Source organism: Petromyzon marinus, chromosome 10 (genome assembly GCF_048934315.1).
Source record: "Petromyzon marinus isolate PM22_M1 ecotype Great Lakes invasive population chromosome 10, UKy_Petmar_22M1.pri1.0, whole genome shotgun sequence".
In the NCBI taxonomy this organism is placed as follows: domain Eukaryota; kingdom Metazoa; phylum Chordata; class Hyperoartia; order Petromyzontiformes; family Petromyzontidae; genus Petromyzon; species Petromyzon marinus.
Window position 1 is genome coordinate 959,150 of NC_133676.1, and position 70,900 is coordinate 1,030,049.

The following is a 70,900-nucleotide window of genomic DNA, read 5'->3' on the forward strand; positions in this document are numbered from 1 at the left end:
ACTGAGACCCACAAACTCATCACATAGACCCACAGACTCACCACAGAGATCCACAGACTCGCCACACAGACTCACCACACAGAGACCCACAAACTCACCACAGAGACCCATAAACTCACCACACAGAGACCCACAGACTCATCACACTGAGTCCCGTGTAGGCACCTTCAGGCTGCGTCGACCTAGAGGAGGCCCAGATAGGGTTCAGATTTTCCCGACGCCGCCTCCAATCTCCATAACCCGGAAGTAGACGCGGGTGGTGGGTGGTGCCCAGGGGAGGAGCTGTCGGTGGGCGTGGTCGCGTTGTAAGACGTCACTCGACGGGGCGTGGCTGCAATAACGTCTCTTCAGAATTTTAGACGGATGTGAAGGAGGCGGCTGCTGCTGGATCTACGGCTGCTTCATTTTCATCATCGACTTTCGAGCAGGTTCTGTCGAAGCCATCCACTCGAAAATCTTTACGAGGTGAGCTGTGTGTGTCCGTGTTGTGGATTCGTGGTGAGTGTGTGGGTCCGTGTTGTGGGTTCGTGGTGAGTGTATGGGTCCGTGTTGTGGGTTCGTGGTGAGTGTGTGGGTCCGTGTTGTGGGTTCGTGGTGAGTATGTGGGTCCGTGTTGTGGGTTCGTGGTGAGTGTGTGTGTCCGTGTTGTGGTAAGAGTGTGTGGGTCCGTGTTGTGGGTTCGTGGTGAGTGTGTGGATCCATGTTGTGGGTTCGTGGTGAGTGTGTGGGTCCGTGGTGAGTGTGTGGGTACGTGTTGTGGGTTCGTGGTGAATGTATTGGTCTGTGTTGTGGGTTCTTGATGAGTGGGTGGATCCGTGTTGTGGATTCTGGTGAGTGTGGGTTTGTATTGTGGGTTCGTGGTGAGTGTGTGGGTCCATGTTGTGGGTTCGTGGTGAGTGTATGAGTCCGTGTTGTGGGTTCGTGGTGAGTGTGTGGGCCCATGTTACAGGTTCGTGGTGAATATGTTGGTCTGTGTTGTGGGTTCGTGGTGTGTGGGTCCGTGTTGTGGGTTCGTGGGAAGAGTGTGGGTCCGTGTTGTGGGTTCGTGTTGAGTGTGTGGGTCCGTGTTGTGGGTTCGTGGTGAGTGTGTTGGTCTGTGTTGTGGGTTCGTGGTGAGTGTGTGGGTCCGTGTTGTGGGTTCGTGTTGAGTGTGTGGGTCCGAGTTGTGGGTTCGTGGTGAGTGTGTGGGTCCGTGTTGTGGGTTCGTGGTAAGTGTGTGGGTCCGTGTTGTGGGTTCGTGGTGAGCGTGTGGGTCCGTGTTGTGGGTTCGTGGTGAGTGTGTGGGTCCGTGTTGTGGGTTCGTGGTGAGTGTGTGGGTCCGTGTTCTGGGTTCGTGGTGAGTGTGTGGGTCCATGTTGTGGGTTCGTGGTGAGTGTGTGGGTCCGTGTTGTGGGTTCGTGTTGAGTGTGTGGGTCCGTGTTGTGGGTTCGTGGTGAGTGTGTGGGTCCGTGTTGTGGGTTCGTGATGAGTGTGTGGGTCCGTGTTGTGGGTTCGTGGTGAGTGTGTGGGTCCGTGTTCTGGGTTCGTGGTGAGTGTGTGGGTCCATGTTGTGGGTTCGTGGTGAGTGTGTGGGTCCGTGTTGTGGGTTCGTGGTGAGTGTGTGGGTCCGTGTTGTGGGTTCGTGGTGAGTGTGTGGGTCCGTGTTGTGGGTTCGTGGTGAGTGTGTGCGTCCGTGTTGTGGGTTCGTGGTAAGAGTGTGTGGGTCCGTGTTGTGGGTTCGTGGTCTAGTGTGTGGGTCCGTGTTGTGGGTTCGTGGTGAGTGTGTGGGTCCGTGTTGTGGGTTCGTGGTGAATGTATTGGTCTGTGTTGTGGGTTCTTGGTGAGTGGGTGGATCCGTGTTGTGGGTTCTTGGTGAGTGTGGGTTTGTATTGTGGGTTCGTGGTGAGTGTGTGGGTCCGTGTTGTGGGTTCGTGGTGAGTGTATGAGTCCGTGTTGTGGGTTCGTGGTGAGTGTGTGGGCCCATGTTGCAGGTTCGTGGTGAGTATGTTGGTCTGTGTTGTGGGTTCGTGGTGAGTGCGTGGGTCCGTGTTGTGGGTTCGTGGGAAGAGTGTGGGTCCATATTGCGGGTTCCTGGTGAGTGTGTTGATCTGTGTTGTGGGTTCGTGGTGAGTGTGTGGGTCCGTGTTGTGGGTTCGTGGTGAGTGCGTGGGTCCGTGTTGTGGGTTCGTGGTGAGTGTTTGGGTCCATGTTGTGGGTTCGTGTTGAGTGTGTGGGTCCGTGTTGTGGGTTCGTGGGAAGTGTGTGGGTCCATGTTGTGGGTTCGTGGTGAGTGTGTGGGTCCGTGTTGTGGGTTCGTGGTGAGTGTGTGTGTCAGTGTTGCGGGTTCGTGGTGAATGTATTGGTCTGTGTTGTGGGTTTTTGGTGAGTGTGTGGGTCCGTGTTGTGGGTTCTTGGTGAGTGTGGGTTTGTATTGTGGGTTCGTGGTGAGAGTGTGGGTCCGTGTTGTGGGTTCGTGGTGAGTGTGTGGGTCCGTGTTGTGGGTTCGTGGTGAGTGTGTGGGTCCGTGTTCTGGGTTCGTGGTGAGTGTGTGGGTCCATGTTGTGGGTTCGTGGTGAGTGTGTGGGTCCGTGTTGTGGGTTCGTGGTGAGTGTGTGGATCCATGTTGTGGGTTCGTGGTGAGTGTGTGGGTCCGTGGTGAGTGTGTGGGTACGTGTTGTGGGTTCGTGGTGAATGTATTGGTCTGTGTTGTGGGTTCTTGATGAGTGGGTGGATCCGTGTTGTGGATTCTGGTGAGTGTGGGTTTGTATTGTGGGTTCGTGGTGAGTGTGTGGGTCCATGTTGTGGGTTCGTGGTGAGTGTATGAGTCCGTGTTGTGGGTTCGTGGTGAGTGTGTGGGCCCATGTTACAGGTTCGTGGTGAATATGTTGGTCTGTGTTGTGGGTTCGTGGTGTGTGGGTCCGTGTTGTGGGTTCGTGGGAAGAGTGTGGGTCCGTGTTGTGGGTTCGTGTTGAGTGTGTGGGTCCGTGTTGTGGGTTCGTGGTGAGTGTGTTGGTCTGTGTTGTGGGTTCGTGGTGAGTGTGTGGGTCCGTGTTGTGGGTTCGTGTTGAGTGTGTGGGTCCGAGTTGTGGGTTCGTGGTGAGTGTGTGGGTCCGTGTTGTGGGTTCGTGGTGAGCGTGTGGGTCCGTGTTGTGGATTCGTGGTGAGTGTGTGGGTCCGTGTTGTGGGTTCGTGGTGAGTGTGTGGGTCCGTGTTGTGGGTTCGTGGTGAGCGTGTGGGTCCGTGTTGTGGATTCGTGGTGAGTGTGTGGGTCCGTGTTGTGGGTTCGTGGTGAGTGTGTGGGTCCGTGTTCTGGGTTCGTGGTGAGTGTGTGGGTCCATGTTGTGGGTTCGTGGTGAGTGTGTGGGTCCGTGTTGTGGGTTCGTGTTGAGTGTGTGGGTCCGTGTTGTGGGTTCGTGGTGAGTGTGTGGGTCCGTGTTGTGGGTTCGTGATGAGTGTGTGGGTCCATGTTGTGGGTTCGTGGTGAGTGTGTGGGTCCGTGTTCTGGGTTCGTGGTGAGTGTGTGGGTCCATGTTGTGGGTTCGTGGTGAGTGTGTGGGTCCGTGTTGTGGGTTCGTGGTGAGTGTGTGGGTCCGTGTTGTGGGTTCGTGGTGAGTGTGTGGGTCCGTGTTGTGGGTTCGTGGTGAGTGTGTGCGTCCGTGTTGTGGGTTCGTGGTAAGAGTGTGTGGGTCCGTGTTGTGGGTTCGTGGTCTAGTGTGTGGGTCCGTGTTGTGGGTTCGTGGTGAGTGTGTGGGTCCGTGTTGTGGGTTCGTGGTAAGTGTGTGGGTCCGTGTTGTGGGTTCGTGGTGAGCGTGTGGGTCCGTGTTGTGGATTCGTGGTGAGTGTGTGGGTCCGTGTTGTGGGTTCGTGGTGAGTGTGTGGGTCCGTGTTCTGGGTTCGTGGTGAGTGTGTGGGTCCATGTTGTGGGTTCGTGGTGAGTGTGTGGGTCCGTGTTGTGGGTTCGTGTTGAGTGTGTGGGTCCGTGTTGTGGGTTCGTGGTGAGTGTGTGGGTCCGTGTTGTGGGTTCGTGATGAGTGTGTGGGTCCATGTTGTGGGTTCGTGGTGAGTGTGTGGGTCCGTGTTCTGGGTTCGTGGTGAGTGTGTGGGTCCATGTTGTGGGTTCGTGGTGAGTGTGTGGGTCCGTGTTGTGGGTTCGTGGTGAGTGTGTGGGTCCGTGTTGTGGGTTCGTGGTGAGTGTGTGGGTCCGTGTTGTGGGTTCGTGGTGAGTGTGTGCGTCCGTGTTGTGGGTTCGTGGTAAGAGTGTGTGGGTCCGTGTTGTGGGTTCGTGGTCTAGTGTGTGGGTCCGTGTTGTGGGTTCGTGGTGAGTGTGTGGGTCCGTGTTGTGGGTTCGTGGTGAATGTATTGGTCTGTGTTGTGGGTTCTTGGTGAGTGGGTGGATCCATGTTGTGGGTTCTTGGTGAGTGTGGGTTTGTATTGTGGGTTCGTGGTGAGTGTGTGGGTCCGTGTTGTGGGTTCGTGGTGAGTGTATGAGTCCGTGTTGTGGGTTCGTGGTGAGTGTGTGGGCCCATGTTGCAGGTTCGTGGTGAGTATGTTGGTCTGTGTTGTGGGTTCGTGGTGAGTGCGTGGGTCCGTGTTGTGGGTTCGTGGGAAGAGTGTGGGTCCATATTGCGGGTTCCTGGTGAGTGTGTTGATCTGTGTTGTGGGTTCGTGGTGAGTGTGTGGGTCCGTGTTGTGGGTTCGTGGTGAGTGCGTGGGTCCGTGTTGTGGGTTCGTGTTGAGTGTGTGGGTCCGTGTTGTGGGTTCGTGGGAAGTGTGTGGGTCCATGTTGTGGGTTCGTGGTGAGTGTGTGGGTCCGTGTTGTGGGTTCGTGGTGAGTGTGTGTGTCAGTGTTGCGGGTTCGTGGTGAATGTATTGGTCTGTGTTGTGGGTTTTTGGTGAGTGTGTGGGTCCGTGTTGTGGGTTCTTGGTGAGTGTGGGTTTGTATTGTGGGTTCGTGGTGAGAGTGTGGGTCCGTGTTGTGGGTTCGTGGTGAGTGTGTGGGTCCGTGTTGTGGGTTCGTGGTAAGAGTGTGGGTCCGTATTGCGGGTTCCTGGTGAGTGTGTTGGTCTGTGTTGTGGGTTCGTGGTGAGTGTGTGGGTCCATGTTGTGGGTTCGTGGTGAGTGTGTGGGTCCGTGTTGTGGGTTCGTGGTGAGTGTGTTGGTCCGTGTTGTGGGTTCGGGGTGAGTGTGTGGGTCCGTGTTGTGGGTTCATGGTGAGTGTGTGGGTCCGTGTTGTGGGTTCGTGGTGAGTGTGTGGGTCCGTGTTGCGGGTTCGTGGTGAATGTATTGGTCTGTTGTGGGTTCTTGGTGAGTGTGTGGATCCGTATTGTGGGTTCTTGGTGAGTGTGGGTTTGTATTGTGGGTTTGTATTGTGGGTTCGTGGTGAGAGTGTGGGTCCGTATTGCGGGTTCGTGGTAAGAGTGTGTTTGTCTGTGTTGTGGGTTCTTGGTGAGTGTAAGGGTCCGTGTTGTGGGTTCGTGGTAAGTGTGTGGGTTCGTGTTGTGGGTTCGTGGTGAGTGTGTGGGTCCGTGTTGTGGGTTCGTGGGAAGTGTGTGGGTCCGTGTTGCGGGTTCGTGGTGAGTGTGTGGGTCCGTGTTGTGGGTTCGTCGTGAGTGTGTGGGTCCGTGTTGTGGGCTCGTGGTGAGTGTGTGGGTCCGTGTTGTGGGTTCGTGGTGAGTGTATGAGTCCGTGTTGTGGGTTCGTGGTGAGTGTGTGGGCCCATGTTGCAGGTTCGTGGTGAGTATGTTGGTCTGTGTTGTGGGTTCGTGGTGAGTGCGTGGGTCCGTGTTGTGGGTTCGTGGGAAGAGTGTGGGTCCGTATTGCGGGTTCCTGGTGAGTGTGTTGGTCTGTGTTGTGGGTTCGTGGTGAGTGTGTGGGTCCGTGTTGTGGGTTCGTGGTGAGTGCGTGGGTCAGTGTTGTGGGTTCGTGGTGAGTCCGTGGGTCCGTGTTGTGGGTTCGTGGTGAGTGTGTGGGTCCGTGTTGTGGGTTCGTGGTGAGTGTGTGGGTCCGTGTTCTGGGTTCGTGGTGAGTGTGTGGGTCCATGTTGTGGGTTCGTGGTGAGTGTGTGGGTCCGTGTTGTGGGTTCGTGGTGAGTGTGTGGATCCATGTTGTGGGTTCGTGGTGAGTGTGTGGGTCCGTGGTGAGTGTGTGGGTACGTGTTGTGGGTTCGTGGTGAATGTATTGGTCTGTGTTGTGGGTTCTTGATGAGTGGGTGGATCCGTGTTGTGGATTCTGGTGAGTGTGGGTTTGTATTGTGGGTTCGTGGTGAGTGTGTGGGTCCATGTTGTGGGTTCGTGGTGAGTGTATGAGTCCGTGTTGTGGGTTCGTGGTGAGTGTGTGGGCCCATGTTACAGGTTCGTGGTGAATATGTTGGTCTGTGTTGTGGGTTCGTGGTGTGTGGGTCCGTGTTGTGGGTTCGTGGGAAGAGTGTGGGTCCGTGTTGTGGGTTCGTGTTGAGTGTGTGGGTCCGTGTTGTGGGTTCGTGGTGAGTGTGTTGGTCTGTGTTGTGGGTTCGTGGTGAGTGTGTGGGTCCGTGTTGTGGGTTCGTGTTGAGTGTGTGGGTCCGAGTTGTGGGTTCGTGGTGAGTGTGTGGGTCCGTGTTGTGGGTTCGTGGTAAGTGTGTGGGTCCGTGTTGTGGGTTCGTGGTGAGCGTGTGGGTCCGTGTTGTGGGTTCGTGGTGAGTGTGTGGGTCCGTGTTGTGGGTTCGTGGTGAGTGTGTGGGTCCGTGTTCTGGGTTCGTGGTGAGTGTGTGGGTCCATGTTGTGGGTTCGTGGTGAGTGTGTGGGTCCGTGTTGTGGGTTCGTGTTGAGTGTGTGGGTCCGTGTTGTGGGTTCGTGGTGAGTGTGTGGGTCCGTGTTGTGGGTTCGTGATGAGTGTGTGGGTCCATGTTGTGGGTTCGTGGTGAGTGTGTGGGTCCGTGTTCTGGGTTCGTGGTGAGTGTGTGGGTCCATGTTGTGGGTTCGTGGTGAGTGTGTGGGTCCGTGTTGTGGGTTCGTGGTGAGTGTGTGGGTCCGTGTTGTGGGTTCGTGGTGAGTGTGTGGGTCCGTGTTGTGGGTTCGTGGTGAGTGTGTGCGTCCGTGTTGTGGGTTCGTGGTAAGAGTGTGTGGGTCCGTGTTGTGGGTTCGTGGTCTAGTGTGTGGGTCCGTGTTGTGGGTTCGTGGTGAGTGTGTGGGTCCGTGTTGTGGGTTCGTGGTGAATGTATTGGTCTGTGTTGTGGGTTCTTGGTGAGTGGGTGGATCCATGTTGTGGGTTCTTGGTGAGTGTGGGTTTGTATTGTGGGTTCGTGGTGAGTGTGTGGGTCCGTGTTGTGGGTTCGTGGTGAGTGTATGAGTCCGTGTTGTGGGTTCGTGGTGAGTGTGTGGGCCCATGTTGCAGGTTCGTGGTGAGTATGTTGGTCTGTGTTGTGGGTTCGTGGTGAGTGCGTGGGTCCGTGTTGTGGGTTCGTGGGAAGAGTGTGGGTCCATATTGCGGGTTCCTGGTGAGTGTGTTGATCTGTGTTGTGGGTTCGTGGTGAGTGTGTGGGTCCGTGTTGTGGGTTCGTGGTGAGTGCGTGGGTCCGTGTTGTGGGTTCGTGGTGAGTGTGTGGGTCCATGTTGTGGGTTCGTGTTGAGTGTGTGGGTCCGTGTTGTGGGTTCGTGGGAAGTGTGTGGGTCCATGTTGTGGGTTCGTGGTGAGTGTGTGGGTCCGTGTTGTGGGTTCGTGGTGAGTGTGTGTGTCAGTGTTGCGGGTTCGTGGTGAATGTATTGGTCTGTGTTGTGGGTTTTTGGTGAGTGTGTGGGTCCGTGTTGTGGGTTCTTGGTGAGTGTGGGTTTGTATTGTGGGTTCGTGGTGAGAGTGTGGGTCCGTGTTGTGGGTTCGTGGTGAGTGTGTGGGTCCGTGTTGTGGGTTCGTGGTAAGAGTGTGGGTCCGTATTGCGGGTTCCTGGTGAGTGTGTTGGTCTGTGTTGTGGGTTCGTGGTGAGTGTGTGGGTCCATGTTGTGGGTTCGTGGTGAGTGTGTGGGTCCGTGTTGTGGGTTCGTGGTGAGTGTGTTGGTCCGTGTTGTGGGTTCGGGGTGAGTGTGTGGGTCCGTGTTGTGGGTTCATGGTGAGTGTGTGGGTCCGTGTTGTGGGTTCGTGGTGAGTGTGTGGGTCCGTGTTGCGGGTTCGTGGTGAATGTATTGGTCTGTTGTGGGTTCTTGGTGAGTGTGTGGATCCGTATTGTGGGTTCTTGGTGAGTGTGGGTTTGTATTGTGGGTTTGTATTGTGGGTTCGTGGTGAGAGTGTGGGTCCGTATTGCGGGTTCGTGGTAAGAGTGTGTTTGTCTGTGTTGTGGGTTCTTGGTGAGTGTAAGGGTCCGTGTTGTGGGTTCGTGGTAAGTGTGTGGGTTCGTGTTGTGGGTTCGTGGTGAGTGTGTGGGTCCGTGTTGTGGGTTCGTGGGAAGTGTGTGGGTCCGTGTTGCGGGTTCGTGGTGAGTGTGTGGGTCCGTGTTGTGGGTTCGTCGTGAGTGTGTGGGTCCGTGTTGTGGGCTCGTGGTGAGTGTGTGGGTCCGTGTTGTGGGTTCGTGGTGAGTGTATGAGTCCGTGTTGTGGGTTCGTGGTGAGTGTGTGGGCCCATGTTGCAGGTTCGTGGTGAGTATGTTGGTCTGTGTTGTGGGTTCGTGGTGAGTGCGTGGGTCCGTGTTGTGGGTTCGTGGGAAGAGTGTGGGTCCGTGTTGTGGGTTCGTGTTGAGTGTGTGGGTCCGTGTTGTGGGTTCGTGGGAAGTGTGTGGGTCCATGTTGTCGGTTCGTGGTGAGTGTGTGGGTCCGTGTTGTGGGTTCGTGGTGAGTGTGTGTGTCCGTGTTGCAGGTTCGTGGTGAATGTATTGGTCTGTGTTGTGGGTTTTTGGTGAGTGCGTGGGTCCGTGTTGTGGGTTCTTGGTGAGTGTGGGTTTGTATTGTGGGTTCGTGGTGAGAGTGTGGGTCCGTGTTGTGGGTTCGTGGTGAGTGTGTGGGTCCGTGTTGTGGGTTCGTGGTAAGAGTGTGGGTCCGTATTGCGGGTTCCTGGTGAGTGTGTTGGTCTGTGTTGTGGGTTCGTCGTGAGTGTGTGGGTCCATGTTGTGGGTTCGTGGTGAGTGTGTGGGTCCGTGTTGCAGGTTCGTGGTGAATGTATTGGTCTGTGTTGTGGGTTTTTGGTGAGTGTGTGGGTCCGTGTTGTGGGTTCTTGGTGAGTGTGGGTTTGTATTGTGGGTTCGTGGTGAGAGTGTGGGTCCGTGTTGTGGGTTCGTGGTGAGTGTGTGGGTCCGTGTTGTGGGTTCGTGGTAAGAGTGTGGGTCCGTATTGCGGGTTCCTGGTGAGTGTGTTGGTCTGTGTTGTGGGTTCGTCGTGAGTGTGTGGGTCCATGTTGTGGGTTCGTGGTGAGTGTGTGGGTCCGTGTTGTGGGTTCGTGGTGAGTGTGTGTGTCCGTGTTGTGGGTTCGTGGTGAGTGTGTGGGTCCGTGTTGTGGGTTCATGGTGAGTGTGTGGGTCCGTGTTGTGGGTTCGTGGTGAGTGTGTGGGTTCGTGTTGCGGGTTCGTGGTGAATGTATTGGTCTGTGTTGTGGGTTCTTGGTGAGTGTGTGGATCCGTATTGTGGGTTCTTGGTGAGTGTGGGTTTGTATTGTGGGTTTGTATTGTGGGTTCGTGGTGAGAGTGTGGGTCCGTATTGCGGGTTCGTGGTAAGAGTGTGTTTGTCTGTGTTGTGGGTTCTTGGTGAGTGTAAGGGTCCGTGTTGTGGGTTCGTGGTAAGTGTGTGGGTTCGTGTTGTGGGTTCGTGGTGAGTGTGTGGGTCCGTGTTGTGGGTTCGTGGGAAGTGTGTGGGTCCGTGTTGCGGGTTCGTGGTGAGTGTGTGGGTCCGTGTTGTGGGTTCGTCGTGAGTGTGTGGGTCCGTGTTGTGGGCTCGTGGTAAGAGTGTGTTTGTCTGTTTTGTGGGTTCTTGGTGAGTGTGTGGATCCGTGTTGTGGGTTCTTGGTGAATGGGGTTTGTATTGTGGGTTATTGGTGAGGGTGTGAGTCCGTAGTGAGGATGCGGGTTCGTGGTGAGGATGTGAGTTTGTGATGAATGTGTGAGTCCGTGTTGACGATGTGAGTCCACTTGTGATCGCGGTGACCTCGCCCTCCACTGACTCTCTCCTCCGTCCCCCCCCTCCACTCTCCACGCAGAGACACCGAGATATTTACGGAGCACAACAACGCTACTCTCAGAATTAGCGCCATGGTATGCGTGACCCCTTTTGCTCGACATATGAACCACACCAGGACTTACAAAACACCACCCACACTGATGAACACCCTCACTTACAAACACCACACCAACACCCTCACTGACGAACACCCTCACTGACGAACATCCTCACTTACGAACACCACCCACACCTATGAACACCCACACTTACGAACACCACCCACACTTACAAAGATCCACACTTGCGAACACTACCCACCTACGAACACCCACACTTACGAACACCACCCACACTTACAAAGATCCACACTTACGAACACTACCCACCTACGAACACCCACAATTACGAACACCACCCACACTCATGAACACCCACACTTACAAACACCCACACCTTTGAACACAGTTTTGTTACAGCCTCAAGGGGACCGTTGTCTTTGTGTGTGTGTGTTGACGAGTCTACTGCACCTTTGTCTATGTGTGTGTGTATGTGTGTAGCGATAGTGTAGCGGTTAGCGCGCTGCGCTATGAACCTGGCGACCCGGGTTCGATTCCCGCTCACGGCCAACACCAGTGACGATTATCTGAACCGGTCCCGGGCCTCCCCTAGGTCGACTCAGCCTCAAATGAGTACCTGGTGCGGTGTGTAAACATCGCCACTAGGGAGAAAAAGGCGGTCGGGCGTGGTGCTGGCCACCCACCCCCTCGTGTACCGTTCCGGCCTTCATAGGTGCTCGCTAACAGCACTTGCCCCCTGCAGTCTGTTAAGGCTATATGGGGGATCTTTATTTTTTATTTATGTGTATGTGGGGAGCGGTAGTGTAGCAGTTTGCGCACTGCCACGAACCTGGCAACCCGGGTTCGATTCCCGCTTATGGCCAACACCAGTGACGATTATTTGAACCGGTCCTGGGCCTCCCGTAGGTCGACTCAGCCTCAAATGAGTACCTGGTGTGGTGTGTAAACATCGCCACTGTGGAGACAAAGGCGGCCGGGCATGGTGCTGCCCACCTACCCCCTCGTGTGCCATGCTGGGCTTCATAGGGGCTTGCTATAAGCACTTTCCCCAACAGTCTGTTACAAGCTATACGGGGGATCTTTGTCTTTGTACGTGTGTGTGTGTTTATGTGTGTGTGTAGACAAGTCGAGCTGGACCGAGTGGGAGGCAGCCTCCGTCTATCACCACGTGGAGCGCGTTCACCTCCGGCACCGGATTAATCCGCAGCAAATCACCCAAAGGTTAGAGAGAGAGAGATGAGCAGGAAAATCATCAAAGTCTAAGAATGATAGCAGCTCAAATAGCAGCAGCTCAACCAAGTGGCCTGATATCATCAAATCATCATCATTGTCATCGCCTGGAAATGCACAGCAGCAGCGAAAAAACACTTTGATAAAAGCGTGACAATGGTGATTCCTCAAAATGTGAAGGGGAACAAATCCATGCAGTGACCACCACGGAGACCCACAGAGACACACATAGAGACCCACAGACACCCAGCCACCCACAGAGACACCCATAGAGACCCTTAGACCCACAGAGACACCTATAGACACATAGAGACTCACAAATATACCCATAGACACATAGAGACACCCATAGAGACCCATAGACACACAGAGATACCCAAAGAGACTCCAAAGACACATAGAGACACCCATAGAGACCCATAAACACACAGATACACCCCACAAAGAACCATAGATCCACAGAGACACCCATAGACACCCACAGAGACCCATACCTTAGCACGGTTAGCTACGTGCAGTGCGAACGAAGTTCATCATCCGTACACGCACCCTGTACCGCTCCGTGGGTCTCTGAGTATCGGTCTCTGTGGGTCTATATGGTTCTATATGAGTATAGGTCTTTGTGGGTCTCTGGTTCTATATGAGTGGCAGTCTCTGTGGGTCTCTATGGTTCTATATGAGTATGGGTCTCTGTGGGTCTATGAGGGTCTCTGTGCATCTCTGTGGGGCTCTATGGTTCTATATAAGTATGGGTCTCTGTGGGTCTCTGGTTCTATATGAATATGGGTCTCAGTGGGTCTCTGAGGGTCTCTGCGTCTCTGTGGAGCTCTATGGGTATCCTTGGGTCTCTATGGTTCTATATGAGTATGGTTCTGTGTGGGTCTCTGTGGGTCTCCATGGTTCTATATGAATATGGGTCTCTGTGGGTCTCTGGTTCTATATGAGTATGGGTCTATGAGGGTCTCTATGCATCTCTGTGGGGCTCTATGGTCTATATGAGTGGGTCTCTGTGGGTCTCTGGTTCTATATGAGTATGGGTCTCTGTGGGTCTATGAGGGTCTCTGTGCATCTCTGTGGGGCTCTATGGGTCTCCTTGGGTCTCTATGGTTCTATATGAGTATGGTTCTTTGTGGGTCTCTGAGGATCTCTGTGGTTCTCTATGAGTCTCTATAAGTCTGTATCAGCGTGCACTTAGAGCAAATGGCTCCCACATGGTGATGACGACGATGGTGACGATGATGATGACGGTGATGATGACGACGACGATGACGTTGACGATGATGATGATGATGATGACGACGATGACGACGATGATGATGACGACGATGATGATGACGATGATGACGACGATGACAACGATGATGATGACGATGATGATAATGAAGATGACGATGATGATGACGATGACGATGATGATGACGATGACGACGATGATGACAATGATAATGATGACGACGACGATGATGACAATGATGATAATGATGATGACGACGACGATTAGGATGATGATACCAGTCACTTCGGTGGGGGGCTTAACCCGGTGTGTGCGTAAATAAAATTAGTTTATAGTTTAAGTTGTTATTGTTGTCACGTGTGCAGCGATCCTGAGTCTCTTCAAGCCTCACTTGACTGAGCGCCAGAAGCTGGAGCTGACCACCATGCAGGAAGTTTGGTTCTTCACTCTGGACGGGGAAGGAAGCTCACGAGATGGAGTGAAGAACGGAGAATTTGACGACGACGACAACAACTACATCCTTGTGAGACTCACAGACACACACAAAGACACAGACACAACAACAACAACCGCCATTCGCCACTAAGTGGCGGTGACGTCACCACAACGCTTGTGCCAGGCCAGGTGCACCTTGAGGCCACGTGAAGTGTTGAACGCCCGCTGCCAGGAGGTCACGGGGTAGACCCAGGTGCCACGGGACGACTGTCTGAGATGACTGGCTGATGCACCACCTGTGCCCCCTACCGTGCCATCCTGCTGTGCTTTAGCCACCCGGCGCTCCGCTCATTGTTGTGACCGTCGCTCCTCCGCCCTCCGTTGTTGTTGGAGGGCGGCTGCCTCCAACTTCCCAGTAGCGTCCTTCACGAGCCTCCTCCACAGAGGCTGATCTTGACACCGCATCCTCCTGTACCACATCACTCCATCTCTTCTCTAGCCCGTGCTGCGCCCGTTTAGCCCCCTTGATCCGGCCGAATAAAATCTGTTTCGGCATGCGTTGGCTGGGCATGCGGGCTACATGACCCATCCAACGCAGCCTTGCCTGCCGGAGGAGCTCACCGATGGGACCTTGCCCAGATCTTTCAAAGATTTGTGAGCTCCTCACACAATCCAGCCTGGTTAAACCCATGATGGATCGTAGGCAGGCTAGCCTAAATGTTTCTAACCAGCGAAGATGTTCCATTTGGGGGGTCCATGTTTCGCAAGTGTAGAGAAGGGAGGGAATGACCGTGGCCGAGAAGACCTGAAGCTTCGTGCGGAGCGACAGACCAGGTAGCTTCCACACAGCGTTACACAACCGATGGAAATATATTGCCGCCCGACTGATTCTGAGTGAGACCTCTGCTGTTAAACTGTAGCCGGTCATAAGCACACTGCCCAGGTATGGGAAACTCTCCACTCTCTCCACAATTGCCCCATCACCGATTGGGAGTTGTGGGGGTGGAGTATCCGATGGTACAAAATACCCAGGCAGGTGCTTAGTTTTGGTGGGGCTGATGGTAAGGCCCCATCTCTTAGTGGCACACTCCAGTCTCAGCAGCAGCGTCTCCAACTCCTCCTCTGAATGAGCAGCTATTACCAAATCATCGGCATACATAACGTGGTTGAGCAATAGGGAGCCATCCGTTGACCGCACCCGGGCATCGATCAGCCTCCCATTATATCTGTACCAAATGGAGATTCCCCCAGTACAGCTATTGAAGGCTTCACGAACTACGTGGTCAAAATAGATGTTAAATAATGTGGGAGCCAGAGGACATCCCTGTCACACCCCAAGGTGTACAGGGAATGGCTCTGACTCCCGGCCACGTAGTTTTACCCGGGCCTGTTCACTATCATGAAGGCCCACACAGAGACACTGATACCCATAAAGCACCACAGATTAGCACGGTTGGCTACGTACAGTGCGAAAGAAGTTCAACATACACACATACAGAGACACCCAGACACATAGAGACGCACAGAGACACCCACAGACACCCACAGTGACCCACAGATTAGCACTGTTGGCTACATGTGACCTCCTCGTGACCCCCACCCTGACCTCCCGTGACCCCTGCAGGTCCAGAACGAGCACTTCTACTACCGCTTCCAGCTGGACAGGAAGATTGGGCAGGGTGGGCAGAGCGTGGTGGTGAGGTGTCTGGACCACAAGACTCGGACGATGGTGGCTCTCAAGATCCTCGCCTCGCCCTCCACGTGAGTGGGCCCTGGCGCAGCAGTGCAGTCAACAACAACAATAACACCACCAATAACAAGAACAATAAACAAATACACACTATGGGACTGCTGCTGGCTGTGAACCACAACAACAAACAATGACTGAACATCCTTTACTTGAATCTCCATCGCTCAACCACCACCTCCCCACCACCACCTCCACAGGGACACTCCCACCCCACCACCACCTCCCCACCACCCTCACCACCACCGCCACCACTGGTTGTGTGTTGGAGACGAACCCCACCACAACACTGACAATTGACTTTGACACTTTCCAACACAACAACCGGTTAAGTGCTGAGCAAGTAACGAGCTGGCCAAGCGTTTTGTGTTTAGGTGACAAACCACCTCAACCAATTGGGCGTGTGTCAGTGTGGCGGGTTTAATGACACAACATTTATATTTACGTCATATAACCCAAACTCACCTCTATTGTGGATAATATTGATAGCGACAGACCAACTACGCATTACCCATTACTACTACTCAGTGTTACACACACAGACCCACTACTACTAATCAGTGTTACACACATAGACCCACTACTACTACTCAGTGTTACACACACAGACACATTACTACTACTCACTGTTACACACACAGACCCACTACTACTACTCAGTGTTACACACACAGACCCACTACTACTACTCAGTGTTACACACACAGACCCATTACTACTACTCAGTGTTACACACACAGACCCACTACTACTCAGTGTTACACACACAGACCCACTACTACTACTCAGTGTTACACACATAGACCCACTACTACTACACAGTGTTACACACACAGATCCAATACGACTTCTACTCAGTGTTACACACACAGACCCACTACTACTACTCTGTGTTACACACACAGACCCACTACTACTACTCAGTGTTCCACACACAGACCCACTATTACTACTCAGTGTTCCACACACAGACCCACTACTACTACTCAGTGTTCCACACACAGACCCACTGTATATTAAAGTCTAAACTCTCTGTCTCTGTCTGTCTCTCTCTGTCTGTCTCTGTCTTGATCTCTGTTTCTTTATGTCTCTTTCTCTCTATCTGTCTCTCTTTCTTTCTCTCTCTCGTTCTGTGAACTTGCTCACTCGCTCGCAGCTCCAGGGAAGAAAAGCACCAGAGAACGGAGCTGCTAATGTCCATGGAGCTCCAGAGCGACCGTAGCAACGTGGACTACAACGTAGTCAGGGTCCTGGAGACTTTCTACTTTCGAGGCCACAAATGCCTTGTCATGGAGCTGTTGAAGTACGCACACCACCAGCACCACGACCACCACTCACTCACTCATTAACTCACCACCAACATTCACTCACCCACTCACTCGTTCACTCACCCACCACCCACTCACTCACCACCACCACCGACTAACTCACCATCACCACCACCACCACTCACCCACCACCACCACCACCACTCACCCACTCACTCACTCACTCACCACCACCACTTACCCACTCACTCACTCACCACCACACCACTCACCCACTCACCCTCCACCACCCACCCACCATCACCACCACACCACCCACTCAACCACCCACCATCACCAGCACAACCGCTCACCCAACCACCCACCATAACCACCCACCCACCACCCATCCACCATCACCCACCAGCACCCACCACCACCAAACACCACCACCACAACACCACCACCACCCATACAGACCCATAGAGACACCCATACCCATACATTAGTACGGTTGGCTATGTATGGTGCAAAAGAAGTTCTGCATACATTCACACACAGAGACCCACAGACCCACAGAGACCCATAGAGACCCACAGAGACACCCACACAGACACCCATAGAGACCCACACATTAGCATGCTTGGCTACGTACGGTGTGAATGAATTTCAACATACGCACACAAAGATCAAAGATCCCCCATATAGCCTTAACAGACTGTAGTGGCAAGTGCTGTTAGCGAGCACCTTTAAAGGCCGGCACGGCACACGAGGGGGTGGGTGGCCAACACCACGCGCGGCCGCCTTTGTCTCCCCAGTGGCGATGTTTACACATCGCACCAGGTACTCATTTGAGGCTGAGTCGACCTAGGGTAGACCCAGGACCGGTTCAGATAATCGTCACTGGGTGTTGGCCATGAGCGGGAACCGAGCCCAGTTCGCCAGGTTCGCAGTGCAGCACGCTAACCGCTGATGTCACTGACGTCGTCGCTGACGTCGTCGCTGACGTGACTGACATGGTCGCTGTCTCTCCGCGTGGCAGGGCGAAACTCCATTGCGTGCTCAGACAGATGACGCTGTGGCAAAGTCACGAGGATGCGGTGAGGTCGTACACTAGGGCCATCCTCCACTTCCTGGCCCACACCAAGTCCCGGGGCATCGTACACGGGGACATCAAGCCCGTGAGTGGAGTGCATGCTGTGTAATGGTGTCTGTGTGTGTGGGTGTATATGTGTGTGGGTGTCTGTGTGTGAGTGTGTGTGTGTGGGTGTCTGTGTGTGGGTGTGTCTGTGTGTGTGGGTGAGTACACGGCAAAACAACCCGCTAACTCCTCGCAGTGCCGGATGGGCAACTCTGTCGTGGACAGTGCTGTGGGGGGAGGGCCAATTCCGATTGGCTACTCCCCTCATGGCGTCTGTGACCACCACAGTGGCTAAACGGGGGGCTCTGGATGGGTGCGAGGGGCTGGTAACCCCTCCACCTTCAAAATTTTACCACTAAACCACGACTGAAATATGTAACTAATAAGCTTGTGCCGGAGGCCCCAGGGGGACAGGCATTTTTGACGTCTCCTAGCCAAACTCCAATTGGCGGAGCCAGGAGATTGAATCTCTACACTCGGGGCTCCTCCAGAAACAACGAAAAGCCACTTTGTGTGGCCACGTGGAATGTTCGAACGCTCACTGCGGAGGAGAGGCTGCCACTCCTCTGTCGGGAGCTGGACCGGTACCGCCTGGATCTCTGTGGCATTCAGGAGGTCCGGTGGACCGGTTCTGGTTCCTGCCACCATGAGGGGTGGACAGTCCTCTACTCGGGGCAACAGACTGCCAAACAACAGGATGTGGCTCTTCTTTTGAACAAAAGAATGAAGGGGGCGTGGGAGCGTGGCGGTGAGGTGTGGGAAGCTGTAAGCCCCAGGCTACTTTGGGCTCGCCTTCCCATCAACCGGAGGAGAGGAGTGGTGTTCGTGGTTATTTATGCCCCCTCCGAAGACGAACGTCCGTGGAGGGATGCAGGCAAAGCCGATGAGTCAGATGCCTTCTATGACCTCGTGCCACAGGTGCTGGCTAAAGTGGCCCCTCAGGATAGAGTCATCTTGTTGGGTGACTTCAATACCCGAGTTGGTCATGATGCTGGCACCTGGTCTGGAGTGATTGGAGGGCATGGGCCAGATCAGCTCAATAACAACGGTAGGAGGCTGCTAGATTTTTGTGCAGCCCATGGGCTTGTAATTACCAACACGCTGTTCCGGCATCGGCGCATCCACACAACATCATGGATGCATGCCGGGTCCAAGCAAGAACATCTGCTGGACTACATAGTGACGGACCAGCGGATGCGAGCCCATGTCCTTGACACCAGGACCTACCGTGGAGCTGATCTGCCCTCTGACCATCGACTAGTCATCTGTAAGATGCACCTGCCATTCTTCCACTCCGGTGTTGGGTGTACACCCAGGACCCCATTCCAACCTAAAGTGGCCTGGTCTCAGTTATCTGATGAAAGTTGCAAGTGAGAATTTCATCATCGCTTGCGGCTGGGGTTGGCATTGTCCCCCACTCCTCCTGATGTCGAGGGTAAATGGGCGAGGTTTAGGACTGTGACTCATGCAGCTGCAATGGCTGCTTTGGGTACGTGGTCCAGACCTCCCCAGAGACCCTGGCTGACAGAGGAGGTGTTGAGGTTGGTTGAGAAAAAGCGACAGGCCCACTGTCATTGGCTACAGAATCCCACGTCAGAGAATGAGGAGGCTTACCACAGCCTTCGCTCGGAGGTTCGGAGAGCCGTGAGGCGCTGCAATGATGGGTGGTGGTCGCAGGTTGCTGAGGAGATGGAGTCTGCCTCAGTGGCCCGCGATCACAAATCTCTATTTAACTCCATCAAAAAAGTAACCTGCAGCGCCACACCTATTACCATCATTAGGGGAAAAAACGGTGATCCAATCTCTGACCCCCAGGAACAGGTTTGCAGATTTGCTGAGCATTTCTGTGAGGTCCTGGGGGAGGGGAAATCCATCAGCCAGGAAAACATCGTGGCACAAGGTGGGGATGATCCTGCTGAGGCTGCAGTGCCTCAAATATTGGAAGAAGTCACCCCCTGTGAGTGGCTGGCTGAGGTGCCATCTGTTGAGGAAGTACTGAAGGTGATCCGGAGTCTGAGACCAGGAAAGGCACCGGGTAGAGATGATCTCCCAAGCGAAATGCTGATGGAGGGTGGCGTTTGTGCACAGACTGCCCTATATGACTTCATAACAACAGTCTGGACCACTGGATGGGTTCCGCAGGATTGGCAGAAGGGGGACCGCAAAAACTGTAACAACTACAGGGGCATCTCACTCCTCAGTGTGCCGGGAAAGGTCCTGGCAAGGATTATTCAACATCGCCTTGCCAGGCACGCTGAGGAGAGGCTTGCGGAGCCCCAATGTGGTTTCAGGAAAGGGCGGTCCTGCACAGATGCCATATTTTCTGTCCGTCTGCTACAGCAGAGGTGTAGGGAATTCCAACAAGACCTACATCTCTGCTTTATTGACCTTGATCTTCGTGCTTTTGGAGTCCCTGACCCTCTGCTCACGATCATTAAGGACCTTCATGATGGTGAGCCGGCCCGGGTAAAACTACGTGGCCGGGAGTCAGAGCCATTACCTGTACACCTTGGGGTGCGACAGGGATGTCCTCTGGCTCCCACATTATTTAACATCAATTTTGACTACGTAGTTCGTTAAGCCTTCAATAGCTGTACCGGGGGAATCTCCATTTGGTACAGATATAATGAGGGGCTGATCGATGCCCGGGTGCGGTCAAGGGATGGCTCCCTATTGCTCAACCACATTATGTATGCCGATGATTGGGTAATAGCTGCTCATTCAGAGGAGGAGTTGGAGATGCTGCTGCTGAGACTGGAGCGTGCCACTAAGAGATGGGGCCTTACCATCAGCCCCACCAAAACTAAGCACCTGCCTGGGTATTTTGTACCATTGGACACTCCACCCCCACAACTCTCAATCGGTGATTGGGCAGTTGTGGAGAGAGTGGAGAGTTTCCCATACCTGGGCAGTGTGCTTATGACCGGCTCCAGTTTAACAGCAGAGGTCTCACTCCGAATCAGTCGAGTGGCAATATCTTTTCATCGGTTGCGTAACGCTGTGTGGAAGCTACCTGGTCTGTCGCTCCGCACTAAGCTTCAGGTCTTCTCGGCCACGGTTATTCCCTCCCTTCTCTACGCTTGCGAAACGTGGACCCCCCTAATGGAACATCTTTGCCGGTTAGAAACATATAGGCTAGCCTGCCTACGATCCATCCTGGGTTTAACCTGGCTGGATTGTGTGAGGAGCTCACAAATCTTTGAAAGATCTGGGCACGGTTCCATCGGTGAGCTCCTCCGGCAGGCAAGGCTGCGTTGGCTGGGTCATGTAGCCTGCATGCCCAGCCACCGCATGCCGAAACAGCTTTTGTTCGGCCAGATCTAGGGAGCTAAATGGGCGCGGCACGGGCTAGAGAAGAGATGGAGTGATGTGGCACAGAAGGACGTGGAGCTAAGTGGACTTGCCGATGACTGGTACCAGTGGTGTCAAGATCGGCCTCTGTGGAAGAGGCTCGTGAAGGACGCTGCTGGGCAGTTGGAGGCAGTTGCCCTCCAACAACAACAGAGGATGGAGGAGCGACGCTCACAATAACGAGCGGAGCACCGGGTGGCTAAAGCACAGAAGGTTGGCACAGTAGGGGGCACAGGTGGTGCATCAGTCAGTCATCTGAGTCAGTCGACCCGTGGCACTTGGGTCTGCCCCGTGACCTCCTGCCAGCGGGCGTTCGACACTTCACGTAGCCTCAAGGTGCACATGGCCTGGCACAAGCGTCGTGGTGACGTCACCGCCACTTAGTGGCGAATGGCGGTTGTTGTACACGCTGGGGTGCTGGTGCTCGCTCTGCAGATGTAAATGCCACTGATTATTCATGTTCTGCAGATGTAGATGTCACTGGTGTTCTTCATGTTCTGCAGATGTAGATACCACTGGTTCTTCACGTTCTGCAAATGTAGATGCCACTATGTCTTAACATCCTGTAGATGTAGATGGCACTGGTTTTTCACGTCCTGTAGATGTAGATGCCACTGGTTTTTCACGTTCTGCAGATGCAGATGCCACTCGTTCTTCATGTTCTGCAGATGTAGATGCAAATAGTTCCTCATGTTCTGCGGATGTAGATGCCACTGGTTCTTCACGTTCTGCAGATGTAGATGCCACTGGCTCTTCACGTTCTGCAGATGTAGATACCACTGGTTCTTCACGTTCTATAGATGTAGATGCCACTGGTTCCTCACGTTCTGTAAATATAGATGCCACTGTTCCGTCACGTTATGTAGATGAAGATGTCACTGGTTCTTCATGCTCTGTAGATCCCACTGGTTCTTTACGTTCTGTAGGTGCCACAGGTTGTTCATGTTCTGTTGATGTAGATGCCACAGGTTCTTCACGTTCTGCAGATGTAGATGTCACTGTTTTTTTGCGCATATCTCTGAAACGTTCGTAAGTTGAACGTCTGTGAGCGGAGGCAGTCCCCCTGCACAGACGCTCGGTCGTAAACGACGCTCACCGCCTTGACCATGCTGGGTGTGAATTCCCTCCCTGCGGCTCACTCCCCATCCAGAGCAACGTTCTGTTGGCGAACATCGCGGATGGGATCGTCAGGGTCAGGAACTTCGCCTCAAGCTTCTTTGTGGATGGCAAAAGTGAGTGGAGACACCCACACACACCCACCCATCCACCCACTGACACCCCCACACACCCATCTACCCACCCATCCACCCACCTACACATCCATTCGCCATCAACCCATCCATTCCCCCACCCATCAAGCCACCTACCGACCCCCCCATCAATCCACCCACCCATCCACCCACCCACTGACCCATCCACCCACCCACCCATCCATCCACCCACCCATCCACCCACCCAGCCACCCACCTACCCATTCACCCACCCAGCCACTGACCCATCCACCAACCCACTCACCCACCCATCCATATATCCATCCATGCACCTACCCACCCACCCAGCCATCCACCCATCCATCTACCCACCCAGCCATCCAGCCACCCACTCACCCACCCACCCATCCACCCACCCACCCATCCACCCACTAGCCCATCCACCCACCCGCTCACCCACCCACCCACACATCCATTCACCCATCCACCCATCAACCCATCAACCCACCGACCCATCCACCCACCCACCCACCCACTCTCCCACCCACCCACCCATCCATCTATCCATCCATCTATCCATCCATGCACCCACCCACACAGCCATTCACCCACCCATCCATCCACCCACCCAGTCATCCAGACACCCACCCACCCAGCCATCCAGCCACCAACTCACCCGCCCACTCACCGAGCGATCCATGCACCCACCCAGCGAGCCATACACCCACTCACCCACCCACCCACTGATTCAGCTACCCAGCCACCCACTCACCCAGCCACCCACTCACCCACCCACCCACTCACCCACCCACCCATCCATCTATCCATACATCCACCCACCCAGCCATCCACCCACCCACCCAGCCATCCACCCACCCACCCAGCCATCCATCTACCCACCCATCCACCCCTCCACCCAGCCATCCAGCCACCCACTCACCCAACCACCCACCCGGCCATCCACCCACCCACTCATCCATCCAGCGACCTACTCACCCATCCACCCAGCCAGCCATCCACCGACTCACCCACCCACCCACTCACCCAGCCAGCCAGCCAGCCATCCACCCACTTACCCACCCACCCACTCACCCACCCAGCCAGGTAGCCATCCGCCCACCCACTCACCCACGCGCCCATCCACCCACCCATCCACCCACCCACCCACCGACCCCCCCCCATCCAGCGACCCACCCACACACCCATCCACCCATACACCCATCCACCCATACACCCACTCAACCACCCATCCATCTATCTACCCACCCACCCAGCCATCCACCCACCCAGCCATCAAGCCACCCACCCACCCAGCCGGATATCCACCCACTCACCCACCCAGCCATCCACCCACCCGCCCAGCCACTGACCCACCCACCCATCCATCTATGCACCCACCCACCGACCCATCCAGCCACCGACCCATCCAGCCACCTACCCACTCACCCACTGACCTGCCCATCCAGTCACCCACCCATGAATCCACCCACCCACCCACTCACCCACCCGCCCACCCACTCACCCATCCATGTATCCATCCACCCACCCACTCACCCGCTTAACCATCCACCCCCCACCCACCCAGCCACTGCCCCAGCCACCCAACCCAGCCACCCAACCCAGCCACCCAACCCACCCACCCACCTACACACACGTACCTAGTCTACAATCTTCATCATCATCGCTGCTGTTGTCGTCTGCACAGCCTCGCACGTGGGAGGAACCCTCGCCTACGTGGCCCCCGAGGTGCTTCTCGGCTACCCGGCGACCTGCGCTGTGGACACATGGTCGCTGGGCTGCACCGTCGCCAAGCTGGCCACCGACAGGGAACTTTTCCTCTCGTTCAGCCGCGACGACCACCTGGCATGCTGCATCGAGGTGACTGGGGAGCCTCCCTGGGGGGCCTCGAGCGACGACCTGGCCCACAGCCAGCCAGTCACCCAGCCAGTCACTCAGTCACCCAACCCTGTCAGCCAGTCAACCAACCAGCCACCCAACCACCCACCCACTCACCTACCCACCCACCTACCTACGCATCCTCTCACTCACCTACACATTTACCCACCCACCCATCTACCTACTTACCCGCACACTCACCCACCTACTTACCCAGCCACCCACCTACCTACACACCCACGTAACCACCCACTCACCCACCTACCTACCTACCCACCCACTCACTCATCCACCTACCCACCCACTCGCCCACCCCCTCACCCACCCACCTACCCCCTCACCCACCCACCTACTCACTGACTCACCCACCTACCCACCCAGTAACCCTCCCACCTACACACCCACTGACCTATCCACCCATCCACTCACCCACTCACCCACTCACCCATCCACTCACCCACTCACCCACTCACCCACCCACTTACCCACCGACCTACCCACCCATTCACCCACTCACCTACCTACCCACTCACCCACCCACCTACCTATCCACTAACCCACCCACTCACCCTCCCCCCACCCACCTACTCACCCATGATGCTAGATGCGCTGAGCAACAACGATAATGTCACGTTCAGGTCTTTCGTCGTACAGCCAATGAAAAACAGCCACGTAGCTCAGTGGGGCCTTCCCTGGTGAAATCAAAATAGTTCAGTTTTAGTGTGGGCCTCTGAGTCTCAATGGTTTTATATGAGTCTCTGGACCTCTATGGGTCTATGTATGGGTCTCTGTCGGTCCGTATGGGTCTCTGTGGATCCATATGGGTCTCTGTGAGTCCCTATGGTTTTATATAAGTCTCTGGATCTCTATGGGTCTCTGTATGGGTCCCCGTGTGTAACACGCGTGTAACATTCGTGTAACATGCGTGTGTCCCTCTGTGTGTCTGTCTTGAAATGGTTGCGCAGATCCTGGGCATGCCTCCAAAAGAAATGGTGGAGAAAGCTCGCAAAAGAGCGGCATACTTTGGTGAGTTGAAGGGTGGTGTGATGGTGGTGTGGTGTTGGTGGTGAGGTGGTGGTGTGGTGGTGGTGAAGTGCTGGTGAGGTAGTGGTGAGGTGGTGGTGGTAAGGTGGTGGTGGTGGTGGTGGTGTAACGCTAGCGGTGTGGTGGTGAGGTGGTGATGGTGTGGTGGTGGTGGTGAGGTGGTGGTGGTGAGGTGGTGGTGGTGTAGAGGTGGTAGTGGAGGTGGTGAGGTGGTGGTGTGGTGGTTGTGTGGCAGTGGATAGTGGTGAGGTGGTGGTGTGATGGTCGTGAGGTGTAGTGGTGGTGAGGTGTTAGTGGTGGCGATAGTGGTGGTGTGGTGGTGGCGGGGTGGTGGTGTGGTGGTGGTGTAGAGGTGGCAGTGTGGTGGTATGGTGGTAGTGGTGGTGTGGTGGTGTAGAGGTGGCAATAATGGTGGTGAAGTAGTGGTCATGTGGTGGTGGTATAGGGCTAGCGGTGTGGTGGTGAGGTGGTGATGGTGTGGTGGTGGTGGTGAGGTGGTGGTGGTATGGTGGTGTAGATGGGGTAGTGGAGGTGGTGTGGTGGTGTTGGTGAGGTGGTGGTATGGCAATGGATAGTGGTGGTGTGGTGGTGGTGGTGGTGAGGTGGTGTTGTAGGGGTAGCGGTGTGGTGGTGAGGTGGTGGTGGTGTGGTGGTGAGGTGGTGGTCGTGCTTTGGTGGTGGCGTAGAGGTGGTAGTGGAGGTGGTGTGGGGGTGAGGTGGTGGTGTTGTAGGGGTAGCGGTGTGGTGGTGAGTGGGTGGGTAGGTGGGTAGGTGGTTGGTGACACTGTGCGTGCCTCTCTCTGTGTGTCTCTCTTTCCATCTCTCTGTCTCTGTGTATGTGTCTCTCTCTCTGTCTCTCTTCCTCTTTGTTTGTCTCTCTGTGTATCTCTCTGTCTCTATCTCCCTCTCTGTGTGTATGTATATCTCTCTCTGTCTCTGTCCTACAGATGAGGCCGGCCAGCCTCACTGCCCGGCCAGGAAACGACTCCCGGCAAGTGTCCCCCTGCATTTGGTGCTGCGGGGATGTGGAGCTCAGCTTGTGGCCTTCATTAGCAGCTGCTTGCAGTAAGAACACAGACACATACCGCCCGTGTAGCCTCAAGCCGACTGTAGGGGCAAGTGCTGTTAGTACTAGCGAGTAGCAGCGCCTATACACAGACAAAGATCCCCCGTGTAGACTCTAGCAGATTGTAGGGGCAAGTGCTGTTAGTAGTAGCGAGTAGCAGCACCGCCTATGAAGGCCTCCGGCACTGTGGCACACACAGAGGAGGTGGGTGGCTAGCACCACCACGTCCGGCCACCTTTGTCTCCCCAGTGGCGATGTTTACACTAGGTACTCATTTGAGGCTGAGTCGACCTAGGGGAGGCCTAGGACCAGTTCAGATAATATAATTGCTGTCACTGGTGTTGGCCGTGTGCAGGAATCTAACTCGGGTTTCTGCCGGGTTCATAACACCACCGCTGTCCATTACACACACACACGTACACACACACGTACAGATGGGAACGTCAAATCCTCACCTCCCCTGTCTCCATCCCCCCCGCCTCCCCAGGTGGGATCCAGAACTCCGCATGACACCGGAGCAGGCGCTGAGTCACGGCTGGCTCCAGAACGAGACCACCACCATCGAGGCCACCCCCACCACCATCGAGGCCACCCCCACCACCATCGAGGCCACCCCCACCACCATCGAGGCCACCACCATCGAGGCCACCCCCACCACCATCGAGTCCACCCCCACCACCATCGAGGCCACTCCCACCACCATGGAGGCCACCCCCACCACCATGGAGGCCACCCCCACCACCATCGAGGCCACCACCATCGAGGCCACCCCCACCACCATCGAGGCCACCACCATCGAGGCCACCCCCAGCACCATCGCGGCCACCCCCAGCACCATCGAGGCCACCCCCAGCACCATCGAGGCCACCCCCACCACCATCGAGGCCACCCCCACCACCATCGAGGCCACCCCAACCACCATCGAGGCCACCCCCACCACCATCGAGGCCACCCCCACCACCATCGAGGCCACCCCCACCACCATCGAGGCCACCCCCACCACCATCGAGGCCACCCCCACCACCATCGAGGCCACCCCCACCACCATCGAGGCCACCCCCACCACCATCGAGGCCACCCCCACCACCATCGAGGCCACCCCCACCACCATCGAGTCCACCCCCACCACCATCGAGTCCACCCCCACCACCATCGAGGCCACCCCCACCACCATCGAGGCCACCCCCACCACCATCGAGGCCACCCCCACCACCATCGAGGCCACCCCCACCACCATCGAGGCCACCCCCACCACCAGCGAGGCCACCCCCACCACCGTCGAGGCCACCCCCACCACCGTCGAGGCCACCCCCACCACCGTCGAGGCCACCCCCACCACCATGGAGGCCACCCCCACCACCATCGAGGCCACCCCCACCACCATCGAGGCCACCACCATCGAGGCCACCCCCACCACCATCGAGGCCACCCCCAGCACCATCGAGGCCACCCCCAGCACCATCGAGGCCACCCCCACCACCATCGAGGCCACCCCCACCACCATCGAGGCCACCCCCACCACCATCGAGGCCACCCCCACCACCATCGAGGCCACCCCCACCACCATCGAGGCCACCCCCACCACCATCGAGGCCACCCCCACCACCATCGAGTCCACCCCCACCACCATCGAGTCCACCCCCACCACCATCGAGGCCACCCCCACCACCATCGAGTCCACCCCCACCACCATCGAGTCCACCCCCACCACCATCGAGGCCACCCCCACCACCATCGAGGCCACCCCCACCACCATCGAGGCCACCCCCACCACCATCGAGGCCACCCCCACCACCATCGAGGCCACCCCCACCACCATCCAGGCCACCCCCACCACCAGCGAGGCCACCCCCACCACCATCGAGGCCACCCCCACCACCGTCGAGGCCACCCCCACCACCGTCGAGGCCACCCCCACCACCGTCGAGGCCACCCCCACCACCGTCGAGGCCACCCCCACCACCGTCGAGGCCACCCCCACCACCGTCGAGGCCACCCCCACCATCGTCGAGGCCACCCCCACCACCGTCGAGGCCACCCCCACCACCGTCGAGGCCACCCCCACCACCGTCGAGGCCACCCCCACCACCATCGAGGCCACCCCCACCACCATCGAGGCCACCCCCACCACCATCCAGGCCACCCCCACCACCAGCGAGGCCACCCCCACCACCAGCGAGGCCACCCCCACCACCAGCGAGGCCACCCCCACCACCAGCGAGCCCACGCCCACCCCCACCACCAGCGAGGCCACCCCCACCACCAGCGAGGCCACCCCCACCACCATCGAGGCCACCCCCACCACCAGCGAGGCCACAACCGCCACCAGCGAGGCCACCCTCACCACCATCGAGGCCACCCCCATCACCAGCGAGGCCACAACCGCCACCAGCGAGGCCACCCCCATCACCAGCGAGGCCTTTGGAGCTGCGGATCTACGGTGAGACTCCCTCTGTATGCTCAGTGCAGGGTCTCTGAGTATGGGTCGTTGTGAGTCTGTATGGGTCTCTGAGTATGGGTCTCGATGCATCTATATGAATTTAGTATTTGGTCTGCCGCTATGAATCCCCACGTGACGATGATGATGATGACATCAGCCACTTGGTTGAGCTGCTTTCATTTGTGCTGGCCAGGTCCACTTCTGGCCGTGGGGACCGATCGCGACCTCTGGCTGTAGTACCAGCATGACGATGATTATGATGATGTGCTGCTGTGGTGCTGCTGCCTCTCTCTCCACAGAGCTGAGTCGGAGAAAAAGCCCCCATCATCATCATCCTTGTCATCATCGCTGGATGAGGATGAGACAGAGGAGGTGGAGGAGGAGGAGAACGAGGATCAGACGGAGGAGGAGGATGAGACAGAGGAAGAGGAGAAGATGGAAGTGGAGGAGAAGACAGAAGACGAGGAGCAGATGGAAGTGGACGAGAAGACAGAAGAGGATGAGCAGATGGAAGAGGAGGAGGAGGTGCAACAGCAGCAGGAGAAGAAGAAGAAAAAGAAGCAAAGGGGTCTGGCCCATATGGGCAGGGCGCTCTCCTCGATCTTCCGCCGCCTGCTGCTGTGTGGTGGGCAGCCCATGGCAGAGTAGCGGGGTGGTGGTGGTGGTGGTGGAGTCGGTGCCAACCACCACCACCACGAGCAGCAGCACCGCACCACCCACCCACACACACACAGTCACCCCACACACACCCAGCCACCCACACTCACTCACCCCACACACACACACCCACTCACCACACTCACTATCGTGGAGACCAGCTGTGGAAGACGACTGAAGAGCGGCCGCCAGACATGGACTGGACACAGCCACTCACTGCACTCACCACACGCTCACCCCACCACACACTCACCAGTAGCTTACCCAGGGCCCCCCTTATCTCAGGCTACAACCCTACCACGTGGTGTGTGTTAAAATAGCATTGTACGTGTGTAGTTTTGTATATTATTATTGTAAATATGATTGTTATAATTATATATGAAGTCACCAGTATGTGAAAAACGTTGCAGACGTTTTTTTTCGTGGGGTTTAGTGCCTTCGATCGTCAGTGCCGTGTGGGGGTCTGGGTTCATAATGTCCAGGTAGGGTGGGGTTATAATGGCCAGGTAAGGTGGGTTATAATGGTCAGGAAGGGTGGGGTTATAATGGTCAGGTAGGGTGGGGTCATAATAGCCAGGTAGAGTGGGGTTATAATGGCCAGGTAAGGTGGGTTATAATGGTCAGGAAGGGTGGGGTTATAATGCCCAGCTAGGGTGGGTTCATAATGCCCAGCTAGGGTGGGCATAATGGCGGTTGGGCGCCTTCCCCACGTAAAATGGCGGTTGTGCGGCTTCCCCACGCAAGATGGTGGTTGGGCAAAGTCCCTACCTAAGATGGCGATTGGCCACCTTCCCAACGTAAAATGGCGGTTGGGCACCTTCCCCACGCACAATGGCGGTTTGCCGTCTTCCTTACCTAAGAGGGCGTTTGTGCGCCTTTCCTACGTAAGATGGCGGTTGGACACCTTCCACGTGAAATAATGGTGGGTGGCCGCCTGGTGGTTGGGCGCCTTCCCCACACAAGATGGCGGCTGAGCACCGTATTTACGCTAGAAATGGCTAGATGGTGTGTGAGGGCTGATGCCCCCCTCCTCCTCTCCCCCTTGGACCTCCTCTCTTTTACGCCGGGCTGCCGCCGATCGAGTCATCGGCCTCCCCGCACCAGCATCCTCTCTGTGGGACATGGCTCGTTGCTGGCTCTCCACCGCCTCACGTTATTCTGCCTCCCACCCCCCACGTAAACCACCACTCACGCTGCGAGGGCTGCGGGCGCGCGCACAACCGGACCTGCTGCCCACCACGTGCACGCGCTAAAAATAGCGCGGCTGCTGCGCGAGCGCTGGCGCAGGTAATGAGTTAGTGCGCAGCGCAGCCTTACTTGCACACACGCCAGAATTACGCACCACGCCGAACCCTTAATGCGATCGCCGCCACGTAAACCCCCTGCGTAAAACGCGCTCGGTAAATACGCACGCGACCGCAAACACCAGGTGGGTGTGAGAATGAGTGTTGAGTGAGTGTGTGTGAGGATGAGTGGCGGGTGGGTGTGAGAATGATTGTTGAGTGAGTGTGAGGATGAGTGGCGGGTGGGTGAGCGGGCGTGAGAGTGGGTGGGTGTGAGAGTGAGTGGTGGGTGGGTTGTGAGAGTGAGTGGTGGGTGGGCGTGAGAGTGAGTGGGTGGGTGGGAGAGTGTTAGAGTGAGTGGTGGGTGGGTGGGTGTGAGAGTCAGTGGGTGGGTAGGCAGGCGTGAGAGTGATTGGTGAGTGGGTGTTGAGCAGATTACAACACCAAAACAAAACCAAAAGGAGTGCAAAGTGTAAGGAAGTCACAAAAAAATAAAGCATATAAATACAAATTGTATAAATCAAATCCTGTCAGTTTTTCAATACTCAAAGCAAGCTTGGGCAAGGCAAAAAAAAACTGAATAAAAAACTGCCCCAGACCACACCAAGACAACACAAAGTCCATCAATAAAATTGCACATTAAAATTTCACTTCCATTCCTTTGGGTTTGGCAATGGAAGCCTCACACACACGCTGTGCAACAAGTGTTGGATGGACATCCCCGCCAGTGTTGGAAATTTAATCTTCAAATCACTCAATTCGGATCACACAGCAGTAGTAGCAGTAAATTTGTTCTGTACTGCAAACAACTTGGCAGGACCCTCTGAAAAAGAGTCTTGAGACTGAGTGAGGCTCGTGCTGGCTAAATAAGCGTAGTCGTAGTAATAAAAAGAAATCGATACTAAACACACATACAGGAGCAGAGTCGTTCCCCAGGTACGGTGTATGGGGGCGACTACACCGGGCCCCATGCTTTTGGGGGCCCTGCGCTTCGGTGTCACAGTGTCAGACATTACTTCCGTTTAACACGTAGGCTATCGCACCGGAATGTCTCACAAGTAATGACATCACATGCATCATTCTAATTAAGACCGAAAGAGGATTTATCCGCGATTCAAAGGCCCACATGTTGTGATTAGCCCCAGGCCCCGCATGCCCCTATAGACTTCCTTGATCACGAGACAAGCAGGTAGTGGCTTACCGTGGCTCAGCAGCTCCAGAGCTCTTCACACTGCCAGCAGCAGCAGCAGTGGTGGTGGCTTTGCTGGTGGTGGTGCTGGTGGCCACGGTCCCGAGCCAGCTATGAGCCAGCACCTGCGCTGGCGTCATGCGACAATTCGGATCCCATCTGTTGAGATACGCATGGGGGACACACGCAGCCACGTGGTTAGAGAGTCATGGTGAGAGCTTTGATGTTCCTTCCCTTCTCCCAAGAGGTCCAGGAACGCACAGCAGCAGGGGAAGCAGCAGTAGCAGTGGCAGTCCTCTGATGCCCAGCAGCGTCTTGCACAGACCTCCCACTCCTCCACAGAGGGCTAACTTCACGCCGGTGGTACCGCTTATTGGCAGGTCCACTCGCCTCCACATCTTCCTGGTGATTGGTGGAGAGCAGTCGCGATCACATGGAGGGGAGCAAACTTCGTGGGCCAGGAGCTGATGAATTCGACAAACTCCGGGTCATCGCTTTTGAGCACCCTGTGAAGTGGGAAGCACCCCGGCACCCTTTTCTTGCCTGGGCAGAACATCTTCCCCCGATGGTCTGCAGGAGCCATGCACAGCGGGAGAGACCAAGTCACCAACCACCACGTCACCCACCTACCCACTTACTGACCGATCCATCAACCCACGCATTCACATTACCCACCCACCCATCCACTCTTCCACCTTCCCAATCACTCACCTATCCGCCTATCCACACACCGACCCACCCACTCACCAACCTATTCGCCTAATCACCCACATAACCACCCACTTTCCCACATACTAATTTACCCACCCACACACCCAAATAATTTAAAATACAAAGAGGCTCCCTCCAAAAAAATATAACAGCCCGAGGCCACTCCCTAAAACAGAATCCGGTCCGTCACTCGCCCCACCCTTCAACTCACCAAAGAACTGCGTTCTGTTGGGAGCTGCATCCACCATGTACCTTGGAGGCATCCCCAGAATCTGCACACGGTTGATATGAAGACAAAGGTCACCCGTATAGCTTCGGCACACTGTATGGAGCAAGTGCTGTTAGTATTGAATAGCAAAAGCAGCAACACACAAAGACAGGGGTGGCGGGCCACGTTGACCAAGGTACTTCACACACTCCACCAGGTACTCAGTTGAGACTGACTCGAACTAGGGGAGGCCCATGACCACTTCAGATCATCGTCACTGGTGTTGGCCATGAGCTGGACTCGAACTCAGTTTCTAGCACAGCAGGCTAACCGCTACACTACCGCTCCCCCACACATACAAGATGCACACGTGTACACACAACCACACACAACATACGACGGCCATTATTCAGAGATCACAAAGTGGCCACCCACCCTCCTGCCCCCCCCCCCGCCCCCCCCCCCCCCATGGCCCACGACTCCAAGGAAAGAGAGGGGGATCACGTGGCTGTCGGACCAGAAAAATTCCCTGCCCGTCGCAAACTCCGCCACCGTGCAGCCCAGTGCCCACATATCCTTTCCACAGGCCAAGCTATAGCCCTGCAACAGTTTCGGAGCCAAGTATTCCAGGGTCCCATGAACATCCATAGCTGCACAATGATCACAAGAACAACATACATATGTGCATGTATACACTGTCTTAAACAGCATCATCATCACACACATAAACAGTCACAAGTACAGACACTCAGATACACAGAGACACTCAGACAGACACTTAGAGACGAATACTTGCACACAGCCACAGAGACTGTGGTGCCGCCGCAGCGGAGCCGCTCCATCGGGGCCGTGCCCACCGCCGTGACACCGCCACCGGGGAGTGACAGCGCCGACGCGGCGCGCCTCTCGCCACCCCTTCCCCCCCCGCCCCACATGAATGCACGCATACCCCACGTAGAGCCGGGAGGGAAGGTCACCTGGCCGACAGGTTTTTATCCAGAAGCCCCTAATGGGATCAAGTTTCATGGTTTCCTGCGGGCGGGCAATTGGGCGATCTACCCCCGAGGCTGACATGCACCGCAGCGCCGTGACCTGATATTAAAGTTACGTGGTCACGGCAGAGGCCGTTGAGCCACCGTGAGTGAAACCGCACACACACAAGCACGAGTACGGATCAGAATGCCTTTGCTAGGATTAGGGATCTAGATAACAAAGGGACAAGAATAGCCAGGCCTCTGAATGGACAGGGCCGCACGGGTGCGGAAGCATCTGAATGCCTTTTGTTATAAAGTTGAGATTACGGATCCAAATAACAACGGGACAGGAGCATTCCGACATCTGAATGGACAGGGCGGCACGGGGTGTGGGAACAGCGGAACGCCTTTGTTATAGGCAGGATTAGGGATCTAGATAACAAAGGGACAAGAATAACCAGGCATCTGAATGGACAAAAGGGCACGGGCAAGCAAGGTCCGCGGAAATGCCTTTTGTGTTAGGTAGGATAAAAGGCAGGTGATTGAGACAGTAGGAGAGTTCTTCTTCAAGAGATCGAGAGCAGCGAGGTGTTAGGGTCAGCCGTTCGAGACGTCCGTGTGACGAGCTTCAATGCAGCCAGGCTCAACCCTCTATGGAGACGACCCACAGCATCGCCCTTCTACAGCTTCCAGCGCAGCAGAGTGGACGTAGGCATAAGTCAGTGAGCGGTGAGTTTGAGCTATTTAATCGAGGGTAGAGAGCGGAACGATAGGCAGGATAAATTGAGCCTAGGAGCCCAGGGGGAATAGGCTGGCATCCACTGACTCACACAATCACGCGTAGTTTAACGGGTTACTCGCGGTAAATAAAATAGCTAGCAGGGGGATCAACTGTGTCGTGTGGTCTTTGGGAGTGTGAAGAGGAGGGTAGAGCATGCTTGGTGTTCGCGTGCATGCGCGGTTGTTTACCATGAGGCGGAGTGTACAGCGTGCGCGTGCCTACGCGACTGTTTACGGTGGTGTTTAGCGCTCGCGTACCTGTGCAATTGTTTACAGTAGTGCTTAGCACTCACGTCCCTGTGTGACTGTGTTGCGGTCGCGTGCCTGCGCGATTGTTTATAGCGAGGTAGCGAGCTAGGTGCCTGGCGTGCGCGTATTCGCGCGGCTGTTTAAACGACCCTTCAAATCGGAGCGAAGTGACCCCCCCAATCAGCAGCCCGCGCACGGCAGACGCCCCTGGCCTCCCACCCCCGACCCCCCACTCCCTCGCGTGGGATTGGTGCACGGGGCTCGGCAGGTAGCAGCGTCGTGTTTGTTATTGCCTGAGCGCGTAGAGCGTGTGTCTGAGGGAATCACACGTCGGCGCACCGTACCTGTTTGTTCACGTGCGGGACGGGGTTTTACTTTGCGAGCGCGCTCACCGCGGCACGCCGCCACTGAACAACATAGCGCGTTGTAAGCGTAGAGCAGGCGGCCCCACTAATTGAGCCATGCCTACGTGGTCGGCAACAAAGTCAGGGGCCCCAGGTGGTGAGGAGGTGGAGGTCGCTAACCCGAACCCCACAGAACAACCGGGGGGTAGTGGTATGAATGGAACGGGGGAGTCGGGGGGCAACGGCCCCGACAATTCGGTGATGGCAGGGGACGGTAGCCCCCACAGTTTGGCGTCAGAAGCGGTACGAACCCCCGCAAGATGATCTCCCAAGCGAAATGCTGAGGGAGCGGGGCGTTTGTGCACAGACTGCCCTATATGACATCATAACAACAGTCTGGACCACTGGATGGGTTCTGCAGGATTGGCAGAAGGGGGACCGCAAAAACTGTAACAACTACAGGGGCATCTCACTCCTCAGTGTGCCGGGAAAGGTCCTGGAAAGGATTATTCAACATCGCCTTGCCAGGCACGCTGAGGAGAGGCTTGCGGAGCCCCAATGTGGTTTCAGGAAAGGGCGGTCCTGCACAGATGCCATATTTTCTGTCCGTCTGCTACAGCAGAGGTGTAGGGAATTCCAACAAGACCTACATCTCTGCTTTATTGACCTTGTTCTTCGTGCTTTTGGAGTCCCTGACCCTCTGCTCACGATCATTAAGGACCTTCATGATGGTGAGCCGGCCCGGGTAAAACTACGTGGCCGGGAGTCAGAGCCATTACCTGTACACGTTGGGGTGCGACAGGGATGTCCTCTGGCTCCCACATTATTTAACATCAATTTTGACTACGTAGTTCGTTAAGCCTTCAATAGCTGTACCGGGGGAATCTCCATTTTGTACAGATATAATGAGGGGCTGATCGATGCCCGGGTGCGGTCAAGGGATGGCTCCCTATTGCTCAACCACGTTATGTATGCCGATGATTTGGTAATAGCTGCTCATTCAGAGGAGGAGTTGGAGACGCTGCTGCTGAGACTGGAGCGTGCCACTAAGAGATGGGGCCTTACCATCAGCCCCACCAAAACTAAGCACCTGCCTGGGTATTTTGTACCATTGGACACTCCACCCCCACAACTCTCAATCGGTGATTGAGCAGTTGTGGAGAGAGTGGAGAGTTTCCCATACCTGGGCAGTGTGCTTATGACCGGCTCCAGTTTAACAGCAGAGGTCTCACTTCGAATCAGTGAAGTGGCAATATATTTTCATCGGTTGCGTAACGCTGTGTGGAAGCTACCTGGTCTGTCGCTCCGCACTAAGCTTCAGGTCTTCTCGGCTATGGTTATTCCCTCCCTTCTCTACGCTTGCGAAACGTGGACCCCCCTAATAGAACATCTTTGCTGGTTAGAAACATATAGGCTAGCCTGCCTACGATCCATCCTGGGTTTAACCAGGCTGGATTGTGTGAGGAGCTCACAAATCTTTGAAATATCTGGGCACGGTCCCATTGGTGAGCTCCTCCGACAGGCAAGGCTGCGTTGGTTGGGTCATGTAGCCCGCATGCCCAGCCACCGCATGCCGAAACAGCTTTTGTTCGGCCGGATCGAGGGAGCTAAATGGGCGCGGCACGAGCTAGAGAAGAGATGGAGTGATGTGGCACAGAAGGACGTGGAGCTGAGTGGACTTGCCGATGACTGGTACCAGTGATGTCAAGATCGGCCTCTGTGGAGGAGGCTCGTGAAGGACGCTGCTGGGCAGTTGGAGGCAGTTGCCCTCCAACAACAACGGAGGATGGAGCAGCGACGCTCACAACAACGAGCGGAGCGCCGGGTGGCTAAAGCACAGCAGGTTGGCACAGTAGGGGGCACAGGTGGTGCATCAGCCAGTCATCTGAGTCAGTCGACCCGTGGCACTTGGGTCTGCCCCGTGACCTCCTGCCAGCGGGCGTTCGACACTTCACGTAGCCTCAAGGTGCACATGGCCTGGCACAAGCGTCGTGGTGACGTCACCGCCACTTAGTGGCGAATGGCGGTTGTTGTACACGCTGGGGTGCTGGTGCTCGCTCTGCAGATGTAAATGCCACTGATTATTCATGTTCTGCAGATGTAGATGTCACTGGTGTTCTTCATGTTCTGCAGATGTAGATACCACTGGTTCTTCACGTTCTGCAAATGTAGATGCCACTGGTTTTTCACGTTCTGCAGATGCCACTCGTTCTTCACGTTCTGCAGATGTAGATGCCACTCGTTCTTCATGTTCTGCAGATGTAGATGCAAATAATTCCTCATGTTCTGCGGATGTAGATGCCACTGGTTCTTCACGTTCTGCAGATGTAGATGCCACTGGCTCTTCACGTTCTGCAGATGTAGATACCACTGGTTCTTCACGTTCTGTAGATGTAGATGCCACTGGTTCCTCACGTTCTGTAAATATAGATGCCACTGTTCCGTCACGTTATGTAGATGAAGATGTCACTGGTTCTTCATGCTCTGTAGATCCCACTGGTTCTTCACGTTCTGTAGATGCCACTGGTTTTCCATGTTCTGTTGATGTAGATGCCACTGGTTCTTCCCGTTCTGTAGGTGCCACAGGTTGTTCATGTTCTGTTGATGTAGATGCCACAGGTTCTTCACGTTCTGCAGATGTAGATGTCACTGTTTTTTTGCGCATATCTCTGAAACGTTCGTAAGTTGAACGTCTGTGAGCGGAGGCAGTCCCCCTGCACAGACGCTCGGTCGTAAACGACGCTCACCGCCTTGACCATGCTGGGTGTGAATTCCCTCCCTGCGGCTCACTCCCCGTTCAGAGCAACGTTCTGTTGGCGAACATCGTGGATGGCATCGTCAGGGTCAGGAACTTCGCCTCAAGCTTCTTTGTGGATGGCAAAAGTGAGTGGAGACACCCACACACACCCACCCATCCACCCACTGACACCCCCACACACCCATCTACCCACCCATCCACCCACCTACACATCCATTCGCCATCAACCCATCCATTCCCCCACCCATCAAGCCACCCACCGACCCCCCCATCAATCCACCCACCCACCCACTGACCCCTCCACCCACCCACCCACCCACCATCCATCCACCCACCCACCCATCCACCCACCCACCCATCCACCCAGCCACCCACCTACCCCTTCACCCACCCAGCCACTGACCCATCCACCCACCCACTCACCCACCCATCCATATATCCATCCACGCACCTACCCACCCACCCAGCCATCCACCCATCCATCTACCCACCCAGCCATCCAGCCACCCACTCACCCACCCACCCACCCATCCACCCACCCACCCACCCACCCACCCACCCATCCACCCACCCACCCACCCACCCATCCACCCACCCACCCACCCACTCACCCACCCTCCCACCCACCCATCCATCTATCCATCCATGCACCCACCCAAACAGCCATTCACCCACCCATCCATCCACCCACCCAGTCATCCAGACACCCACCCACCCAGCCATCCAGCCACCAACTCACCCGCCCACCCACCGAGCGATCCACGCACCCACCCAGCGAGCCATCCACCCACCCACCCACCCACTGATTCAGCTACCCAGCCACCCACTCACCCAGCCACCCACTCAGCCACCCACCCACTCAGCCACCCACCCACCCATCCACCCAGCCATCCATCTACCCACCCATCCACCCCTCCACTCAGCCATCCAGCCACCCACTCACCCAACCACCCACCCGGCCATCCACCCACCCACTCGGCCATCCAGCGACCTACTCACCCATCCACCCAGCTAGCCATCCACCCACTCACCCACCCACCCACTCACCCATCCACCCAGCCAGCCATCCACCCACTCACCCGCCCAACCATCCACCCCCCACCCACCCAGCCACCGCCCCAGCCACCCAACCCAGCCACCCAACCCAGCCACCCAACCCACCCACACACCTACAGACACGTACCTAGTCTACAATCTTCATCATCATCGCTGCTGTTGTCGTCTGCACAGCCTCGCACGTGGGAGGAACCCTCGCCTACGTGGCCCCCGAGGTGCTTCTCGACTACCCGGCGACCTGCGCTGTGGACACATGGTCGCTGGGCTGCACCGTCGCCAAGCTGGCCACCGACAGGGAACTCTTCCTCTCGTTCAGCCGCGACGACCACCTGGCATGCTGCATCGAGGTGACTGGGGAACCTCCCTGGGGGGCCTCGAGCGACGACCTGGCCCACAGCCAGCCAGTCACTCAGTCACCCAACCCTGTCAGCCAGTCACCCAACCAGCCACCCAACCACCCACCCAATCACCTACCCACCCACCTACCTACGCATCCTCTCACTCACCTACACATTTACCCACCCACCCATCTACCTACTTACCCGCCCACTCACCCACCTACTTACCCAGCCACCCACCTACCTACACACCCACTCACTTATCCACCTACCCACCCACTCGCCCACCCCCTCACCCACCCACCTACCCCCTCACCCACCCACCTACTCACTGACTCACCCACCTACCCACCCAGTAACCCACCCACCTACACACCCACCGACCTATCCACCCACTCACTCACCCACTCACCCATCCACTCGCCCACTCACCCACCCACTTACCCACCGACCCACCCACCCATTCACCCACCCATTAACCCACCCACCTACCTACCCACTCACCCACCCACCTACCTATCCACTAACCCACCCACTCACCCTCCCCCCACCCACCTACTCACCCATGATGCTAGATGCGCTGAGCAACAACGATAATGTCACGTTCAGGTCTTTCGTCGTACAGCCAATGAAAAACAGCCACGTAGCTCAGTGGGGCCTTCCCTGGTGAAATAAAAATAGTTCAGTTTTAGTGTGGGCCTCTGAGTCTCAATGGTTTTATATGAGTCTCTGGACCTCTATGGGTCTATGTATGGGTCCCCGTGTGTAACATGTGTGTAACATTCGTGTATCATGCGTGTGTCCCTCTGTGTGTCTGTCTTGAAATGGTTGCGCAGATCCTGGGCATGCCTCCAAAAGAAATGGTGGAGAAAGCTCGCAAAAGAGCGGCATACTTTGGTGAGTTGAAGGGTGGTGTGATGGTGGTGTGGTGGTGGTATGGTGGTGGTGTGGTGGTGGTGAAGTACTGGTGAGGTAGTGGTGGAGAGGTAGTGGTGGTGGGGGTGAGGTGGTGGTGGTGGTGTAACGCTAGCGGTGTGGTGGTGAGGTGGTGATGGTGTGGTGGTGGTGGTGGTGAGGTGGTGGTGGTGAGGTGGTGGTGTCGAGGTGGTAGTGGAGGTGGTGTGGTGGTGAGGTGGTGGTGAGGTGGTGGTGTGGTGGTTATGTGGCAGTGGATAGTGGTGAGGTGGTGGTGTGGTGGTGGTGAGGTAGTGGTGGTGAGGTGTTAGTGGTGGCGATAGTGGTGGTGTGGTGGTGGCGGGGTGGTGGTGTGGTGGTGGTGTAGAGGTGGCAGTGTGGTGGTATGGTGGTAGTGGTGGTGTGGTGGTGTAGAGGTGGCAATAATGGTGGTGAAGTAGTGGTCATGTGGTGGTGGTATAGGGCTAGCGGTGTGGTGGTGATGGTGTGGTGGTGGTGGTGGTGGTGAGGTGGTGGTGATATGGTGGTGTAGATGGGGTAGTGGAGGTGGTGTGGTGGTGTTGGTGAGGTGGTGGTATGGCAATGGATAGTGGTGGTGTGGTGGTGGTGGTGAGGTGGTGTTGTAGGGGTAGCGGTGTGGTGGTGAGGTGGTGGTGGTGTGGTGGTGAGGTGGTGGTGTGGTTGTGGTGTGGTTGTGGTGAGGTAGTGGTGGTGAGGTGTTGGTGGTGGCGATGGTGGTGGTGTGGTGGTGTTCTAGGGGTAGCCGTGTGGTGGTATGGTGGTAGTGGTGGTGTGGTCAGGTGGTGGTGGTGTGGTGGTGAGGTGGTGGTCGTGCTTTGGTGGTGGCGTAGAGGTGGTAGTGGAGGTGGTGTGGTGGTGAGGTGGTGGTGAGGTGGTAGTGTTGTAGGGGTAGCGGTGTGGTGGTGAGTGGGTGGGTAGGTGGGTGGGTGGTTGGTGACACTGTGCATGCCTCTCTCTGTGTCTCTCTTTCCATCTCTCTGTCTCTATCTGTGTATGTGTCTCTCTCTGTCTCTCTTCCTCTTTCTTTGTCTCTCTGTGTATCTCTCTGTCTCTATCTCCCTCTCTGTGTGTATGTATTTCTCTCTCTGTCTCTGTCCTACAGACGAGGCCGGCCAGCCTCACTGCCCGGCCAGAAAACGACTCCCGGCAAGTGTCCCCCTGCATTTGGTGCTGCGGGGATGTGGAGCTCAGCTTGTGGCCTTCATTAGCAGCTGCCTGCAGTAAGAACACAGACACATACCGCCCGTGTAGCCTCAAGCCGACTGTAGGGGCAGGTGCTGTTAGTAGTAGCGAGTAGCAGCGCCTATACACAGACAAAGATCCCCCGTGTAGACTCTAGCAGATTGTAGGGGCAAGTGCTGTTAGTAGTAGCGAGTAGCAGCACCGCCTATGAAGGCCTCCGGCACTGTGGCACACACAGAGGAGGTGGGTGGCTAGCACCACCACGTCCGGCCACCTTTGTCTCCCCAGTGGCGATGTTTACACCAGGTACTCATTTGAGGCTGAGTCGACCTAGGGGAGGCCTAGGACCAGTTCAGATAATATAATCACTGTCACTGGTGTTGGCCGTGTGCAGGAATCTAACTCGGGTTCTGCCGGGTTCATAACACCACCGCTGTCCATTACACACACACACACGTACACACACACGTACAGATGGGAACGTCAAATCCTCACCTCCCCTGTCTCCATCCCCCCCACCCCCCCAGGTGGGATCCAGAACTCCGCATGACACCGGAGCAGGCGCTGAGTCACGGCTGGCTCCAGAACGAGACCACCACCATCGAGGCCACCACCACCACCATCGAGGCCACTCCCACCACCATCGAGTCCACCCCCACCACCATCGAGGCCACCCCAACCACCATGGAGGCCACCCCCACTACCATTGAGGCCACCCCAACCACCATTGAGGCCACCCCAACCATCCTGGAGGCCACCCCAACCATCCTGGAGGCCACCCCCACCACCATCGAGGCCACCCCCACCACCATCGAGGCCACCACCATCGAAGCCACCCCCACCACCATCGAGGTCACCCCCACCACCATCGAGGCCACCCCCACCACCATCGAGGCCACCCCCACCACCATCGAGGCAACCCCCACCACCATCGAGGCCACCCCCACCACCATCGAGGCCACCCCCACCACCATCGAGGCCACCCCCACCACCATCGAGGCCATCCCCACCACCATCGAGGCTACCCCCACCACCATCGAGGCCACCCCCACCACCATCGAGGCCACCCCCACCACCATTGAGGCCACCCCAACCACCATGGAGGCCACCCCAACCATCCTGGAGGCCACCCCCACCACCATGGAAGCCACCCCCACCACCATGGAGGCCACCCCCACCACCATCGAGGCCACCCCCACCACCATCGAGGCCACCCCCACCACCATCGAGGCCACCCCCACCACCATCGAGGCCACCACCACCACCATCGAGGCCACCCCCACCACCATCGAGGCCACCCCCACCACCATCGAGGCCACCCCCACCACCATCGAGGCCACCCCCACCACCATCGAGGCCACTCCCACCACCATCGAGGCCACCCCCACCACCAGCGAGGCCACCCCCACCACCAGCGAGGCCACCCCCCACCACCAGCGAGGCCACCCCCACCACCAGCGAGGCCACGCCCACCACCCGCGAGGCCACGCCCACCACCACCATCCAGTCCACCCCCACCACCAGCGAGGCCACCCCCACCACCAGCGAGGCCACCCCCACCACCAGCGAGGCCACCCCCATCACCAGCGAGTCCACCCCCATCACCAGCGAGGCCAACCCCATCACCAGCGAGGCCACCCCCATCACCAGCGAGGCCACAACCGCCACCAGCGAGGCCACAACCGCCTCCAGCGAGGCCACCCCCACCACCATCGAGGCCACCCCCACCACCAGCGAGGCCACCCCCATCACCAGCGAGGCCACCCCCATCACCAGCGAGGCCACCCCCATCACCAGCGAGGCCACAACCGCCACCAGCGAGGCCACAACCGCCACCAGCGAGGCCACCCCCACCACCATCGAGGCCACCCCCATCACCAGCGAGGCCACAACCGCCACCAGCGAGGCCACAATCGCCACCAGCGAGGCCACCCCCGTCACCAGCGAGGCCACCCCCACCACCAGCGAGGCCACCCCCACCACCAGCGAGGCCACCCCCACCACCATCGAGGCCACCCCCATCACCAGCGAGGCCTTTGGAGCTGCGGATCTACGGTGAGACTCCCTCTGTATGCTCAGTGCAGGGTCTCTGAGTATGGGTCGTTGTGAGTCTGTATGGGTCTCTATGAGTATGGGTCTCGATGCATCTATATGAATTTAGTATTTGGGCTGCCGCTATGAATCCCCACGTGACGATGATGATGATGATGATATCAGCCACTTGGTTGAGCTGCTTTCATTTGTGATGGTCAGGTCCACTTCTGGCCGTGGGGACCGATCGCGACCTCTGGCTGTAGTACCAGCATGACGATGATTATGATGATGCGCTGCTGTGGTGCTGCTGCCTCTCTCTCCACAGAGCTGAGTCGGAGAAAAAGCCCCCATCATCATCATCCTTGTCATCATCGCTGGATGAGGATGAGACAGAGGAGGTGGAGGAGGAGGAGAACGAGGATCAGACGGAGGAGGAGGATGAGACAGAGGAAGAGGAGAAGATGGAAGTGGAGGAGAAGACAGAAGAGGAGGAGCAGATGGAAGTGGACGAGAAGACAGAAGAGGATGAGCAGATGGAAGAGGAGGAGGAGGTGCAACAGCAGCAGGAGAAGAAGAAGAAAAAGAAGCAAAGGGGTCTGGCCCATATGGGCAGGGCGCTCTCCTCGATCTTCCGCCGCCTGCTGCTGTGTGGTGGGCAGCCCACGGCAGAGTAGCGGGGGGGTGGTGGTGGAGTCGGTGCCAACCACCACCACCACGAGCAGCAGCACCGCACCACCCACCCACCCACACACAGTCACCCCACACACACCCAGCCACCCACACTCACTCACCCCACACACCCACTCACCACACTCACTATCGTGGAGACAGCTGTGGAAGATGACTGAAGAGCGGCCGCCAGACATGGACTGGACACAGCCACTCACTGCACTCACCACACGCTCACCCCACCACACACTCACCAGTAGCTTACCCAGGGCCCCCCTTATCTCAGGCTACAACCCTACCACGTGGTGTGTGTTAAAATAGCATTGTACGTGTGTAGTTTTGTATATTATTATTGTAAATATGATTGTTATAATTATATATGAAGTCACCAGTATGTGAAAAACGTTGCAGACGATTTTTTTCGTGGGGTTTGGTGCCTTCGATCGTCAGTGCCGTGTGGGGGTCTGGGTTCATAATGTCCAGGAAGGGTGGGGTTCTAATGACCAGGTAAGGTGGGTTATAATGGTCAGGAAGGGTGGGGTTATAAATGCCAGGTAGGGTGGGGTCATAATGCCCAGCTCGGGTGGGCATAATGGCGGCTGGGCGCCTTCCCCACGTAAAATGGCGGTTGTGCAGCTTCCCCACACAAGATGGTGGTTGGGCAAAGTCCCTACCTAAGATGGCGGTTGGCCACCTTCCCAACGTAAAATGGCGGTTGCGCACCTTCCCCACGCATAATGGCGGTTTGCCGTCTTCCTTACCTAAGAGGGCGTTTGTGCGCCTTTCCTACGTAAGATGGCGGTTGGACGCCTTCCACGTGAAATAATGGTGGGTGGCCGCCTGGTGGTTGGGCGCCTTCCCCACACAAGATGGCGGCTGAGCACCGTATATACGCTAGAAATGGCTAGATGGTGTGTGAGGGCTGATGCCCCCCTCCTCCTCTCCCCCTTGGACCTCCTCTCTTTCACGCCGGGCTGCCGCCGATCGAGTCATCGGCCTCCCCGCACCAGCATCCTCTCTGTCGGGCATGGCTCGTTGCTGGCTCTCCACCGCCTCACGTTATTCTGCCTCCCACCCCCCACGTAAACCACCACTCACGCTGCGGGGGCTGCGGGCGCGCGCACAACCGGACCTGCTGCCCACCACGTGCACGCGCTAAAAATAGCGCGGCTGCTGCGCGAGCGCTGGCGCAGGTAATGAGTTAGTGCGCAGCGCAGCCTTACTTGCACACACGCCAGAATTACGCACCACGCCGAACCCTTAATGCGATCGCCGCCACGTAAACCCCCTGCGTAAAACGCGCTCGGTAAATACGCACGCGACCGCAAACACCGGGTGGGTGTGAGAATGAGTGTTGAGTGTGTGTGAGGATGAGTGGCGGGTGGGTGAGCGGGCGTGAGAGTGGGTGGGTGTGAGAATGAGTGGTGAGTGTTTGGTGGCTGGGTGTGAGAGTGAGTGGTGAGTGTTTGGTGGCTGGGTGTGAGAGTGAGTGGTGAGTGAGTGGTGAGCGAGTAGGCGGGCGTGAGAGTGGGTGGGTGTGAGAGTGAGTGGTGGGTGGGTTGTGAGAGTGAGTGGTGGGTGGGCGTGAGAGTGGGTGGGTGGGTGGGAGAGTGTTAGAGTGAGTGGTGGGTGGGTGTGGGTGAGTGTGAGGGTTAGTGGGTGGCATGAGAGTCGTGAATTAGTGGTGAGTGGGTGTGAGTGAGTGAGTGGGCGGGTGTGCGTGAGTGATTCGTGAGAGTGGTGGGTGGGCGTGAGAGTGAATGGTGGGTGGGTCGGTGTGAGTGGTGTGTGTGAGAGTGGGTATATGCGTGTGAGAGTGAGTGGTGGGTGGGTGTGAGAGTGAGTGGTGGGTGGGTGGGTGTGAGAGTCAGTGGGTGGGTAGGCAGGCGTGAGAGTGATTGGTGAGTGGGTGTTGAACAGATTACAACAACAAAACAAAACCAAAAGGAGTGCAAAGTGTAAGGAAGTCACACAAAAAAATAAAGCATATAAATACAAATTGTATAAATCAAATCCTGTCAGTTTTTCAATACTCAAAGCAAGCTTGGGCAAGGCAAAAAAAACTGAATAAAAAACTGCCCCAGACCACACCAAGACAACACAAAGTCCATCAATAAAATTGCACATTAAAATTTCACTTCCATTCCTTTGGGTTTGGCAGTGGAAGCCTCACACACACGCTGTGCAACAAGTGTCGGATGGACATCCCCGCCAATGTTGGAAATTGAATCTTCAAATCACTCAATTCGGATCACACAGCAGCAGTAGCAGTAAATTTGTTCTGTACTGCAAACAACTTGGCAGGACCCTCTGAAAAAGAGTCTTGAGACTGAGTGAGGCTCGTGCTGGCTAAATAAGCGTAGTCGTAGTAATAAAAAGAAATCGATACTAAACACACATACAGGAGCAGAGTCGTTCCCCAGGTACGGTGTATGGGGGCGACTACACCGGGCCCCATGCTTTTGGGGGCCCTGCGCTTCGGTGTCACAGTGTCAGACATTACTTCCGTTTAACACGTAGGCTATCGCACCGGAATATCTCACAAGTAATGACATCACATGCATCATTCTAATTAAGACCGAAAGAGGATTTATCCGCGATTCGAAGGCCCACATGTTGTGATTAGCCCCAGGCCCCGCACGCCCCTATAGACTTCCTTGACCACGAGACAAGCAGGTAGTGGCTTACCGTGGCTCAGCAGATCCAGAGCTCTTCACACTGCCAGCAGCAGCAGCAGTGGTGGTGGTGGCTTTGCTGGTGGTGGTGCTGGTGGCCACGGTCCCGAGCCAGCTATGAGCCAGCACCTGCGCTGGCGTCATGCGACAATTCGGATCCCATCTGTTGAGATACGCATGGGGGACACACGCAGCCACGTGGTTAGAGAGTCATGGTGAGAGCTTTGATGTTCCTTCCCTTCTCCCAAGAGGTCCAGGAACGCACAGCAGCAGGGGAAGCAGCAGTAGCAGTGGCAGTCCTCTGATGCCCAGCAGCGTCTTGCACAGACCTCCCACTCCTCCACAGAGGGCTAACTTCACGCCGGTGGTACCGCTTATTGGCAGGTCCACTCGGCTCCACATCTTCCTGGTGATTGGTGGAGAGCAGTCGCGATCACATGGAGGGGAGCAAACTTCGTGGGGAGGTGGTGGGAGTAGTAGGTGGTTCTTACAGCAGCCAGGAGCTGATGAATTCGACAAACTCCGGGTCATCGCTTTTGAGCACCCTGTGAAGTGGGAAGCACCCCGGCACCCTTTTCTTGCCTGGGCAGAACATCTTCCCCCGATGGTCTGCAGAAGCCATGCACAGCGGGAGAGACCAAGTCACCAACCACCACGTCACCCACCTACCCACTTACTGACCGATCCATCAACCCACGCATTCACATTACCCACCCACCCATCCACTCTTCCACCTTCCCAATCACTCACCTATCCGCCTATCCACACACCGACCCACCCACTCACCAACCTATTCGCCTAATCACCCACATAACCACCCACTTTCCCACATACTAATTTACCCACCCACACACCCAAATAATTTAAAATACAAAGAGGCTCCCTCCAAAAAAATATAACAGCCCGAGGCCACTCCCTAAAACAGAATCCGGTCCGTCACTCGCCCCACCCTTCAACTCACCAAAGAACTGCGTTCTGTTGGGAGCTGCATCCACCATGTACCTTGGAGGCATCCCCAGAATCTGCACACGGTTGATATGAAGACAAAGGTCACCCGTATAGCTTCGGCACACTGTATGGAGCAAGTGCTGTTAGTATTGAATAGCAAAAGCAGCAACACACAAAGACAGGGGTGGCGGGCCACGTTGACCAAGGTACTTCACACACTCCACCAGGTACTCAGTTGAGACTGACTCGAACTAGGGGAGGCCCAGGACCACTTCAGATCATCGTCACTGGTGTTGGCCATGAGCTGGACTCGAACTCAGTTTCTAGCACAGCAGGCTAACCGCTACACTACCGCTCCCCCACACATACAAGATGCACACGTGTACACACAACCACATGCAACATACGACGGCCATTATTCAGAGATCACAAAGTGGCCACCCACCCTCCTGCCCCCCCCGCCCCCCCCCCCATGGCCCACGACTCCAAGGAAAGAGAGGGGGATCACGTGGCTGTCGGACCAGAAAAATGCCCTGCCCGTCGCCAACTCCGCCACCGTGCAGCCCAGTGCCCACATATCCTTTCCACAGGCCAAGCTATAGCCCTGCAACAGTTTCGGAGCCAAGTATTCCAGGGTCCCATGAACATCCATAGCTGCACAATGATCACAAGAACAACATACATATGTGCATGTATACACTGTCTTAAACAGCATCATCATCATACACATAAACAGTCACAAGTACAGACACTCAGATACACAGAGACACTCAGACAGACACTTAGAGATGAATACTTGCACACAGCCACAGAGACTGTGGTGCCGCCGCAGCGGAGCCGCTCCATCGGGGCCGTGCCCACCGCCGTGACACCGCCACCAGGGAGTGACAGCGCCGACGCGGCGCGCCTCTCGCCACCCCTTCCCCCCCCGCCCCACATGAATGCACGCATACCCCACGTAGAGCCGGGAGGGAAGGTCACCTGGCCGACAGGTTTTTATCCAGAAGCCCCTAATGGGATCAAGTTTCATGGTTTCCTGCGGGCGGGCAATTGGGCGATCTACCCCCGAGGCTGACATGCACCGCAGCGCCGTGAACTGATATTAAAGTTACGTGGTCACGGCAGAGGCCGTTGAGCCACCGTGAGTGAAACCGCACACACACAAGCACGAGTACGGATCGGAATGCCTTTGTTAGGATTAGGGATCTAGATAACAAAGGGACAAGAATAGCCAGGCCTCTGAATGGACAGGGCCACACGGGTGCGGAAGCATCTGAATGCCTTTTGTTATAAAGTTGAGATTACGGATCCAAATAACAACGGGACAGGAGCATTCCGACATCTGAATGGACAGGGCGGCACGGGGTGTGGGAACAGCGGAACGCCTTTGTTATAGGCAGGATTAGGGATCTAGATAACAAAGGGACAAGAATAACCAGGCATCTGAATGGACAAAAGGGCACGGGCAAGCAAGGTCCGCGGAAATGCCTTTTGTGATAGGTAGGATAAAAGGCAGGTGATTGAGACAGTAGGAGAGTTCTTCTTTAAGAGATCGAGAGCAGCGAGGTGTTAGGGTCAGCCGTTCGAGACGTCCGTGTGACGAGCTTCAATGCAGCCAGGCTCAACCCTCTATGGAGACGACCCACAGCATCGCCCTTCTACAGCTTCCAGCGCAGCAGAGTGGACGTAGGCATAAGTCAGTGAGCGGTGAGTTTGAGCTATTTAATCGAGGGTAGAGAGCGGAACGATAGGCAGGATAAATTGAGCCTAGGAGCCCAGGGGGAATAGGCTGGCATCCACTGACTCACACAATCACGCGTAGTTTAACGGGTTACTCGCGGTAAATAAAATAGCTAGCACGGGGATCAACAGTGTCGTGTGGTCTTTGGGAGTGTGAAGAGGAGGGTAGAGCATACTTGGTGTTCGCGTGCATGCGCGGTTGTTTACCATGAGGCGGAGCGTTCAGCGTGCGCGTGCCTACGCGACTGTTTACGGTGGTGTTTAGCGCTCGCGTACCTGTGCGATTGTTTACAGTAGTGCTTAGCACTCACGTCCCTGTGTGACTGTGTTGCGGTCGCGTGCCTGCGCGATTGTTTATAGCGAGGTAGCGAGCTAGGCGCCTGGCGTGCGCGTATTCGCGCGGCTGTTTAAACGACCCTTTAAATCGGAGCGAAGTGACCCCCTCCAATCAGCAGCCCGTGCACGGCAGACGCCCCTGGCCTCCCACCCCCGACCCCCCACTCCCTCGCGTGGGATTGGTGCACGGGGCTCGGCAGGTAGCAGCGTCGTGTTTGTTATTGCCTGAGCGCGTAGAGCGTGTGTGTGAGTGAATCACACGTCGGCGCACCGTACCTGTTTGTTCACGTGCGGGACGGGGTTTTACTTTGCGAGCGCGCTCACCGCGGCACGCCGCCACTGAACAACATAGCGCGTTGTAAGCGTAGAGCAGGCGGCCCCACTAATTGAGCCATGCCTACGCGGTCGGCAACAAAGTCAGGGGCCCCGGGGGGTGAGGAGGTGGAGGTCGCTAACCCGAACCCCACAGAACAACCGGGGGGTAGTGGTATGAATGGAACGGCTTAGTCGGGGGGCAATGGCCCCGACAATTCGGTGATGGCAGGGGACGGTAGCCCCCACAGTTTGGCGTCAGAAGCGGTACGAACCCCCGCGTGACCCCACGTAAAAATAAGGCATATATTTACCGGCCAGGGGACCCCGTCATGGAAGGTATTTTCCCACAACGTTTAAGGGGTTAAAAAAAATAATGGGTGGATAGACGCACAGGCGTTAGAGCAACTAACCATACACTTAGATGGACGGGCGGCTGACTTCACAGAAGCCCTACCCGCGAGCACACAAACCCAGCTAGCAGAGCTAATGCGCCAACTTGACTTGGGTTCGGCGTGAGTAATGAGGAGGAGGCAAAGATCGCCTTAGAGGCACGCCGCCGCCAACCCAACGAGGATTTGTGTGACTATGTCGAGGACGTGCGTACGCTAACGCAGCTTGCACGCCCAGGGTACACGGCGGAGGCAGTTGAGGACCTCGCCTCCGAGAAAATCCTACGATACTTGACTCGTACCTCATGGTGGCACCCCGATCTAAGCTGCACCCGCCTTTCCTTTAACGCCCTTGTTGAGCGCGCGCGTAAGTGTGAAAGACTTTCCAGCCAACGCGCGCAGCTCCGGGGCCCGGGACGAGAGCGAGCCATCGCGAGCCTGCGCCAAGAGGAAGAGGAAGAGGAGGAGGAAGAGGGACTCACCCGCACGATAAAGGGTCGAGCAAGAGAGTCTACGGGGCCCCGCGAGACAACCCCGGGCTGGGTAGTGGGGATACAGACGGGTATAAAAGATATACGGGACGAAGCGAACAAAAATGTAAAGACCATTCAATCCGAAATGGGTGAGCTATGCCCCACAGTGGGGGGACTGGCCGGACGGGTGACCCAGTTAGAAGCCGACCTTGCGCAGCTACGTACGGGAAGGGGGAGAGGGGGTGGACAGGGGACCTCCTACGGAACCGCCCCCCGGGCATGTTACCTGTGCGACCACCGGGGACATCTAGTGAGAGACTGTCCTCAGATCGCCCGCGCTAGAAACGCGCCAGGGTTAAACGCCAACGCCCCCTAGAGAGTGGACCACCTAGGGGTGCAATCAATGAGGTCCCGAAACAAAACGACGATAATATTAATGGTGAGCGAGTGACCCCCACGCAGATTCCGACCCCAACACCCAAGGATGCGGTGAGGACGGGCGACTGGCTACGGGAGCTGGTGGCAGGAATCACGGGGCCACATCGCTGGTGGAAAGACAGGTGAACGGGCAGCGCACCCGAATCCTACTGGACACGGGAGCCATAGCCTCACTCGTGAGCGCCGCACACTGCAGCGTGCTCGGGGTTGACGTGAGCCGCCTGCAGGCCCCGGATCGCACGCTGCACACAGCGAGCGGAGCCGGGATGGGGTTGCTGGGAAGGATCTCCCTCGAGGTCCGTCTCGGACACCAGGTGTGCACCCAGGAATTCTACGTCTCGAGTGTGTTATGCCACGAGTGTATTGCAGGTACGGACCTCCTGGAAAAGCTGGGGCTCAACGTGCAGCCCCGCCAGCGATGCGCCACCGTGGAGGGCAGCGGGGAGCGGATCCCGTTCCTGGGACCCAAGCCGAATCGCCCTCGCTTCACACCCATAGCCGCTATGCTGGTGTCGGCCGTCACCATCGGGCCGCTCGCCGAAATGCTGGTGCGAGTGGCATGTTCTCTCCGTGGTCACTTGGATTTTTCTGTGGGTCCACTGGTTTTCCCCTCCACATTTAAAATCAACATGCTACTTTGTTAAGCTTTAATTTGTGGCCAGGTCACTTTAAAAATATTATGAAAGTTTGTTAAGTTAGTTAACCACGTTATAGGCGGGTGGGGGGGGGGGGGCGGCGGCAGCAGCACACAGTACATACTTCAGCTTCAGAACGATACAGCGGTGTTCTCTGAAATAAAATCTGTTCAGGACTTTTATGATGTTGAAATCTTCATCACTGCCCTCGCCCTGAAGTTCCAGAGCTATCTGCAGCTTGTTGTATATGTGGGTGTGTGAAAATTGATGAAAAATAATTAAAATTAAATGAAATTCGAAATTTGCATAATTAATCCGAAATTATGCTAATTCGTGTAATTATGCGTGTAACTATGCTAATTAGAGAGGTAATCGTATTCATTTATACGAGTGGGTGTGGTTGTGTTAATGATAGCCTTTATGATAATCAGGCCCCGCCTCGTTGACGAGGTGGGGTTATCAATCAGGATAACGCGATCAATCGTGTGCAGTTACGCTAGTGTCAATTCGGCCTCGTTGTCTAACTTCGTATTATTGATCAGCATAATACAATGATTCTCGCTTTAACACTCCCCGAGTGTTCATATTTTAGGTCCCAAGTTCATATCATTCGCTTTAAAGTTTAATGAGTGTGGATTGGTGTGTTTATAGTTTAGGTTCCCGAGTTCATATCTCGTCGCAGGATACAGATCTTAGGCAAAAATTTCAGGAAAGAATCACACGACCACTTCTGTATTAATCAATTTATTTTCTAATTAAACCTTAACTATAATATGTATGTGAACTCTCAATCTCGGAACTTCAACACGGTATCCACACGGTATCAAGACAGTATCATCAACGACTGTACGATTTCACTTTGATAACACATGGACCCCGCATAAAGCGATGGTTGTTAGAGAAGGAGAGAGTTATTAGAACATGCAAATGCTATCTAAACAAAAACCGTAACTTATAATGAATGATTATACTTGAATTATTCCCGCAGTATCGCACTCGTTATTGATCATCGATCATATGCAACCCTTATAACGTTGTTAGCACACTGGGTCTCAGAACAGGTGATTATTCTGTAGAGTACGCGAGTACGTGCGGCGATTACGAACGAAAGGTACTTTAAAGATTATACGACGATAAGAAAAACAATAAAACAGTTATTATTCTTAAAGGCACAAATCTCAACAGATACATCGGCAGATTATCTGACTACATAATGGCTTGGAGTAAGGGCATCCGATGGGGTGCTCCTTTCTCCTGAGGACCTCACCTGATACCAAGTTTTAATTAATTGTGGACCAGATCGCCTGATGAGGATCTGGTGGGACACACCCTTCCCCACAAGAGCGTGGCTCTACGGGAGAAGGTGTCAAAAGTAAATTCGTATTGATGGATCTGTTGAATATTTATGCGATTAAGAGTACAGCCCACTAAATAGTAAAGAGGACAACTATGGATACGCTTATAACGACATATGTATGAACACTCGGTCTCGTTGTGACGCCTTCACGGCCACTGATGACCGATAGACTTGAGTGTTGGCTTCTGGTTTAAGGACCCGTGTATGTTTGAGTGACATGAATTGTTTGAATAGTCAGTGTTCGGGGTCGAACTTGTGTCAAACAGACGCCTGCTTGTCGTGTGGTGAGGGGGCGGTGCGCGTCATACGTATCAGTCGATTCGGCGGTCACCGTGTTGAACGGATTCGGATGTCGTCGATACGCTGCTGCAGGTCAGGACGCGGTCGGTAGATGGCGTCACAGCTCGCTCGCAGCGTGCACGGTGGTTGAGTGTTGACTCGGGGTGCGCACTCGGCTGGCGATGCACGGTGTGCACGCAGCCTCGTCGCCAAACAGCGACCCTCACCACCCCGGCGGCAGCAGAGATCTCCGCGTCGGCAGAGGCTGACCCACGCAGGGGCGAGTTGAGCTGTCAAGCGGGTCTTGCCCGCCTGCAGATGAGATGGGGAGCTGCTCCGATGAGTCGAGCCCCCGATGGCCGGCTCCGGTGAGCCGATCGAACTCAGCTGAGTTCCGATGAACTGCGGACGAGTCGAGCCGACCCGCTGGTCGCAGCTCGCTCCTGAGTCGACCCCCCGGTCGAACTGAGGTTTCAATGTTCAGGATCCTCTTTTTATGCCCAAAAATCCCTTCACTCGGATCCTGCCCACAAGGCGGGGTTTCTTTCGATTTTTGCTGTGTCAGGATTTGTCCGTATGTATCTGTGTCCGTGTGTGTCCGTACGTGTCTCAGTGTGTGTCCTTGTGCATCACCCACGGTATATTCCGTTGTCATACTCCTACCATAAAACCCACAAGTAAAACAATCAAATGTTATAAATTGTCTCGAAGGCGCCTCTCTGTCTGGGTGCACAACCTGGAGGGAGGGGCGATATTCCCTACGACTTTCACCGACGCACAAATAAATGGTTAAAACGTTTTAAGTTAACATTTCATTTCATCAGAGTTCCACAGTTATGATTCTGTATTAATCCAAGGTCTGGGTTAGCTTCCCGTTGTGGTGTTTGACTCGTGTTTCCCCGAGCGTATACACACTCCTATCCCGCGCTGCAGGGATACAAAGACGGCCGGGATTTCCCTTTCTTTCCCACCTTGGGTTTAACACTGCCCAAGTCATTATGCAGTTCATGTTTTGTGTAAGCCTCGGTGAATGGTGCCAACACGAATGTTAAGTAGGAAATAATACACTGATTTTTATTAGCCTGTTATTTTCGCTGAAATGCGTTGACACTCTAAGGTCCCGCCCTTATTCTCTTTTCAGTCTCTCTACACTCTTTGGCCCTCACTCTCTCTAGCGTGTGGTGACCGCTGTTTTCGCTGACGCCGCCAATTCAAGGCCTCATTAATTTCCGTCACTCCGTGTAGGTGAGGGCGGGTTAACCCTGAAGTCAGTTCTGGTTTTCGTCTGCCTCTCAGCCCTTGGTCTGTGACCTCTGACCCCGGAATTTATCTAATTCGATGGCCTGTCTAGCCCCGGCTTGCTGTTGTTAGGTTGGTTGGTTGTTCCTGGCTTTTTGCCTACGTTTGCAGTTTGCTGCACTTATTTTCCTTTCTTCTCCAACCTTATATCTACTCTGCTCATTATTCGCTCATGTCTGGGTTAGAACATGCATGTTGACTTCGGAAAACCTGATTGTTATAGGCTTTGGGTCCAGTCGTATAAAAATTATTAAAATATGAAAATAGATTTAATGTTAAACCAATAGACGGTTGATGGTTACATTGATGTAGCTATTGGCAGAGTTCAATTGAAGTTGGTGTGAAGATCAATAACTTTAGCCTACCCTGTCGTTGAATTCCGATTTTAAGTTACTTTAATAGTAATGTAGAACCAATCAGCTTTTTGACTGAACTATATCTAGGCTAACGCAAACTCCCAGTGACCCTGGCTTGGTGTGTTTACGTCAGCCCCTGGCAATTCGCTGTGCTCTGCTCTCTATCTGCTCCCTCTGACCCTGGGAGGGCTCTTAATGTCAAAATCGTGTTAGTGGGTCATGGTAAAGATAACCTCCACATGCCATGCAGAGGCCTGGTTTGGTGTTTTTATTCATTATTATAAAAAAAAAACAATAGAAACATGTATCTATATGTATCGGAAAATTACTTGTTAACATTAAGATGGAAAAGGGGCCTAGACACAACAAGCTCCATCTTGGGAATGTTTCCTGCTTGGAGCTGCACAAAGGAAATCGCAAAAAGTGAGGAGCCTACACATGTTTCAGGAATATCCAGAGATAAATCATGTTCATAATGAAATAATTAAATATCATTTCACCAGGTCTAATAGCACCGTGAGTTCCAGTAGTACACTTGACTCTCATTGGTGAGAAGCTACCACAGAAGAAGCAGGAGCCGACGTAGGGCGCCCAATAGGATTTGAAGATATTCAAATCGGATTGGTCATTTGAGAAATCTAAATGCAATCACATGTTAACATTTGTTTTCGCTTTAACATGGCTTTTCCATTAGGACACACTTTTCGCACAACGCGGAATGTGCCCGCAATAACACGAACGCGCCCATTGCAACACAGAACGCTTCTCGTTTTAAAACGAAACGCACTTGTTATAATGTGGAACACGCCTGTTAAAGCGCGGAACCTGCCCGTTATAACGCGATTTTTGAGGAGCCGACAACGAACTACTTTCTTGAGCTACAATGATACATTACTCGCAATGATAAAGTAACGTGACGGCATACCCTCAGTTATTGGTCTCGCCATCTTAAATTGTATGTGTACATTGTATCTCGCCAAACATTATTATTATATTATTTATGAGGAAATTATTTTCGCTCAATACTTTTTTGTTGAACGCGGAACTTTTCAGTAATGTATCTATAGCATTAAATGAGGAACTACCGTAATGTGCAGGTAATCTTTCAGCAATGGGATGTTTTGCCCCAATACCAGTTTACACTGTCTTTGTGTATTTTAAGCTTTAGGGAGGAAAAATATGAAAACCCAGAAGGAACTGATGCAGAACAGAGGTAGAACATGCAAACTCCATACAAGACGGCACCTGAATCAGGAGTCAAACCCAGGCCCCCCTCCTCGCTGCGAGGCATGAGTGTCACCACTGCATTGCACGGCCGCCCGTGGAAACGGACTTAACACAAACGTCGGCCTCAAAGGGTGTTCCTTTTGTGATAAAGGCACTGGATCACCTGGCCTTGACCTCCAATCGTTTTCAGCACATCATGTGCAGTATTGCAGGGGATTCTGAAGTGCGTTGGTGTGTGCGTGTGTGATAGCCCTGGTTGGTACTTCAGGTGCAATAATAAGAGGCCACAAGCCCTGCTACCGATGGGCCCTGTGACCACGCCCACAGCCGGTGTTTTGTGGCAAGCTTCACCAGAGTGAAATTTTGTCCGTAGTCGTCATATCTATCATTGTTGACACCCTCGGATTTGTAGTAGAGTGCAACGTACCACACTTGCTGCATGGCTGCAAGTTCCCGCTTCTCACAGTTGGTTAAGTGAGGGACAAAGAGAGCCAGGATTTGTGCAGACATGAGAATAACAGCTGTTTGATCCAAAATTGAAGCAATTTGTAAGCAAAATATTTCAGGATTGGGATGTTTTGTCCAATCCCAGTTATGTCTGTATATATATTGAACTTCTTTTGCACCGTACATAGCCAATTGTGCTAAATGGATATGTGGGGAAAGGACAATAATCCTAATATCGGAAGTGCATCTGAAAGCGTGATGTCCTAAGGCAAGAGCACAGATAATGATCCCCATACAACATGGCCACCATGATGCAGTCCCTCATGCAACATGGTTAACATTAAGTCCCCCATGCAACTTGGCCACTGTGACTTCCCCATGTAACATGGCCATCGTGATGTTCCACCATTCACCATGGCCCTCTGTGATATCCCACATGACTGTTCTTACCTTGCTGCAATTTGATGCAGATGGAGGCGGTGCCCTCTGAGGACAGCGCACTCCACGTGGTGCAAGATTCGCCCTTACTCCTCGCCTCTCCAGCTCGGCTAATCTACACACACACAAAGACAAAGGTCCACCACATAGGCTTTAGCAATATGTTGGGGAAAGTGCAGGAGGCTGGCACTGAGCCAGGATCTCTGAGATCCTGGGCTCGACTTCCAGGATGGTTCTTCCGAGATTTCGTCAGTTCTCAGCGTTGGGATATTTGGCCAATATCAGATGTCACACTTGGATTTACAATGAGACACGTGTGGATTTAGAGGACACACGCAGGTTATTGGATCCTTCAAACTGTTAAGAGGAGTGGGGCTGGGCCAGGACGTGCCACGGCCAGGAGGAACAACGATGGCCAATGGTTAAGAACAATAACGGAGATGCAGCCAAGTATCGGAACACGCCTGAGAAGACAGCTGCCAGAAAAATGGAGCGACGAAATCAGTGCTTGGTGGATTATTACATCACAGGATTGTGCGGGGTAGCAGGGTCTCAGGGATGGAGGCCCTCATTCAGTGGTGGATAGATAAAAGTACTGTAGAACATTCACGTGTAGACAGGCAGGTACACAGACAGGATCTCGGGGAGATGCTCTGATAGATGCACACACACTCTGGCGGGCAAGCAAATGCACACTCAGGTATATGGATAGATGACAGGTAGGTAAACGGAAAGTGGAGAGCACATGTCCATCCATAATTCACCACACGAGTGGAGGAGCCACACGTACCTCCATTGTGGCAACTTGCAGAGCAGGTTGCACAGAACTTCAAGCGTCTGTGCATGCGGAGCAGGAGACGAAGGCGAGGATCACACAGAGTCGAGGGGGCGTGACAGCACCGCGTCTCAACACGAGTCAAGTCACAACGCGGATTCACATTCACACCATGAACCTACATCATCAACACAGACTCACATCATCACCACTTACCCAAAACACTAAACAAAAAAACAACAACCGACATTCGCCACTAATTAGCGGGGATGTTACCACGGCACCTGTGCTAGGCCAGGTGCACTTTGTGACCACGTGAAGTGTCGAAGGCTCGCTAACAAGACATCACAGGACAGACCCAGGGTTTCAAAGGTTGGCCAACTGAGATGACTGGTAGATACACCAGCTGCACCCCTAACGGTGCCTACTTGCTGAATTTTATCCACCCGGTGCTCCACTCATTGTGAATGTCGCTCCTCTGCCCTCAGTTTTTGTTGGAGGGCGACTGCCTCCAACTGCCCAGTAGCATCCTTCACGAGCTTCCTCTACAGATACCGATATTTACACCGCTGGTACCAGTCTTCTGCAAGTCCACTCAGCTTCACAACCTCCCGTACTTCATGAGTCCATCTACTCTACAGCCCATGTCATACCCGTTTAGCCCTCTTTATGCGGCCCAAAAAAAAAACTGCTTGGGTATGCGGGCTACAAGACCCAGCCAACACAGCCTTGCCTGCCGGAGGAGCTTACTGGTGGAAATGTGTCCAGATCTTTCAAGGATCTGTGACCTCCTCACACAATCCAGCTAGGTTAAACCCAGGATGGATCGTAGGAACCACCACCAACACCACCAATAACACCACCCACAACACCACCGCTACCAACACTACCACCAACATCACTACCACCAGCAACACCAGCACCAACAACGCCACCACCAACAACGCCACCACCAACACCACCGCCAACAACATCACCATCAACACCAACACCACCACGAACACCAGTAACATCACCACCAGCCCGACGAGCAACATCAACACCACCAACACCACTATCAACACCACTAACACCACCACCAACTCGACCACCAACACCACCATTAACACCATCAACATCACCACCCACACAGAATCCTATCTGAAACCTGATTCTCACCACCATCAAGCACAGAAGAATTCCCTCATCAAAACACTACACCATAGGGCCCACTGCATTTCCGACCAACACCAACTAGCCAGTGAACTGGAACACGTACACCAGGCCCTCAAAATGAATGGGTACTCGGACCGCATTATTCGCAAAGCTGTTTCTCCAACCATGGAGAAACAATCCCTTGAGAAGCCATTTAAAACCATCAACTCTACCATACATCGCAAGAGTTACCAAAAAGATTTCTAAAAACTTAAACAAACACAAGATCCAGGTCAGATTCAAAACCGTACTAAAAATCCGTGATCTAATCCCATATGTGAAGGAGGTCATTCCTGACATGCAATATCCTGGAGTCTACAAACTGAGTTGGACCTGTGGTGGCTGTTACATTGGGGAAACGAAACTACATATCTCGGACAGTGTTCGTGAACACAAGGCAGATCTGAAACAAGGCAAAACCAATACCTCTGCCGTGGCTGACCATTGTTATAACGCTGTGGGCTCTAATGATGTTGGTTTTTTCTGAGACCAAGGTACTCTGCAAACCTTCTGGCTACTATCAAAGGTTTGTTCATGAAGCCATCCAGATATATAAACACAGACATAACTTCAACCGAGAAGATGGATACAAATTGAGCAATCATTGGAAGGATGTTATTAACCAGTTAAAGCCTTAACTGGTTGTGGTTGTTTCCATCAAACCTGCTGGGTACTAGTAGATTTTTCTGAGTTACTTTCCCCACGTGTCTCACACTCAGCTTCCCACTTCTAGCCCCGCCTACTTCCCCCCCAGCCTCACTGCTTCTCCCCCTAGCGCTCATGCAGCCCCCCTTCCCCTGCTCCACCCCCCCCCCCTCTCTCTCTCCCCTTGCCCTTCCCCCCTTTCTTACCTATATAACCTCTTGCCACTGCAGCTCTCTCACCTATTTCAGCATTTTTCTTGATGTGGTTGTTCCACCTCATGAAGATTGCTTGTGTTGCGATCGAAACGTCGTGATTTATTTTATTTTATTTCTACCTACGTGACTTTACCGAAAAACCAAAGAGTATGGATTCCTGCAGTCATAAAAGCTTCAAATCAAGATTGAACCACCTCTACGGAGATGTTTTCCACACGTCTGTTAGAGCCTTTAACAGACTGTGAGACAAGAAGGCTCACATGATCGAGACTCTCACCTTTCTGAAGAAATTCCATGACAACAAGGTAATAGCGACCACATTTACACCCACATCTCCTTCTGTTACTTCTCCTAACTTTAACCGGATCTTATTCAGAGCTAGCCTTTCTCTAATCTCAGAGAGGATATGACTATTCAGTCTTGAACTTGATAATTTAGACAAATGTCTCTTACAATCACACTTAACATTGACAGATAAAATGTCCACATCTGATTGGAACCTTGTAGATAACATGACTGCTTCTGCCGCAACAGTCCTCCAAATATAAGGTTAACCTTATTCCTATATTCAATAACTTGTCAAAAAATAAACCAGATCCACACATTAAAAAGCTAGATGTTAACAAGACTGTTATCAGTCAGAGTAACAGCACAATCTCCGATAGCCAAAAAATCGGTACAAGCTCGAGGGCTGAATTTTGCTCTCACCCCCAAACACATCCCAGTGGATGATATAATTGAACAACGTAGATGTAGCCCTCAAAGGCTTGGGACACATCACAACAGACATGGTAAGATATGAAATGCCACCATCCTTAAAAATGCTAAGAACCCCATTAATAACATCAGCAAAGACGAGCGTTCTGAACTCGCCAAATTGAAAAAGAGAGAGGACATAGTCATCCTCGCAGCCGACTAGTGCAATGCTACTGTCATCATGGATAAAACCACGTACAAGAAGAAAATCCAGGACCTTCATAATGATGGCAGTTACACCAAAAACAACAAAGACCCTATCAACCACCTGGCTACAAAACCAACATAATTACCAATTCGACTTATGTAATCTAACCATTCAAGCGGCTCTCCCTAAAACGTTCTCCTACTAGACCACCCAGATTCTATGGTCTTCCAAAAGTCCATAAAGAAGGTACTCTACTTCGGCCCATCGTTTCCACTATCAACTCACCTACTTGTCCGAGACCTTGCTTCCATTCACGGGCAAGATTACCTCAGCAGTACGTAACTCAGCTCACTTGGTTTCTCTAATCAAGGGCATTTCACTGTTTCCAGATGATTTGCTTGTCAGCTTTGATGTATTTTTTTTATTTAAAGCTTTCGTGACTGCAGTAATTCATATTCTTAGCTCTTTCGGTAAAGTCACATTGAAGGGAAACAATACAATAATAAAATATATATAAAACAATAAAAATTCTCACGAAGTTTCGACCATAACACCTGATGATGACCGTTTGTGTTATGGTCGAAACATCGTGAAAATTTTTATTATTTTATATATATTTTATATATTTTTTATTATTTTATTGTTTCCCTTCAACGTGACTTTACCGAAAGAGCTAAGAATAAGCTTTGATGTAGTCTGTTCACCAAGGCTCTTGTACCTGACACTTGAGCATTAATTGAAAACTTGGTCCAAGATGGACTGAATCCTGATGTACCAACTGTGGTTAGACACTGCCTTACCAACACTTTCTTCACCTGGAATGGTACTTTCTACAAACAAAATGAAGGTACCCCCATGGGTTCCCCCTCAACACCAGTGATAGCGAATGTTTTCATGGACAAAAAATTCACCATGGAAGTGGAGAAGGATGGTAAGCTACCATTCCTGGATGTTTTGTTTGAGAAGAGACCTGATGGCTCGTTGGGACACTCTGTCCACAGGAAAGCCACCCACACATTCCTATCTGAAACCTGATTCACACCACCACTCGGCACAGAAGAATTCCCTCATCAAAACACTACACCATAGGGTCCACTGCATTTCCGACCAACACCACCTAGCCATTGAACTGGAACACGTACACCAGGCATTATTTGCAAAGCTGTTTCTCCAATCATAGAGAATCAATCCCGTTAGAAGCCAATCAAAACCATCACTTTACCATACATAACAGGTGTTACCAAAAATATTTCTAAAATCTGATACAAACACAAGATCCATGTCCGATTCAATACAGTATACAAAATCCGTGATCTAATCCCATATGTGAAGGAGGTAATCCCTGACATGCAATATCCTGGAGTCTACAAACTGAGTTGTACCTGCGGTAGCAGATACATTGGGGAAATGAAACGACATGTCTCAGACCATGTTTGCGAACACAAGGCAGATCTGAAACACGGCAGAACCAATACCTCTGCCGTGGCTGACCATTTTTATAATGCTACGGGCTCACATGATATTGTTTTTTCCGAGACTAAGGTGATCTGCAAACCTTCTGGCAACTATCAGAGGTTTGTTCATGAAGCCATCCAGATAAATAAACATAGACATAACTTGAACCGAGAAGATGGATACAAATTGAGCAATCATTGGAAGAATCCTATTAACCAGATAAAGCTTTAACTGGTTGTGGTTGTTTCCATCATACCTGCCGGGTACTAGTGTTGAGGCGTAAATGATGACTCCGAGGCAGATCTTCGTGTAGGGGCTCACGCCAGTTTAATTAAGGGCTTACGCCAGTTGTTTTATTAAAGACCTCTCCGACACTCCACACCCCAGGGGAAAGGTACTGGGGAGGTCCCTAGCACACCCGCGGCTACCCTAGCCTGGTGCCAATTTCCCCCTATCCCGGGGTCCCATCGCTCTCCCAGGGGAAGGGTCCTGGTTAGGTCCCTAGCACACCCACGGCTACCCTAGCCTGGTGCCAATTTCCCCCTACCCCAGGTCCCGACTGTGCAGTACACGTTCCCGGACTTTCCAGACGACCCTGAACCCGTGACGGGTTCCGGCTGAAATCCCCCAGGGGGACATGATGTCACCGTCCCGCACCCTGTGCATGACGTCACCATCCGTGACATCATCGTACCAGAGGGCGAGCGTGACATGACGTCACTAACTCCTACTCTACATCACCCCCCCGCCCCGTGAAAAAAATCAGCCGACCCGGCTGCAACCATTACGAGAGCAGAGCCCGGCAACCCGAATGGGAAGACAACTCCCCACAGGGGACACCGGAACGTGTCCGACGAAGGCAGGGGACGAAGAAACGGCCCCACTGTCCATCACCGTATCCGCTTGCCCCGCGAGCATGTGCGTGACGCTGGCCGGCTCTTCCGTGCTGCGTCGGCGTCAGAATCGGCGGTGTGCTGGCAGGTGTCCAATCTGCCGGCCAATCCGCCAGGTGAGGGGCCGCTGGTGGAATTACTGGCGGGGCTTCTGCAGGCGCACACAAAGGCACGGCATCGCTCGCGCCATCACAACTCGTGCGGCCCGGCTCAGCGGACACAACAGACACCCGGCCCCCTGTGTAGTGGAGATGAGGGAATTCCGGCCGGCGCGAGAGAGGAGAAGAACAAAATAACACAAATTCAGACGCCTTGGATGCACAACCAACGCCGCGATGAACCCAAATACAGTAGAACCTCGGAGATGGAATGCACCAGAACCCGAACTAATTGGTGTTGGAACAAATCGGTGTTGGAACGAATCAAGTTTGATCTCCGGGGTACAACTGTACGTTCACCTTCACCCACACAACACGGGTGGCAGGGTTCCCCGACCCCCAGCCCCCGTTCCATCCACCAGATTGTGATAGAGCGAAGATGGAAGAATCGTCTAGCGCTCACTTACTGCACGACATGCACCCTAACAACGGAGGGATACAGTCTCAACGCAACTGGACAACAACGCCCGAACACCACGAATCACCAGCCCTCTGTTGCAACGCGCCTCGGAGTGTCTCGATCTCCAGGCTGGAAGGGCGAGCCTCCAGCTCCAGATGCACCACGGAGGGTCTCAACCTCCGGGCCGCCAGGTCAAGCCGTCAGCCGTAGCATGACGGGACCACAACTGACATGTTAGGCACGCAACACCCCCTGGACCCTCCTGGTCAGGATCTGCGCCCCAAGAAATTTGACAGCCAGCACAACAATTCCAACCACCGGCAGCATGTCACCATCTCAATTTAAATGCTCCATACCAATGACGGCAGAGCCACAAACCAAGGCAATCATCCCCCGCACAATCGCAATCTCACACCCTCACAAACACGTACAATTTGAACCTTGCATTTCAAAACCCCCCTCAACATTTACCATGGGACTCAGGCATTCCAATTTGAGGAGCAAAATTTTTTTTAATACACAAAATGCCTAATAATCGCCGAATGGGGTAATACAGTATATGCAGTCTATGCAGTCTGCATACAGCTAACCATCTCGAGCAATGCTTCATACAGTCTATAAACTGTTAACAATCACAGCACAGCTATACATTAACAATGATGAACAGAGTTTTCCACAGTCACACGTTGACAACACTCACAAGCGAAGCTCCATACTGTATACCCAAAACAATCGCGACTACGCAACGACAACCAACAAGTGTCAACAAATCATAAACCCGGCAATCCACTGGATCTTAACGGAGCCCGAGACCCCCCACCTAGCCAAATTAATCATTAACTGGCTCCTTAACATAACAATCCCGACGCCGTAATGAACAAAAATGGTATATGCGGACACCCATCATGAACGCCACGGACAGACGCAAATTATTAAAAGCGATTGGACACCCGGCATCCCGGCGGGAAAACAATAAAAAATAACATTAACTCACAACCAGGCGCACGCAAGATGGATGAGGTGTCAACAGGGGCCGGTGTGTGGCGCGTCACACCTCGCCTGACAAGCTGTGACGAGCGGAGGACGGCAGGGTGGAGCGCTGGGAAGAATCTTGCACGCCGACCAGCCCTCTGAAGCGACGACGGCGTCCTCTTCTCGCGGCTCCTTCCCGTGCCACAGCTGCTTCAGCAGCAGGCTGCGCACCACGTGACACCTCCAAAATGGCCGGTCCCGCCCGCTTCTCCACCGCGATGGTCAAGATGGCGGCGGCCTGCCACGTGGTCGCTAGAGGACCTGTAATGGCGTCTCCCCAGCGCGCCCGATGTCCTTCACTGGTGCTGTAGACACACCAGCCGTGGCCGCAATAACCGGGGCCACGGAGCCCGGGATCGTCCGGTCCCGGGTTGCCGCCTCTGCGTCGTTGGAAGACGCAACAAGTGGGTTCCGCTTTTTCAAGAGCATCGCCTTGAAAAAGTCCACTCCTGACGTCAGTTGGTGAGGCGTAAATGATGACTCCGAGGCAGATCTTCGTGTAGGGGCTCACGCCAGTTTAATTAAGGGCTTACGCCAGTTGTTTTATTAAAGACTTCTCCGCACACGACTCCGTGTACTGCACACTCAGTGCCTACACTCCACACCCCAGGGGAAAGGTACTGGGGAGGTCCCTAGCACACCCGCAGGCTACCCTAGCCTGGTGCCAATTCCCCCCCCCCCCCCCCCCTGGGTCCCGACTGTGCAGTACACGTTCCCGGACTCTCCAGACGACCCTGAACCCGTGACGGGTTCCGGCTTAAATTCCCGAGGGGGACATGACGTCACCGTCCCGCCCCCTGTGCATGACGTCACTATCCGTGACGTCATCGTACCAGAGGGCGAGCGTGACATGACGTCACTAACTCCTACTCTACACTAGTATAATTTTTCCGAGTTATTTTCCTCCCGTGTCCCACACTCAGCTTCCCACTTCTAGCCCCGCCTACTTCCCCCCCAGCGTCACTGCTTCTCCCCCTAGCGCTCACACAGCCCCCCTTCCCCTGCTCAACACCCCCTCCCCCCTCTCTCTATCTCCCCTTGCCCTTCCCGCCTTTCTTACTGATAAAACCTCTTGCCACGGCAGCTCTCTCGCCTACTTCAGCATTTTTCTTGCTGTGGTTGTTCCACCTCATGAAGATTGCTTCTGTTGCGATCGAAACATCATGATTTGTTTTATTTTATTTCTACCTACGTGACTTTACCGAAATAATCAAAGAGTATAGATTCCCGCAGTCACAAAAGCTTCAAATCAAGATTGTATCACCACCTACATAAGTGTGTTAACATTAGAGTGTTCCTGGATATAAAAGTTGCTTACACAGAAGATCGTGAGTGCTTCCTTCCTAAGTTCATGCGTAATTATCTTAATTATAAGATCCTGTGGTGAGATCTCAGTCCTGAGACCAGACATAAATACACAAAATCATGATCAGTAAATGTTTAAGCGAGAATCATAATCAGTAAAAGTTAAAATGAAAATTATTGTATTATCAAAATTGTGAATACACCCCTAAACAACGATGGTAAGCATTACACATGGATACACAGGTTAATCACACACACACACAATACGTCCCTAGACAATGAAGCCTAGCCCCACCCTCACAATCACACATCAATTACAAATAACGACACACATAATACACCCCCAAGACAACGAAAGAGCCAATAATAATACATGTAACTACACACACCTATTGATCGTAATACAAACTAACACACCGCCATTCGCCACTAAGTGGCGGTGACGTCACCACGACACCTTTGCCAGGCTATGTACACGTTGAGGCCACGTGAAGTGTCGAACACCTGCTGCCAGGAGGTTGCGGGGCAGACTCAGGTGCCAGGGGTCGACTGACTGAGATGACTGGCTGATGATTCATTCTAAAAAAGACTGGCTGATGCACCATCTGTGCCCACTACTGTGCCAAATTGCTGTGCTTTAGCCACCCGGCGCTCAGCTCCTTGTTGCGAGCGTCGCTCCTCTGCCCTCCGTTGTTGTTGGAGGGCGACTGCCTCCAATTGCCCAGTATCATCCTTCACGAGCCTCCTCCAAAGAGCCCGACCTTGACACCGATGGATCCAGTCATCGGCAAGTCCACTCAGCTCCACATCCTCCTATACCACATCACTTCATCTCTTCTTTAGCCCATGCCACGCCCATTTAGCCCCCTTAATCCGGCCAAGCAAAAGCTGTTTAGGCACGCAGTGGCTGGGCAGGCGGGCTACATGACCTAGCCAACGCAGCCTTGCCTGCCGGAGGAGCTCACCAATGGACTTTGTCCAGATCTTTCAAGGATTTGTGAGCTCCTCACAAGCCAGCCTGGATAAACCGGGGATGGGTCGTAGGCAGGCCAGCCTACATGTTTCTAACCAGCGAAGATGTTCCATTAGGGGGATTGACGACAGACCAGGTAGCTTCCACACAGCGTTATGTACAGTAACTGATGAAAAGATAATGCCGCTCGACTGATTCGAAATGAGACCTCTGCTGTCAAACCAGAGCCGGTCATGAGCACACTGCCCAGACATGGGAAACTCTCCACTCTCTCCACAACTGCCTCATCACCAATTGAGAGTTGTGGGGGAGGAGTGTCCGATGCTACAAAATACCCAGACAGGTGCTTCGTTTTGGTGGAGCTGATGGTAAGGCCCCACTGCTTAGTGGCACGCTCCAGTTCAGCAGCATACCTAACATGGTTGACCAATAGGGAGCCATCCCTTGACCACACCTGGGCATCGATCAGCCTCCCATTGTATCTGTACCAGATGGAAGTTCCTCCGGTACAGTTGTTGAAGGCTTCACGAACTACGTGGTTGAAATAGATGCTAAAACATGTGAGAGCCAGAGGACATCCCTGTCACACCCCAAGGTGTACAGGGAAAGGCTCCGACTCTCGGCCATGTAGTTTTACCCGGGCCCGCTCACCATCATGAAGGTCCTTAATGATCGTGAGCAGAGGGTCAGGAACTCTGAAATCATGAAGAACAACCCAGAGCCCAGGCCTGATGGTATCATAGACCTTGACCAGGGCAATAATGCAGAGATGTAGGTCTTGTTGGAATTCCCTACGTCTTTGCTGTAGCAGACGGACAGAAAATATGGCATGTGCCATGTGCACAAACGCCACCCTCCCTCAGCATTTCGCTTGGGAGATCAGCTCTGCCCCGTGCCTTTCCTGGTCTCAGACTCCGGATCGCCTTTGGTAATTTCTCAACAGATGGCACCTCAGCCAGCCACTCACAGGGCTGGCTGACCATCGACTTGTCATCTTACAGATGACAAGCCGATGGTTAGTGGGCAGATCAGCTCCACGGTAAGTCCTGGTGTCAAGGACATGGGCCCACATCCGCTTTTCCATGACTATGTAGTCCAGCAGATGTTCTTGCTTAGACCCGGCATGCATCCATGATGTTGTGTGGATACGCCGAAGCCGGAACAGCATGTTGGTAATTACAAGCCCCTGGGCTGCACAAAAATCTAGCCACCTTCTGCCGTTGTTATCGAGCTGATCTGGCCCATGCCTTCTAATCACTCCAGACCAGGTGCTAGCATCATGACCAACTCGGGCATTGAAGTCACCCAACAAGATGACTCTTTTCCAAGGGGCAACTTTAGCTTGCACCTTTTACAGGAGGTCATAGAAGGCATCTGACTCATCGGCCTTGCCTGCATCCCTCCACGGATGTTCGTCTTCGGTGGGGGCATAAGTAACCACGACCAACACTCCTCACTTCTGGTTGATGGGAAGGCGAGCCCAATGTAGCCTGGGGCTTACAGCTTCGCACACCTCACCGGCACGCTCCCTTCATTATTTTGTTCAGAAGAAGAGCCAATCCCTGTTTGTTGGCAGTTTCCTGCCCCACCGGACCGCCAGAATACCACAGAGATCCAGGCGGTACCAGACCAGCTCCCAACAGAGGAGTTGCAGCTTCTCCTCCGCAGTGGGAGTTTGAACATTCCACGTGGCCACACGTAGTGGTTTTTTGTTGTTTCTAGAGGAGGCCCAAGGGTAAGGATTCAGTCTCCTGGCTCTGCCAAATGGGGTTTGGTCAGGAGACGTCATAGACGCCTGTCCCCCCGGGGCCTCCGGCATAAGCTTTTTAATTAAAAAATTCAGTCGTTGTTTTGGGGTAATGAATTGAAGGTGGAGAAGTTACCAGCCCCTCGCACCCGTCCAGAGCCCCCTATTGGCCGCTGTAGTTGGTGACAACCGCCATGAGGGGAATGGACAATCTAAAAAGGCCATCCCCCCATGGCACTACCCACCAAAGCATTGCCGTCTGGCACCAACGAGGAGGTAGGGGGTTGTTCTTGCCAGACACACATTAATAATACTCCGAAACACACACATATAGATCATATACCTACTTTTCCACGTGATATTTTACACACGTTTAATCACACATACGAGTGATCACATCACACTTACCCTAAATTAACATCAATTAACATGAAATACACACGTTTCATTATTTTATAATTTTGCTTAATTTTATAATTTCATACATTTGCATAATTTTATAAATTTTCGAACGACAGAGTGGGAGGGTGAGTGGGTGGGTGAACGAGTGACCAGGAGGGTGAACGAGTAACTAGGCGGGTGAGTGGGAAGTTGTAGGAGATTGAACGAGTGAGAGGGAGGGTGAACGATTGAGTGGGTGGGGGAACGAATGGATGGAAGGGTGAACAAGTGAGTAGGAAGGTGAGTGGGTGGATGAACGAGTGAGTGGGAGGATGAGTTGGTGGGTGAACGAGTAAGTGGTAGGGTGAGTAGGTGGGTGAACGAGTGAGTAGGAGGGTGAGTGGGTGGGTGAGTGTGGGAGAGTGAGCGAGTGAGTATGAGGGTGTGGGAGGGTGATGAAGTGAGTGGGAGGGTGTGGGAAGGTGAACAATTGAGTGGGAGCGTGAACGAGTCTGTGGGAGGGTAAGTAAACACGTGAGTGGGAGGGTGAGTAGGTTGGTGAACAGTTTGTTGGGAGGTTGAACAAGTGAGTGTAAGGGTCAGTGGGAGGGTAGACGAGTGAGTAGAAAGGTGGGTTGGAGGGTTTGGGAGGGTGAATCAGTGAGTGGTAGCGTGAACGAGTGAGTAGAACGTGAAAGAGTGAGTGGTAGGGTGAACGAGTGAGTGGGAGGGTGAGTGGGTGGGTGAACGAGTAAGTGGAAGGGTGAGTGGGTGTGTGAACTAGTGAGTGATACGGTGAGTGGGAGGGTGTGGCAGGGTGGACGAGTGAGTGGGAGGGTGAGGGAACGAGTGAGTGGGAGGTTGTGGGAGATTGAACGAGTGTGTGGGAGGGTGAGTGATTGGGTGAACAAGTGAGTGGGAGGGTGAGTTGGTGGGTGAACAAGTGAGTGGGAGGGTGATCGAGTGGGTGGAAGCGTGAAATAGGAGGGTGAGTGGTTGGGTGAACGAGTAAGTGGGAGGGTGATCAAGTGAGTGGGAGGGTGAGTGGGTGGGTGATGGAGTGAGTGGGAGGGTGAATGTGTCGGAGGATGAGTGGGAGGGTGAGTGGGAGCGTGAACCACCGAGTGGGAGAGTGAGTGAACGAGTAAGTGGGAGAGTGACTGGGTGGGTGAACGAGTGGGAGGGTAAGTAGGAGGGGTTAACATGTGAGTGGGAGGGTGAAGAATTGAGTGGGATGGTGAGTGGGTGGGTTAGTGGATAGGTGAACGAATGAATGGGAGATTGTGGGAGATTGAACGAGTGAGTGGAAGCGTGAAGGAGGGTGAGTATGTGATTTAACAGGTGAGTGAGAGGGTGAACAAGCGAGTGGAAGGGTGAACGATTGAGTGGGATGGTGAGTGGATGGGAAGATGAATGTGAGGGTGAGTGGGTGGGTTAACGAGTGAGTGGGAGGGTTAGTGGGTCGGTGAACGAGTGAGTGGGAGTGTGATTTGGAGGGTTTGGGAGGGGGAACAAGTGAGTGGGAGGGTGAACGATTGAGTGGGATGCTGAGTGGGTGTGTGAACGAGTGAGCGGGAGGGTGAGTGGATGGGAAGATGAATGTGAGGGTGAGTGGGTGGGTTAACGAGTGAGTGGGAGGGTTAGTGGGTCGGTGAACGAGTGAGTGGGAAGGTGAGTAGGAGGGTGAGTAGGTGGGCAAACAAGTGGGTGGCAGGGTGAAAGAGTGAGAAGGAGGGTGAGTGGGAGGGTGTGGGAGGGTGAGCGAGTGAGTGGGGTGTTGAGTGAGAGAGTAAGCGGAAGGGAACGAGTGAGTAGGTGGGGGAACAGATTATTTAAAGAGTAAGTAAGTGGGAGTGAGTGAGTGGGAGGCTGAGTGGGTGGGCGAACAATTGA

At 54.2% G+C, this 70,900-nt stretch overlaps 3 protein-coding genes across 3 annotated transcripts; all 3 read left to right on the forward strand.

Annotated features, from left to right (window-relative positions):
- Positions 1–266: 266 nt before the first annotated feature.
- On the forward strand, positions 267–24,020 carry LOC142924188 (dual specificity tyrosine-phosphorylation-regulated kinase 4-like). Its single transcript, XM_076065996.1, has 9 exons — positions 267–465; positions 10,129–10,183; positions 11,290–11,389; positions 12,998–13,155; positions 14,692–14,828; positions 15,971–16,117; positions 17,104–17,242; positions 21,704–21,785; positions 23,470–24,020. The coding sequence occupies exons 2-9, from the start codon at positions 10,181–10,183 to the stop codon at positions 24,018–24,020; spliced, it is 1,317 nt and encodes a 438-aa protein (XP_075922111.1). The 5' UTR covers positions 267–465; positions 10,129–10,180.
- A 498-nt stretch (positions 24,021–24,518) lies between these two features.
- On the forward strand, positions 24,519–29,260 carry LOC142924189 (uncharacterized). Its single transcript, XM_076065997.1, has 4 exons — positions 24,519–24,686; positions 25,652–25,769; positions 26,258–28,210; positions 28,510–29,260. Exons 1-4 carry the CDS (start codon positions 24,614–24,616, stop codon positions 28,856–28,858), a joined length of 2,493 nt encoding a protein of 830 aa, XP_075922112.1. The 5' UTR covers positions 24,519–24,613; the 3' UTR covers positions 28,859–29,260.
- Positions 29,261–40,784: 11,524 nt separating this feature from the next.
- Positions 40,785–43,972, forward strand: LOC142924190 (uncharacterized). The gene is made up of 4 exons (XM_076065998.1): positions 40,785–40,913; positions 41,403–42,000; positions 42,761–42,930; positions 43,235–43,972. The coding sequence occupies exons 2-4, from the start codon at positions 41,422–41,424 to the stop codon at positions 43,581–43,583; spliced, it is 1,098 nt and encodes a 365-aa protein (XP_075922113.1). The 5' UTR covers positions 40,785–40,913; positions 41,403–41,421; the 3' UTR covers positions 43,584–43,972.
- The last annotated feature ends 26,928 nt before the right edge of the window (positions 43,973–70,900 follow it).

What these genes read in the sequence shown, in the direction of transcription:
- LOC142924189 (XM_076065997.1), top strand. Translation starts at nt 24,614, where the DNA reads ATGGTTGCGCAGATCCTGGGCATGCCTCCAAAAGAAATGGTGGAGAAA. An exon ending in TTCATTAGCAGCTGCTTGCA is followed by an intron (nt 25,770 to 26,257) that starts GTAAGAACACAG and finishes CCGCCTCCCCAG; the next exon opens with GTGGGATCCAGAACTCCGCA. An exon ending in TTTGGAGCTGCGGATCTACG is followed by an intron (nt 28,211 to 28,509) that starts GTGAGACTCCCT and finishes CTCTCTCCACAG; the next exon opens with AGCTGAGTCGGAGAAAAAGC.
- LOC142924190 (XM_076065998.1), top strand. Translation starts at nt 41,422, where the DNA reads ATGACACCGGAGCAGGCGCTGAGTCACGGCTGGCTCCAGAACGAGACC. An exon ending in CCACCCCAACCATCCTGGAG is followed by an intron (nt 42,001 to 42,760) that starts GCCACCCCCACC and finishes ATCACCAGCGAG; the next exon opens with GCCACAACCGCCACCAGCGA. An exon ending in TTTGGAGCTGCGGATCTACG is followed by an intron (nt 42,931 to 43,234) that starts GTGAGACTCCCT and finishes CTCTCTCCACAG; the next exon opens with AGCTGAGTCGGAGAAAAAGC.
- LOC142924188 (XM_076065996.1), top strand. An exon ending in ATCCTCGCCTCGCCCTCCAC is followed by an intron (nt 14,829 to 15,970) that starts GTGAGTGGGCCC and finishes ACTCGCTCGCAG; the next exon opens with CTCCAGGGAAGAAAAGCACC. An exon ending in TACACGGGGACATCAAGCCC is followed by an intron (nt 17,243 to 21,703) that starts GTGAGTGGAGTG and finishes CTCCCCATCCAG; the next exon opens with AGCAACGTTCTGTTGGCGAA.